Genomic DNA, 72,089 nt, shown 5'->3' on the forward strand with positions numbered 1-72,089 from the left:
ATTCTGAAACCGATATGGACGTATGGCGTTCAATTATGGGGCTCAGCAGCAAAATCAAATCTAGAAATCATGCAAAGATTTCAGTCAAAGGTGCTCCGCATGTGTGCCAATGCGCCATGGTTTGTACGAAACGAGATATTGCACCGTGACCTAAAAGTTACGACAGTTTTCGAAGAAATAAACAACCTCAGCCAGAGATACAACAACCGACTTGCCACTCATCCGAATAATCGAGCAAATAACCTTTCCAAGATAAGCTACTCCTCAAGATTAAAAAAATGTCAGCCTAACGATTTAATGCAAAGATTTAAACCGTAATATACGTAAATGCAAAAGTTGTAAAATTGTATAATATATGTATATGTTATATGTTGCTCATTATTAAGTAACGAATTCCACTGGGAATTCTTACTCTAAGCTATTCTTATTTAAATTGTAGGTAAAAATAGTACTTATTGTTATTGTTATGACAGATTGTATGGAATAAATGGAGTTCGAAAAAAAAAAAAAAAAAAAAAAACTTATTGCGCTTCTACTCGGAGCATAGGGTGGATATAATAAAAGGGTATTATTTAATATGTTTCTTGTTTTTGTCAAGTCTTATACTAAATCTAAAAATTAAACAAATTTTTCTTGACGTTTTATGCACTGAAGGAAAAAGCTATTAATATCAAACAAAATATGAGATAATTCAACCAAATTCGAAGATAACTCGTATCTCGTGCTCAAAACTGTTAGTTCAACTGGCCTGAGTATGCTCAGCTGTTAACTAACAGATTAGCAGTCAAATCAAGAGAATACTCCATTTTATATTCATTAACACTGATTTTGTGAAATCAATAAACATATGTTGTTGCTTTGAAAGAGCAAGTGTAAACTGTTTAAATGATTCTATAAATGTTGTTGATTATCGGAAAAATGTTATTTTAACAGAAAAATGTCGTTATTTTAACAGAAACATTTGGGGAATATTGCTCAGTTTGAAGAAATTTGGTCAATTTAAGAGCCACAGTATGAAATTATTGGTTTTACTGGGGTAATTTTTTTGTATGGCAAACAATTCTTTAGTTCTTTGTCGCTGAAAGAGTAAACGACTTTTTATTTATTAAGGTTTGTTAATGTGCTGAATTTAAATCTTTAGTCAAAGTTCACAAATTAAAATTAACAACAGATCAGAGTTAGTCTCGAATGTAAAAAGGATTTGCTGCCATAATGCAACTGTTATTTTGAGTAGTTTAATTTCGAGTGCTAATTGAGTAATTAATTGAGTATATAAACCTTTAAATTTATATTGCAAGTTGGAAATATTAAATTTAAAAGTAGTTACCGTCATATTAATTGCTTGAATTTGTCAACATCGATCGAGGACCTGTTAAGGAACTCTTAAGGTAAAATAATTAATGACTATATTTGAGTTTTCTTACTTCTCTGTATTTTTTTACGTTTAAAGTTATGTATTTAAAAATTGTATTAAATAAATAATGGTCATTTATGTAAATTTTTTGAATATTTGGGACCTTCTATAAAAATATAAACCAAGATAGAAAGTAATGCATGACTAAGATGATTATGATTATGACATTCATATGATTTTTCTTTAGTATTTGCCTCGACAATCCGGGGCTATGTGATTGCCCAAAGGTCGGTTTTTAGATACCATGAACCTTGTTCGAAATGAATTGCTTAATTGAAGAATATCCTTTTGTTATATGATTTAGGCGTTCGTAATTTTTCACTCTTCTCAACGTTCTATATATATCTATACAGTTCATCAATATGCCATAAATTTGATGATAATTTCTTTTTCAAAATAATTCCTCCTCACTCAAAAAATTCCGCCCACTTCAGTGAGCATTTAAAATGAAATAAAATATTCTTATTGTCTAAATATCTTTAAATTTAGGGAAATCTGCTAAAAGCGTGTACACTCCATTTACAGGGGCAGGTACCATAAGAAGCACTATACCATACTAGAAGAGAATGAATAAGTACGTATTTCTATATCCATATATAATGCAAAAACAGAAAAAAAATGTGTGACAAAAAGCATAAGCATAGTGAAGGCATTGTTTAAAATTCCAGAAGCACTGCTTACTGCTCACAAATTAAATTAACAAGTCACAACATTCGAGCGGCTGGCGACCAGCAGAGCTGGCATAGCTTCGGAGGTGGTTATAAGACTATGATGCCTCTGCTACCGATTTATTACGGTGAGCACGCACAGTAACTGCATAATTAACTGATTTTGATATCAGCGCGACGATAATGTGCTGCGCCGGCAAAATTTATACCAACGACCACATAGCGCATAAACTGTTATGTGTATTTGACAGAGCTCAAGACGGCGCGCGGTTCTTGGCGCGCTTCTACATTTTTTCTGTTACACCCCTTTCTGATTGTGGTGGCTGGCATCTTAATTGCCGGGTAGTGTAAAAGTTGTCCGCCGGTAGTCACATCACATGCACCCATAAAATAATCCAATAAATTCCGCCCTCTCCACTTGAGAATGTGTTGTGGACTTTAATGCGAGTAAGTTAAGTAGGCAAGTTAATCGTCTCAGTCGGTGCCATTTGTTTGTTCTTTCCCATTTTTAGTTTTTTACTTTACCTATTTTACACATTCCATTTCGTCGTATGTCGACTGTAGCTGCCGCTAGTCATGCGGCACAGATTCTATCTTCGCTTTAAGCGCTCAGCCAGTTTCGATTTCAGCATCTACTCTAGCACTAGTTGAGCTTCTACTTCTGCTCTATGCTCTGCTAGCGATTCACATACCATATAAATACTTTTACTGATTGATGCCTTAGCCGCCACCGTCGAAAGCCCTCTCTCTTCTTATTCTTTTTCTCAAGCGTTCAGTGCGCTGCCGCTGCTGTCGCTTCTACTAGAGCTGCTACGTTCGCTAAGTTGTCGCTGCTATGGATTTGATATAAAATAATGATAATAAGAATTTTCAGTACACAGTTAGATTCTGATTCTGAGCGCGGCAAGTGGTGCACAAATACTGCTGCTGACTTGCAAAAATTTGTTTGTTATAATATTAAGTCGAAGTATTAAATGTCGAATAAAAGTTAACTGAATTGATTTGCAATTTTGTTTGTTTACAATCTACGAAAATCAACACGAGTTTGGTTTATATGGTGTAAAGTGTGAATTTGCAATAATTTGACGGTTGTTGAAATATTCGCATTGAAAAGTAAACAAATGCTGAAGTTGAAAGCAAAATGATTTTTGTAAGCGGAGGCACATTTTAATAAATGAAATGAGTAAAAAAGCAAACAAAAAGATATTTTTATGAACGAAATGATTTTATAGTGATTTTTATATTATTGATATACTGGAAAAAATTATTTGTGTTAATGCAATAAAAAAACTCGAAATAATTTTTTTAATGTCTCTACCATAACATATTAAATAAAAAACGTAATACTAAATGTTGTTCGAACAGATTTGTTAAATTGCTTAAATAAGCTCAAATGTTATTATAAAATACATTAACGAGTTCGGTTTAAGAAAAATATAACAAGTTAAAGAATTTCAAATGCAAAAGTGAGGTTTGATTTAGCTGAACCTCAGTTGCAAAACCATTGTGCAAACTAAAATCGTGCATCATTTATATGATTTTTTACGTTAAAAAAGTTGTACATTATATGTTTTCAAATAAAAAAATAAAGTTTCTTTACGATTAAGAAGACTTCTTCGTATATGTAACAGAAATTGATCAACGTCAACGTTATAAGTAAAGTGGGTTTTAGTATTCGCAGGTAAGTTCGTGCCCTAAGTCTTTTGTTGCTTAAATCAAATGTGCATAATTTTCGAGTCATTCACCTGGGGTAAGTTAATTCGGTGAAAAAGATATCTTTTTAAGCATTTTTTTTCGACGTTGCAGACATCGTTAGTTTATTCAGTGCATTTCCTTACAATAATGCGACGTTTGCACAATATTTTGCTAAGCCTTCTTTACAAATTTCATAAACTTCAATTACAAATTTGCATTACAAAAAAAAAAAAAAAAATCAGGAAGTGCCAGTGAGTCTCCGGAGGCGCCAAGAAAAGTAATATCATAAAAAAGATGTGTGCAAAATTTCAGGGAGATCGGTCAATAACTTTTCGAGTTATCGTGTACGCCAATTCGAAAAATATAGTATTGAGAAAAACGCGTCTAAAGTTTGAATACATAACTATACCTCTCCCAGTGCTCGAACGCAAAGAATAGAGTCGTCACGGCTGACGGTCTGTAATACAAGAAATACTTAAATTTACACTCTAAAAATGTTTAGACATATTCTTAAAGGATTATATTCACATTTTATGAAAAAAAATTTTTTTTTCTCGAAATTTTACAGGTACCTGTCCCCTTAACCGAAACAAAAACAACCTAAAAGCTTTCATTAAAGGAGTTGTATCTCGAGGTATTCCTGTAATGATTTTTTTTTATTTTCAAAAATTTTGTAGCACCTGGAGGTCAAACAAGCGATTATCGCTAAACAACTTGTTAGTGTAAAATTAATAATTTTGAAATAAGACAAAACTAAGGGTCCCAGTGCTACCTGGTGAATTATGTGAAGAAATATTGTAAGTTTGGTCCAGTAGATTTCAAATTACGACATCCACGGGCTGCAAAAATATTAAGTTTCAGAAAAAAATAGAATGTACAAACGAAAACCAAGTGCTTTGTTGGGATGAACTGTAGAAACTATTTTTCGGATGCACGACATTTTTTTTCAGCCGATTTCTTTTTTTCATTTCGCCGTGTCCATGTGGCTGTCAGCCGAGAATAAAACAAGGCGAATTCATTCTTTATTTTCTACTTTACTAATACTTTGCTTTGACAACCAAACGTACAAAATATTGTTGTTGGTCTAGTGCCAACACCTTTAATAAATGTGCCTTGATATTTGTCGATTTTTTTATAATATTGTGCAAAATTTGAAATTTCGTTTAGTATGACATTTGTTATAGAAGGAATATTTTCATAAAAAAATAATTGAAATTATGAGAGAAATGAAAAAATCAAAAGTCAAAACCTGTTAATAAGTGAAGTTTTTATAATTTTGACTTTATCTCTGCACAAGTATGCAGAGAACATACTTACATATGTAACGAATCGGATTAGAAATATTTTTTTCTTAATAATTTGAGAGAGAGAGATGCTGCCTCTCCCGTATTGCAGCGTCAAGAATTATTATTGACTTGAGTAACAAAAAACAAACAAAAAAAATCCAGTTTGACTTACACTCCTTTGACTATCCTAAGTACAAAAAAAATTAATAATTGGCGCTTTAACTTATATCAGGTGTTTAGCCTACCTCTTCCTCCTATATGTGGCGTACGTCTTGATGTTGTTTCACAAATGGAGGAACCTACAGTTTTAAGTCGACTCCGAAAGTCAAACGATTTTTACGAGGAGCTTCTGAACTCGAAGATTTGCCATTGCCTGCCGAGAGGCGACCGCTCTTAAATAAAAACTGTCCTAAGTAGCCGAGAGAAACCACGAAGTTTGCGTCCTAAGTCTTTCATACAAAATACTCTTTCTGTTATGCTGACTCAGGCCTTTGCTCTAAGTCTATTCGCATGGGATACTGACAATATGAAGAAAGAGCTGTAGGTCTATAAAGAGAGCTATATGTATATAATATTTTGTAATATACCAGTATTTACTAATATTTGTGCCTAAAAGGGGAGCATAATTAGCGCCAATAATGAATTCATCGCTTGCTCTTTTATTTAACAAAATATAAAAAATATGCTCAAGTTTGTGTTCTAAGTTTTTTGAATAGAAAATTTTTGCGGGAAGTCGAGTTGATGATTAATTACGATTAATTAGCTTAAATTTTAATAGATGGTAATAAATTCTACTAAGCCAAAAAATCTAAATTTTTAAGCATTATCGTCGTTATGTGTCCATAAAAAATTTAAGTTAAATTTAATGCATAAAATTCGTATTCGCAAACATAATTTCATAGTCATTTGTTACGTTTCACCCGAATTCATAAATAAAAAAATCAACTGTCTATTAGTTAAATTATTTAGTGTTGAGTAACTGCTTAATTACCACATCAAATGGTGTTTAGCGGCTAGTTTGTGTAGAATATTCATTGATATTTCGAAATGAGCATTAAGGGGGAAGTCTACTGTGAATTTTTCAAAAAATCGATTTTTTTTTTATTAGCTTAAAAAATACTTTGAACCCTCTTAAATAAGGTACAATATGTGTTACAGCTGGCTAAATTTTTCTTCGTTGAAATTTCGACCTTTTCCCGAAGCGCTCCAAAGCTTTAAACGCTGAAAACTGAAACTTTAAACGCATTTTTCTCGAAACTAAGTTTTTGTATACGGTGTACACGATATCTCGAGTTCTGATAAATGAATCAGCTTAAAAATTTAATTATATATTCTCTGTAATAGTGTCTCTCGTCTGACATAGGATTTTTTTGATATCGTTATTTGTTAAATTGTTATAAACAATAGTAACATCAATTTTAGGCAAAAAAAAAGAAAAAAATTTGAAGAATTTTTTTTTCAACGCCAAAATTTTTTATCGACATAATCCTACCTCAGACGAGAGTCAATACTATGTATATGATAACAATATTTTGTTTTTTTGTTTTAGATCACCGAAACGTAAGATTTCATGTACACCGTTTAGGCACCTAAGAAAAGCGGACCTGCGCTTGCAGAAGTGCCACAGCGGCCATTTTGAATATTTTGACTTAAAATTTTTTTTTCAAAAACTTAAATATATAATAAAGATAAGAGTTTCAATAGATTTTATGTACGAGCAATATTTTGTTAGAAATAAAATCCGGAAAATAAACCTGTTTTTTCCCTTGTCACAGTAGACTTCCCCCTTAAACAAAGACATACTTACCTTTATATTTGTAGATATGTTTGAATAAAAATGAAATTTGGTGTGCGCATTTTTTCTATTCAATTCATATCCTGCTAAACGTGAGACGAAAAAAATGTTTATTTAGTTATTTTTTCCCCCAAACTGCTTAACTGGCTTCAGCAGCAAATTGAGGAAGTTAAATGTTTAGTAAATTTTAAACGGTCTACTATTTCGGTCATTTGTTACTATTTTAAAATGCTTCCGAGAATTGTGATAGAGGCGCAAAAAGTTTGATGAATTATAATAAAAACATAATTTTAGCAAATAACTGATACATTTTATATGAAAGAAAATTTAATTGATAATTTTAGCAGCTTCTTTTGAACAAGTTTTTCTTTTTCATACTCACAATGCGATTTCATTATCAAATCTATACGAATGCCGGTAGAAAATACTAGAAGCTGTTAATAATTCTTTTTTCTTAATAATTTACTTAGGCTTTAGCAGATATATTGTTAAAACTGCAACTGCTAGACAGGTTTTAATATGCAAATTCAAATTGTATTTTAATAGGATTTTTGATTTTCAATACGCACGTTTTATGCTACCAAAAAAACTAAAAACAAAGAAAAAAATTGTTTCTATAAAACTTGTATAAAATCTATTGTAGGAAACAATATACATACATATGTGCTACCTCACCTACGTTATAAGTAATAGTCTCATGACAAAAGCATTGGCAATGAATAAATTCAGGTATCCATGTCATGGTGTCAAAAGGTAGTAAGATACATATAGAAACTTATGAACATATAAAAGAGAAAATCATTTTAAATTGAAAAAAGGCAATGCTGAAGTTCAAATGCAATTGTGTGCAGGTACGTAATTGCGATATCCAAAATAAAAGTATAAAGAAAAAATTATTTTATTTAATATACATTTTTTAGCAATCTGATATAAACCACCTCAATTTGATTTATCCATGCATGTGAAGCTTCATTTTTTATTTAACTCACTGATTCACTAATTAGCATTCCAAATATATCATGGAATACCACCTTATCAAAGTGATGAAAATATTGTGCCGGCTTCTTCACACATGAGTCACACTGTTCTTAACTCTCTGGCACACAACTCTAAACCGTTGCGAATTGAGAGTGTGTTCACCTTTTCTGAGTAAATTTTGCACGAGAAATACGAAGCACTTAAATGTACCTATAAATAATATTATATGTAGCTAAATGTTATGGGTAACTATTTCAACTAATTAGTTTTCATAATTTATATAGAAATTGAAAACCATTCTAATACTAATTATTTCGCTACATTTGTGTTGTGTTTTAACAAAAAAAAAAACGAAAACGCGAATCACTCTTTTCACACTCATGCGAAAATTTAATTAACAACTTCATGAATATTTGAAGCAAAAATAAACAAACAAAAAAATAAAACAGAGAAGAACAGTCTTAAGTTCGGCTAAAATAAAGGCAATATTTAAAAATAATAATATGAATAATTCAAAAAAGTGGACTCCCGTGAACTAACTAAATGCTTGCTGATTGGTTCAGTGATAACGGCCAATTCTCGTAGTAGCAGCGCTAATGACACACCCAGCATAGTTCACATCGTCTGCATATTTATGCCAATAACTTCATTATGAAGTAGATACACAAAAAATATGTTAAATAGAAAAATAGAAAAATACATGAAATAAATATGCAGAGGCTAAAAGAAGAATATATCAATGGGGTGTTAAATTATAATATTAACAACAATCGATTTGACTTTATAATTAGCAATAGTAGAACGTGCACGATGACGGCACAAAATAAATTATATTTACTTTCAATTACTTGAATGTTTCGCGTACTTTCCGTCGCTAGACTGAGTGAAAAACTCCGCGCTCAGTTTCGATAGCACATACTCTGAGAGGGATCTAGCGTCTAAACGTTACGTTGTTTTTGTCAGCAGATTTTAGATTAGTCTGATCAATTTATCTCCATTGCCGTTCATGCATTCTTATTGGTGTGTTTTGGTGAGAAGCCGTGCGCTCAATTGAACAGAATAACAGAAAAATCATTTGTGTGTAATACTCGTATGCCTACCTAAATGCTCATGAGGGATTGAGAATTTCTTATTGTTGCTACGAAACTTCAATGCCTCATAAAAATGTGAATTTCTTCTTCGTCATTGCTTTCTTTTTTTTCTTGCTAGCTGTAGCTAATTCTAGCCTCTATAATACAAGCTTATTTAGCATATTACCGTGCATTTTATTGCCATCAAACTTTATTATTAAATTAATCTCCTTAGGGGAACACGAAAGGCATTATTTACAAAGAAGTCCAAGGAGAGTCAAAAAAGCCTCTCAATCGGTTCAATTGTATACAGGGCAAAAGCCGCATAATTCAGACTATATTATAAATTCTCTTTCAAAAGTGGTGCTTAGATGTAAGACGGCGCCATTTTTATGCCATCTGCGACATTTTTCATGTAGACAGTTGCACACTTTAACAGCGCGTTAAAATTATTGAAATCTATTATGAAAATGGTCGATCTTTAAGGACAAAATATTCGCAATTTTTGTTTTTTGTGGAAATAGTAATTTAAGTGAGTCGAAAATTCAAAGGTTGAATTTTCAACAAAACCGACTTTCAACATCGATATTTCGACGTTCTTAACCACTAGACCTTATGAATCAACGCTTTGGCGAATTTTGTCAGTAGACGAGCTCTTGGTTCACATTTAAATGGTGTCATTTTTCACATATAACTGTTCAGAGCCGTATTTCAAATAAAAATCCTAACTTAAATAAAAAGCCTAGTCCTGAAATAATCTAAATTTTTAGCTGTTTTATTTTAAAACCACATCCATACGCGTCTTTTGAAATACATTTTATATATTAGCCTTTTCAAAAGGAATATCTTTCAAGATTTAATTTCAAGAAGTCACTCTTTGATTCATATTATATGTATGTATGCCCATATGCTTAATTGTTGGCGGTTACCGGTTATCAATTTAGATTTGCATGAACCAAACTGCTGATAGTTACTGAGTCCTCACTGCGGTCAGAAAGCATCAACAAAAAATTTTTAACGGCGATTGCTCTCCGCCAGTCATTGGCACTTTTCTGTCTCAAGCAAAAAAGTTTCAGAAAAATCATCCATTTATCGTTGCCACGTCAGTAGGTTCTACTTCCCTGAAATGATCCGTGTTTATATCCGGCAAGGACTGTCTCGTGAGGAGCATTTCCTAACACTTATGGGCAATGATTATGCTGTTATAATAACAAGGACATGGAGTGTACAAATATAGGGTCATTCATTTGTAGACCAACCGTCCATTAAAAATTAATAGCTAAGCTCATTCTAAATACTTTTCAGGAGTTTGTGACTCCCTATTAAAATTTTTACTATTTACGGTACCATTCCTATATTTATATAACTCATAAAAACATAGAATAATTAAAATTTAACAAAAAATAATAATAATTTCATCAACTTAACAAAAAAGTAAACAAACATACATAAAAAAGGGGCAAATGCAAACGCCGCAGCAACTTAATTATAATTCTATAATACTTCATTTAGAGTCATATAAAGAGCGCTACCCTTTTGAATTTGTTTGCATTCATTTGCGAGGTTTGCATTCAACCATGCGAGGTTAATAAACTTATTGTAGACATTAGCATCAGATGTTAAATAGTTCATAGTTCAGCTTATTTTGACTAGCTTTTGTCGTGGTTCCTCTAGCTCAGTTTGTTTTTATATTTTTATTGCTTTTTTTATTGCGCTTTACTATTTGTCGCGAGCGTAACGGGTCTGCCTTGTTGTCGGAAATGGTTTTGTACCTGTTGTGTTTAAGAGGTTTACTTACTTTTATTGTTTTTGTGCATATAATTATCGTTGCTTTTTGGAATTAAAGCTTGGAAAACGTTGAAAGTAGCACAGTTATGTTTTCATTTGTTGTTTTGATTTTACTCTTCTATCTCACGAAATATACGCATACATATCTAGGTCAAGGTTAATTTATCCCAGTGATGCATAGTGTTTTTGTTAAATATGAACTTTTGTTTATACAAACATTTTATCACAGAGATGATGAGTAATGATTAACTCGCATTAAATTAAAAATGATTCAAACTTTTACTTTCGTTGAATTAACAGTTGACCAATGAACCCTTTTTGTGTAAGGAAGTAATTTTTAGGAGCAATACAATAATAAGTAATATAGTAGTAGTAATTAAGTTGTACAGTTACAGTTATATTGCAGTATTTAGTCTCTGATTTTGAATCCACTTTGTTGAAATTGTGGTTGGTAATATCAGTGCTAGGGTTGCGCTCTAACTAGGCTATGATGAGGATTAATTGCTATCGCGCCGATCACTGGGCACATAATGCCTATACTAGGCTATAAGTTAAGAAAATTTAGATTCTGTTAAGAGAATTTGAAGACTTCCTGAGCTCTAACTGTGGTAGTTGATAGCAACAAACACAACATATAAAGCTATAGGGGGATCAGCTAAGAGTGATAGGCAAATAAATTTAATTGATAAAACAACGGTGTGAGATCTAAAACTTATGCTGGACTTATTTTGAAGCTAAATTCATGCCAATAATGTTAACACTGGATTTCGGGTCAAGTAGTAAGTCCATTACAATATACAAGGTGGCACAAAATTAATCACCTTATCAGAAGATTTTGAATTTTTCGAAATGGCGTCGAATGTTAATCATATTTGACACGTATGAACTAAACTAAGAACAGACACTAAATCACTAAAAATTATTTTTTATTTAGTAAATATAATAAAATTGGATGATTAATTTTGCGCCACCACGGATGGTTAATCCTTGGTAGTTTTGCTAACTTAGCAGAAGGCGGGTCAAGACATAGTACCAGACGAGGAGTTGCATGAACTCCTAGGCGTCGTAGTGACTATTCTGACTAGATTAAGGGATTATATACAGTTAGAAGAGCGAAAAAAGCGAGTTTGCCAGAATTTTGTCTGAGAAAGCTTTAAAATTTATTGATCTAAACATTTTTACACACATTATTTTATCTTTTAACTGTATTTTAAGACTTAGTATTAGTAAAAATATTTGTTTGGAAAGGAGCTACAGCTGATATCCGAGAGCTCCTCTCAAAAAAGACGTTTTGCAGTGACCACTATATCTCTGAACTGGATCCTTTGAAATTAAAAGCCCAAATAGATTTCATTAAAATAATGTTAAATCTAGTAATTAATCGAAGGAAGCAAAATAAAGTTTTTTGACAAAATTTCTCAAAAAAAAAAACAAAAAATCGATTTTTGACAAAATTTTGGCCTTAAATTGTTTACAAGAAAAAAATATTTATCGATGAGAAAAACTCTTCGATTAATTACTAAAAATATATTTGAGAAGCTCGTGTTCAAATTTGACACTAATCGGCTTAGCCGTTTTCGAGTAATGTTGGTCACCGACGTTGAAAACACCAATTTCAGAAAAATGCGTTTAAAGCCGGTCTTGTACTTTCAAGCACTTTTTGAAAATTCTAATTGTCCTTACCTATGTCCTCCGAATGGACTTTTATATTTTATTGTTTCCAATTGTTGGATGCGTTTCAAAGAAAATAGAACAAATCTTGTCATGAATTTTCGAAGGCGATACAAGTTTTTTAGAGTCTGTATGCTGATCTTTAAAAATACTTTTTTTTACATTATTTATAAATAAAAAATTAAATTTTCTAATTAATCATTTTTCCCCATTTCATATTCTCTTTTAGCAATAAAAAATCAATTTTAACATGTTTCACGCACGAATCCAGTACAATTTGCTACTCTGCGCACTTCTATTTCACATCGCTCACCCTGTCTTAACGCAACGGACCATATTAGATGTATCTTTTCGTGACTTGTATCGGCCGTTACGATTGCTTGGCTTGAATTTGGCCGGTCGTTCAGGTGACAATCCTGATAATCGACAACTTGTGCGTGATATGGGCGTAAGTAAATGACAGATAATAAAAAAATGTATACGAGTATACAAATATATTATCTTCCATACTCTTTACTCCCAACAGAAAACCCAAAACCTCAATACACGCGCTCGTTCGCTCGTAAACTTTTGCGATGCTCTAAATGGACCCGGCAAGCGCAGTGAAACTCGCCCTACTTCGGTACACCGCTTACGTCCTGGTGATATAGACATTATAGGCGCAATGGGCGATTCTCTTACAGCCGGCAATGGCATTTTTGCATCTAATTTGTTGCATGTGACGGTCGAGAATCGTGGCATGGTCTGGAGTATTGGTGGTCAAGGTACTTGGCGGCAATATTTGACGCTACCAAATATACTCAAAGAATTTAATCCGAATTTGTATGGATATTCGCTGAAAGATGGACTCTCCACCGATCGAAGTTCAAAGTGAGTGAAAGGAATAAAAAAAAAAAACAAATATAAGAAGGATTAACCAAGTTGACTGCTTTATTAATTACTCAATAAATATATTGTATTTATGGCCAACTAAAGCACTGCATTATTTTTCCATCTTTCACCCGCAGATTTAATGTCGCTGAGTTGGGTGCCATGTCACGCGATATTCCCTATGAAGCACAAGTTCTTGTCAAACGTATCTCACGTGACCCCAAAGTAAACATGACCGCCGATTGGAAACTTATCACGCTACTCATTGGCAATAATGATTTTTGTTCTGATGTTTGCTATTTGCCACGGCCAGAGGATGCAATTAAAAGCCATGAAGAGAATATGGTGAAGACATATCGTTATTTACGGGACAACGTGCCACGTCTTATGCTGAACGTTGTGCCATCGCCGAAATTGAATTTTCTAGTGGGTCTTAGTCGAAAAAGTCCAGCCTGTCATACTACTTTAACATTTGAATGCCCATGCTTGGTGGGCAAGCCCAAGCAGTATGTGGCGAGGATGAAGAAATTGATGAAAGCGTGGATTGAAAAGGACAAGGAGATAGTGAATAGGGATGAATTTAATTCGGAGGTGAGTGTAATACAGTGTGCGATTTCAGTAACATTTGGCAGTAAGATAACAAATTACTATTACGCCAAAAAGTAAAAAAAAAATTTTTATTGAATCCTATGAAAAGAACTCCTCTCGTGAATGATTTTAATGAGTGATCTTTTAACACTTTAGGGTAGAGCCATGGAATTGTGGATGCACGAAAATTATCCAAACACTCCGGCATTATTGCCTATTGCATTTAAGGTTAAAGGTAGGATTTAAAGGATAGGGATAGACAGTTAGGAGGGGACTTCTTACTCCTCTGCAAACTTGCCGGATATATTAAGAATTTTAGTAGTTTGTCGAAGGAAAGAAAATGTGCTCGTCCTTTCTCAGTACATCCGACCCAAAAATGACCCATCCATGGAAATTTGACGAAATCAAGACAATGGCTGAGAAAATTCTCTATACTATCCTTATCTTCCAAACTACATAAGTTTAAGCTCATTCCACCTTCTAACGGAAGGTGAAATAAAGGACGATCATTATCTTACAATCCTGAACTATTTTTGGAGAGGTGCAACTGGTTTCTATGACATTTGATTAGATTGGATAAGAGTGAGAAAACGGCAAGCATCTAAACACTACGGGCTAAACTATGCTGCGCCTCTTTGGTCGCCTGGAACCAGTGATACGCAGTGGACTAAGCTACAGACCTGCCAAAACACTGTCATAAGAACTGCGACAGGATGTCTACTGATGTCCCCAATACAACATCTACATGACGAGGCCCATATGCTTCCTGTGAAGGAGCATAATAAACTGCTCAGCAAGCAGTTTTTGCTAGGGTGTTGACGCAGGTCCCACCCATGCAGACACCTGCTTGAGCCTGAGCCACCTCCCAGGCATGTCAGGAGGCACTTCCTTAACTACGCGGACGAGATCCAGGACGAAACAGGCCCACAATTACTGGATCGGACAGAGTACAGACAGACAATAAATGACATTTATCGGGAGACTCTTACCACCTTCTTAAGCTCCCGACCCCCGAATGCCGTTATCGGAGTCCAACCACTATCCATTGCAGACGAAGAGCTCCAACTTCCCCGAGAGTCCCGCGTAACCTTGGCACAATTACATTCTGGATACTCTGGCAGGTTAAACTCCTACCTATCCAAAATCGGCCCCGACATACTAAACATATGTCCGGCATGTGAAGGCGACACTTATCACCTTTTCACATGCCCATCAAACCCCGTCGTCTAACACCCCTCTCCTTCTGGAGCCAACCTGTCGAAACAGCAAGTTTCCTGGGCCTACCGTTAGATGAGCTAGACGAAGACGACCGGTGACCACACTACACTGACAGGACAAAGTTACTGTTACAACAACAATAACACTTCAGTCTGGTTTCCTAAGAAGAGGCCCTAAATAAAATGAGCTCTGTTGCTTGCTTTTCCTCCTCCAACCACTTTTCTAAGTTCCATCAGTACGTATTTACAGCGTTACCGTAGTGTCTGGCCTGTCTGGCTGATAAAACTGCATCCCACCGCGTGAAGTATTTACTATATCTTTCTTAGGCATTAAGTGTGTAAAACGAAAATCGATCTTCTCTTTCAATATGAAATGCAAGAATGCATTAAAACTTACCAAACAAGCCTCCCTAGTTTCGGACAGGCCGCCAAAGATGTATGTGCTATGGTCCTTTCGGTTGATGAATTTTAGCCGATACAATTAAAGTTTGTAGTAAGCTTGTTAGTAGAAATTATAATTATTCGTTTGGCTAGGCAATATCTTTCTCTTCATACTTTATTTCTTTCCTTTTCTCACACATTATTGCTACGATTTGTTCAATGTTTCTTGCATGCGACCTATTTGTTACCAGGAGTAACGCACCCTGTACATTATCCGAAATATATGAACTTAAAGCCGCCTTTCAAACATTTTTTAGCGAACTGATCAAAATACCATATTTATGAGTAAATAAATATTTGTATTATTACCATCTTCCTTGTAGACATTCACTATCAACCTACAACCTTTCACACTGTTCGATGATTTCTTTCCTACAAGCGATGATTCGGTTAAATTCAAATTTCTGTCCGAGGATTGCTTCCACTTGAGCCAGCGTGGGCACGCGATCAGTAAGTGATTTATCTAAGCACAGTGTGCATTTATTAAATTTATTTTATTACTACCAATTATATTTTTAATAGGTGCCAATTATTACTGGAATAATTTGTTGGAAGAAAACGGCCAGAAGAGCATAATGACAGAACCAACGCTGATGAAGAAGTTTCATTGCCCGACAGAAGAACGACCTTATCTGATGACACGCGTCAATAGCCGCAAAGATTTTCAGGTGTGACTTTGAGCGGAGTGTCACGTTTTGGCGTTTGCTAAGAAAAAAAAAACATAATTTATTAACGTCTGTGATAATTTAGATATTTAGCCAATAGTTGCTTAGTCATACCTAATTAGTTACATATAGATTCATAGAAATGTATAAAGTAGATATGTTCATTTGTATTGTAATTTATGTAAAATATATCGTGATATTTGTAAATCATAGTAAATATAATAAATTAAAACAATTAAAATAAATTAATCAGGTAGTTTTTGAATGAACTCATTTTTACATCGATTTAGTAAATTCATCGATTACTTGCTCGTGCAGTTAGAAATTACACTTTCCATATTTATCTTTAATTTTCAGTTGCAAATTGTTGATTTTCTGCTGCTTTTGCTGTTAATGACAGTTTGACTTCACTTTTCATTTAATATTTAATACATCTTTTGAAGTTTTCTGTTCATTTTTGTAGTAAATAGTACAATATAATAAATTAAAACAATTAAAATAAATTAATCAGGTAGTTTTTGAATGAACTCATTTTTACATCGATTTAGTAAATTCATCGATTACTTGCTCGTGCAGTTAGAAATTACACTTTCCATATTTATCTTTAATTTTCAGTTGCAAATTGTTGATTTTCTGCTGCTTTTGCTGTTAATGACAGTTTGACTTCACTTTTCATTTAATATTTAATACATCTTTTGAAGTTTTCTGTTCATTTTTGTATGCGGCACTTCTAATCAAGTATTCTCATGTTTTGAGTCAATGTGCCTCAACTGATAGATCTCAACCAGCCGATAACTTAGCCTACTTAGAATGATTTCGAAGCTTAAAATTTATATCTATATCCATACGCTAGTTTCTCAACTACGAAGTGGGCTCAAAAAGTATCGCGAAAAGTATCGTTTTTTCAAAATTTATTTATTTATTCATTAATATCTTTTTTGTCTCCTTCAAAGTAATCCCCATGAGATATTATGCACTTGTGCCAACGTTTTTTCCAATTTTCGAAGCACTTCATAATTGTTTTTATCTTGTTCAGCTCTTCGTCAATCGTAGCGTAGCGTCGTCCTTTAATGGGCCTTTTCAGTTTCGGGAACAAGCCACAGCGGGCCACATCTGGGGAATACGGTGGCTGTGGCATCATTAGTGTGTTGTTTATAGCCAAAAAGTCGCGCACAAGCAATGATGTGCGCGCAGGGGCATTATCGTGATGCAAGAGCCAATTTTTGTTCTTCCACAAATCCGGGCGTTTCTGGCGGGTTGCTTCGCGCAAATTGCACATAACTTGCAGGTAATATTCCTTATTGATCGTTTTACAGTGTGGCAAGAACTCATGATGCACAACACCCCTGGAATCGGAGAAAACGGTAAGCAAAACTTTCACATTCGTTCGAACTTGGCGCGCTTTCTCCGGTCTTCGTTAGTGCGGCAGCTTCCATTGAGATGACTGAGCTTTGGTTTCCACGTCATAGCCATAAACCCACGATTCGTCACCAGTTATGACGCTCTGGAGCAAATTTGGGTCGTCGCGGACAGAGTCCAACATCTCATTAGCAATGTTCATGCGATGCTGCTCTTGGTCGAAATTGAGCAGTTTTGGTACGAATTTTGCGGCGACCCGTCTCATGCCCGAATCATTGAAAAAAATCGAATAGCACGTGCCAATCGATATGTCTAGGTCCTCAGCAACTTCTCTAACTGTGATTCGACGATTGGTCAATACCATTTTCTTCACTTCATCAGCGTCCGGCACTCTTTTCGTCGTTCACATCTTCTCGGCCCAATAAACGTTGATTTGGTCCAAAGTATGTATCTTCTCCGTATGACATTCGGTCAGCATTCGGAATGCATCCACGTTTTTCACACAAATGAACTCGTCGGCATGAGTGAGAGACATGAGTACCAACATATTGCCACAAAAAAATAAAAATTCGAATATATGTACGTAACCTGTGAAAATTCAAAATTCGCGATGCTTTGTGAACACACCTCGTATTTATAGTAGTTTGTCATGAAGCTTGCGGCCGCCGTAGCCGAATGAGTTGGTGCGTGATAACCATTCGGAACTCACAGAGAGAACGTTGGTTCGAATCTCGGTGAAAGACCAAAATTAAGAAAAACATTTTTCTAATAGCGGTCACCCCTTGGCAGGCAATGGCAAACCTCCGAGTGTATTTCTGCCATGAAAAAGCTCCTTATAAAAATATCTGCCGTTCGGAGTCGGCTTAAAACTGTAGACCCCTCCATTTGTGGAACAACATTAAGACGCACACCACAAATAGGAGGAGCAGCTCGGCCAAATACCCAATCATATACAATATATATATAATATCTACGAGTAAAACTTGCTTCAAAGCGCATTTAACTTGGTTGGGTAATTGACCAGTAAAAGTAAAGAGTAGCGGTGATATTTTCCAATTGCAGTGTTCTAATTGTACCTACAGTCGAAGGCCACGGAGGTTGCACAGTTTTTTTATAGGCAATATATTTATTTCATTTTATTAAACAGCAAAATGAATAAATAATTACACACAAATGCAAAGTAAAATAATCCACATATTGACAGCAGTTAAAATTATTACACGTAAGAGGGACGGCTTATATGATCGCGACCTAAGATTTTTTGTTTTATTTTTGATTCCATTATATATTGCTTCCGTTAATTAACATTTACAATAATTGAAAAATTATTTTAAAATAATATAAATTCAAACGTAATATAAAAAAAAATTAGAAGTATGGATTTTTATTTATTTGTTTTTCAATGTAATCCCGGTTAAATGAAATACATTTTTCACATTCAAGTTCTTACGTCACTAAAAAAATATTTCCAAGATTTTTCAACCAAATGGTTTTCTACGGCCAAGAAGAAGTCATTTTCGTCGCAAACAAATTTTATCCTCGTAACCCCTCATTTAAATAAAGAAAAAAATTAAAGTCACTGGCAGCCAAATCCGGAATTTCTGTGAATTGGTAGCTTTTAAGGCACACCTCGTAAACCAAGCGGAGTAAATGAGCGAGTTGTCTTGCAAAAATAGCATTCCGACCACTAAATTGTCACGTATCCTATGCATGACGGCCTCACGTACCTGTGCCAGTAAATTTTAGCAGCTTTGAACTGGTCGCTGAGGAAACTAATTAATCAGTAAAATTCGCTCGCTATCTCAGTAATTGGTGGGTTAGGTTAGGTTCTTGTGGCCGTCCGTTTAGAGTAGCCAACTCACTTAGACCATGTAGCTGAGGCTGGACAATTACAAAGGAAGTGTTCTGCTGTTTCTACCTATTTTTCGTCTCTACAACTTATAGTATCCACTCAACTCAGTATTCATGAGAAAATACTTCTAGCCTAGAAGATTGCCTACCTAACAGCCAATGACATAAGCCACGGCCTTCGAGATGTTCTCTCTTGAGCGTTTGAGCAATTCTCCTGACCGTGTTTGATAAGCCATTGCTATTGTGACGCTAATTAATTTAATCTCTTTGGTGGTCTTTCTTCCCTTCTTTATACACTGCATGGCTTCGTACTTGGAGTCCGAATCGAACTGACTGACTGATTGGCTGAAAAGCTGACGAATCCAATGCTGTTTCAAATATCATTCAAATCACTCTGAGACTAGTACAAAATATCTTTAGAACTCTCTAAACTTCGCTGCTTGTCGAGCTGTGGGAAAATTCGTGATACTCAAAGTTCATGTGTCATCTCTCAAATACATTCCTTACTTATTTGTAGCTCTTCTGCTATCTGCCAAAACTTTACCTTCGACTTTTTGGTAAATAGATGAGCCAATTTTTTATGATGATATGACTCGATCCTTTTACAAAATGAAGTGCCATTTATACTAACAATAAGTCACGGAATTAGAGTTATCAGTAACGAGATGATGAGGCATCGCTAAGGACCTTATGTCGTAGTATTATCAGCCGCTCCTTGAATGTTTAAATTTTTTAGTGTACTTTACATCCAGTTGAATGCAAAATTAGCAATGATTAATAATATGTGTAAAAGCTGTGTAAATAAAGCATTAATTAAATTCCAAATGGGATACTTAAGACTGGCCTTTCTCGCTGTTAACTACCGTAATTGTGCAAATGGGTCAATGAGCTATTCCAGTTACAGGGTGAATGAGTTAGTTAAAACTCAGTGAATGCGGCAAGGTGAAATTAGCCAGAAAAATCAAGTATTGAGTAAATAACAAAACTTAATATAAATAGAAGTTAAATATATATATAAGTTTAAATATAGATATACCTGTACGATTATATGTACACTTAGCTTACCGACGTAGAATGCATTAAAACTACTGCAATGCACAATGCAAAACTCCTTTCTGAGTATTCAAAAGTAAGCAACAATCGCAAAAACAAAAGGAAAAAAATATAAATAAACAGTAATGACTTGCATTCGTGACTTTACCTGAAGTGCAGCAAAACTACTTACAGTTGCACGAGCTGCCAGTCACACCACTTTGCGGTTGTTTACATTGACTACCGGCATGCGAAAAATTGGTCAAGTTCAATAAATAACATCGAGCCGCCGAACGTGAGTAGTACTAAATTGGGCATTTATATGTAGTTGCTAGTTGGGTAGACTCGTATTAGTGCTGCAGCGAATATGTGTGAGTGTTAACTTAGAGTCATTGCGGTGAATGAATTTACATAATGTAAATTTTATTCAAATACATGCAGGTGATTCTAAGTCAAATTGCAACTTGCGTTAAGAAAAATATTTTATTAATTATTATTTATTCTAAGGGTTTTCAATTGAGGCGTGACATAACATTTGCTGATTCCGAAGTAAATTTCAGCTTTATAAACGGCGGTGTTAATGTCTCTGCTGGCCTCACCCTTGACCAAGGCTCATGAGTTAATTTCATCTTAAAAGCATGCAGGTAAAAATCATTAGACAAAATTCGCCACAATATGGCGTGGACTGCGAGATTCTCAATTCACTGTGAATGGCTTGTAAATGACTTATTTGAGTAATAATAATATAAATAATAAGAAATGGTGCGTGCACCTTTTGTTGGAGGTTTGACCGATTTGCTCTACATATTTTTTATGTGCATCTTGATACTTTTCCTGAAATAGAAACGCCTTAAGTTTTATGCCGCCTCCGTACGAAAGATGAGTTTTTATGTGGAGCTTTTTCATGTCAGAAAAACGCTCGGAGGTTTGCCATTGCCTGGCATGGGGCAGTTGCTATTAGAAAAAATGTTTTCTACCATTTGCTGTTTCGTACACACAGCGGGTTTGAACCCGTGACTACCGAATGATCATCACGCACCAATCCATTCGGCTATGGAAACAGCCCTGAAATACTACGGATTATTACGACTAAAAATAAGCGTTCGTACGCTTAAAATTGCTCACACTCAGTCTCAGAAATTCTGTAAAAGTTTTTACCCGTTGATGTACTTCACTTCACTTCAATAAAAATGTGAACTTTGAATGACGTCCTGACATTATTATTATTATTGTTTGCTTAAGCGTCGGTTATGAGGCGCATACTGCCAAAATCAATGATTTCCACTTTCTTTAATCGTTGGCTGTTTGTTTTGCTTGCGTCCAGGTGAAATTTTTGCTGTATAATTCCTCTTAGAGGTTGCGTCGCCAGGATTCTTTGGGTCGTCCCCTGCGCCTGTAACATTGAGGGTTACCATCTAAGACCAAAGCTGGTATTTCTTGCATTGGTTTTCTAATAGTAAAAATGTCCGATTCAGGCCCACTTCCTCTTACGTAAATCAATATTGATTGTGATTTGGCATTGCGGTGATCTTGAGGCGATTGTAGCGTCGTCACAGGGCAGTAAATCTTGGAGGCATCGAAGAAATTCACTATAATTTAAAAAAAAAAACGTAGTAAAATTAAAATACTAACTTGTGAATTTGAACTAAAAGCAGTTAAATTTATTATAGTCAAACGTCAAAAATAAAACTCTAATCACATGATACTCACTACTTATAATGGAAGAGACCGGATGGAACGCAAGGGGGTGAACTGCCGCTTAATTAGCTGCTGCAAGCAAAGTGTATGCGAATGGTTATGTGCTGTGTGTTGTAGCAGCATAAACATTCCCCATATTTACACACGGGGAATGCTGCTGGAGTGACAGTCCTTGGCCGGATATAAATCCGGGTCGTTTCGGTAACGTGGAACCAACTGTCGTGGAGACGAATGGTGCATGGTTATGTACTCGGATGTAGTGGTTCTTTGAAAAATCGTAGGGAGCCATATCCTGTTTCTGTTCCAATTCCAACGAAATTCTGTTTGTGTGTTGTGGCATCGCGTCCTGGGCAGAACGCTTGTTGAAACATTACAGAAGGGACATAGGTTGTTCCGGCCTCTTTCTAGGAGATGAGTATATGTGAGAATGGTGTGAGCGATTCGGAGCCGTTTAAAAGGTGTGAACATGTTTGTTGGTATGGATGAAGGGTAGTGAGGTTTGGTCCGGGTTGGGTTGATTCTATCCAATCAAGGGCCAGTTTGATGCTTCTTTTTTGGTTAACTAGGCGATATATGTCGCTCTTGATGAAGGGGCTGGATGGGATTTGACTGTCGGGATGAAAGTGGTGTCTTCAGCCATTTTGTCTGCGTAGGTAATGCCGTCGATGCCGGTGTGGCTTGGTATCCGCATTATCTTTATCTTATGTGGCTAGGAGATGGGATTCTATCTAATGCAGCTGATGATTTTATTGGTGTTATTGCAATTATTGATGGCATGAACGCAGGATTGGCTATCGGTACAAATTATGTATTTTCCTGTATTTTTAGTAGCGCGTTGGACAGCGTGCAATATTGCAGAAGCTTCAGCTGTAAAGATGGAGCAGAAAGAGAAAAGTAGGCCGTATGAAATTGGTTAATTTTTCTCGCTTAAAACAGCGAAAGAAGTGTGCACTGCTTCGGAGCCGTCAGTGAAAATAAATATCTTGTTTGAGTCGAGCAGGAGCGATAAGTGATCTATGACATAAATTACGATTTTGAAACCAGCCACGGGGGGTTACGAGGCACCAACTTTGCAACACGCAAGCCCAATTCATTAACTACTCGTACAATGACCTGAACGGATTCTATAATCAATGTGTCAGTCCTCTGCCACCTCTCCGATGGTTAATTTGCGGGTACTGATCAACTTTTCTTTCACTTTACTGATGTTTCCAACAGTTTTCGATGTCGTCGCCTCAACGTTCTCTATAAGTCATCCTCGATGAACTCACGATCTCTTCTGAAGCGTTCATGTCACTCATAAAGGGTGTCTGCTGTTTTATTCAAAGTACCATTACGGTAACAGTTTCCTAACTTTCAAAGGTTTTCACACTGTTGAATCCATTTTAACGCAAAATTTAATACAAAGTTGTTGTTGCAATTCCAAAACCATTTTTTAAAGTTTAAGTTATCGAAAACACGTGCAGCGGTAGATTAACTTTTGATGTGAAACCGACAAAAAACAGAACGAACAGAACTCAAATCAGTTGTTTTGAGCGTCACCTGACGGTTGTTCCGGACACTTTTTGATCAAGGTGGTATTTGTAACAATTTTATTTTACTACAAATATTTCAAACGTCGAACCAATAAGTAAGCAATTTGAGACCTTGGCATCGATCGCCGACTCAGCAACAGTGACATGAAATTAAAAAGTAAAAGTTATTGCGGTCTGATATTAATTGAAGCAGTACGCCGTCGCGATTTTTTTTTCATTACGCTGTCTAACTTTGTCGACTACAAATAGTAACCGAGCACAAGTTTTTATAGGTAATTATGGCAAATGTCATTGTCGGATCAAAACGCAGATATTATTACAACTGGCATGAAACTCTTCCGATTGATTACACCACACTTCCACCCCCTCAGAGGCCTTTATAGCCGCGCTTTACGAAGTTAATTAACCAGGCGACAATGAAAATATTTTTCATCACACCGGCAATGAACTGAGCGTATCGGACCCGAGGAAAAATAAGTATGTATGTAGCATATATAAAAAACAACTACAATTATTAATTACTGTTTATGTTATTTATTACGCTAATAATATTTGTTTTGAATAACATTCAAAAACGCGTATTTAGTTAAATGCAGGTACAAAGAATTTTGCGACGTCTCGGCGGCGCCAAGTAGCTGAAGGGTATACATTCAAAAATGGTTCGGGTGTCTCACACCCACGCTCATTGCCGGCGAGGTAAGTAGGTAGATAGGTAGGGTGACTGTCGCAATGACACACTTAGACCTTTCGTAGGGCCATTGTGATACCACTGGAGCTTATCCTTACCTTATGGGTTCCTTTTCAAACCATCCGGTAGCTTTAATAAACGAGCAAAGCTTCGTTAGTTTTAGATACGCTATGTCCGCTAGATGCGCGGCCGCCGTAGCCGAATGGGTTGGTGCGCGACTACCATTCGGAATTCACAGAGCGAATGTCGGTTCGAATCTCGGTGAAACACCAAAATTAAGAAAAACATTTTTTTAACAGCGGTCGCCTCTCGGCAGGCCATGGCAAACCTCCGAATGTATTTCTGCCATGAAAAAGCTCCTCATAAAAATATCTACCGTTCGGAGTTGGCTTGTGGAACAACATCAAGACGCACACCACAAATAGGAGGAGGAGCTCGGCCAAACACCCAAAAAGGGTGTACGCGCCAATTATATATATATATATATACATATGTCCGCTACATCAGTTAGAAAAGCCGTATCAAGAGTGCGGAGACTTCTTATAGCTAATCTTTCACACTCACATAAAAGGTGTCTGACTGTTTCCTCTTCTTCTGTATTAAGACAGCTTCTACAGAAATCGAAATACGGGAGCCCTAACCTTCTAGTGTGACTGCTTATTAAAAAATTACCAACTAATACCCCTATAATTTTTCTTATAGCTTCTCTGTTAAATCTTAACAAGTTTTTTGATCCACCGCTGTTCCATTTCGGCCATGTCTGTCTGCTTAGTTTAGACGGCGGGTTAAGGGCATAGGAAAAAAAGTTGCCTAGGGCATCCGATAATGCTAAAACGCTCTTTATAATAGGATAATCGTTAATATATATACATATATATATATATATTTATATTCAAGGCGTAAAAGTAATCATACATTTTTGTTTTTGAATAACTTTTTTACTAAATAAAAAAAAATTATTTTGAGTGCTGGCAATCTTTATTTTGAGCTTTACACACTCCATTGCTTGTTTCTTTCTATACTGCAGCTCTCCAGTTCATAAAAGTCAAATATGATTGACTTACGACGCCATTTGCAAAAATTATAAATCTTCCATGAGGTTAATTAATGCCACCTTGGAATGAATTAAGTTTCTATAAAAAACCTGGTCTTGTCAGATGCGATTTGAAAAAAATATATATATTCAATGAGAATTTATGTACTTTTGCTTAACTAATTAAGTTAATTTACTTGTACGGAACTGCACAAGAGCAGCTTTTGTCTTAAACTGGCCTAAAATCTGTTATAATAACTAAGAATTATGCGATAATTTATAGAAAATTGCAATAAACGGGGTTTAAAGAATAAATTTTACAAAGTTGTTTATTGTGGAATGCTGGCCGGTAGTAGCTAGAAAGATAAATACAGAATTATGTACAGGGTTTGATTGAAAAGTAACGAGCCTTCCCGCGCGGAGCGTCTGCCAAGCGATCAACCGAATCGGCAAAATGATCGTTGGACCTTCCCCTTCCACTAGAAACCGGTCCCAGTTCGCTGGTAACAGCGGTGCAGTCAACATCGCTCCGCGCGTGAAAGCTGTTTTAAAAGTGTGTTAGGATTTTGCAGTGGCGAAAATGCAGCCATCGTTGGAGCAACGCTACTCGATGATATTTTGCGTAAAGCTAAACAAAACGAGTACCGAAACCATTGGGCTACTCAAGGAGACTTACGGAGACCAATCTCTATCCAATACCCAGGGACTTCTTCTTGTTCCCGCGCCTGGAAAGAAAGCTGAAGGGGAGGCGTTTCGACTCCATCAATGCGATCCAAAAAACTGTGACAGCCGAATTGAACACGATTCCGGCGGATGAGTTTAAAAAATGTTTCCTGCAGTGGAAGGACCGCTACCAGCGTTGTACTGACGCTCAAGGGTCCTATTTTGAAGAATATTAGTTTTATAAGCTAAAAGGTTTAATAAAACTGCTTAAAAAAAAATAAGGCTCTTTACTTTTCAATCAAACCCTGTACAGTCATTAAAAAACCAATAGCGCAAAAATCCTTCACAGTATCCAATAATTGAGCACATGCGCTCAGATAAAAAAGTGGAGAGTTAAATATAGGGTTTTTCAGTAAGAGCGCTTCAACTTTTGAACTTTTTTGAATAAAACACAAACGGTTTGACTCTTTTAACTAATTTTTTTTTATTATCGAGTTTGAACATATACATTTAAGTATGAAATTCGATTTCTTTTGCATGACCACCGCGTGCACGTTTTACGAAGTTCAATCGTTGAACCCAATTTTCGACCACTCTTTTGCATAAATCGGCCGAAATTCCAGCAATTTCGCGTTCAATATTGGCTCTGAGCTCACAAATCGTCGCCGGCTTGTTGCTGTAGACCAATGATTTCACATAACCCCAAAACAGGACGGCTTGTTAAATGGACCGTAAAATGGCCGTAATGCTCTTAAAGTAGCAGCAACAGAACGATTATTTTCATAAAAAATTTGCACGATTTGCAATCGTTGCTCAAGTGTGTAGCGTTCTATGATGAAATGTATACTAATGAAGTTTACAAATGACAAGCGAAAAATAAAAAATATTGCGTCGTTCGCCCTCCCTATCGGAAAAAAGTTGAAGCGCACCTATTGAATAACCCTATATAAAACAAATAATAGCATAGACAAACGGTGGCGTTAATCGGGATTAAGGACTTAATTCGGAATTATCTCAGGAATTATGTGGAACTAATACAGATTGACAACTAGACTTAATTCTCATAATTTAAGCCGATTAGGGAAATTTTCGATGACAGCATTGCCGAAAAATTACAGTTAATATCTCCTGTGAATGGAAAAGAATGAAACTTTTACAGATAAGAACAAGAAAGACTGGATACAATGCCAGTTCCGATAACACGTTCGATATTATGTTAATTGTTTTGATATTTCGGAGCAGCTTGAGAAATTGAAATTTATATATTTTTTTAAATAAATAATTATTTCTTAGTGTCGCGACAGTTAATACCTGTATTTGTTGCCCGCGGTCTACCTTTGACTGGCAAAACTATCCAATAAGCAAATAAGCTGTTCAATAATCCACGTAATAACCGTTTGACTGGAGGTTGGCCTCTGGAGGCAATCTCTCAAGGGAAATGGTAACATTTTAACACCGTATTTCTCCGAACTTCGAACAGCTCTCTCTATCCGCAAACTAGAGTTTTAGGATTGTGCTAGGGCAATCTTTCCAAAGCTTGCAACTCTGTCTTCACTGACGGTTCCAAGATGGAATCGGGATTCGGAGCAGGGGTTTTCTTTAAATCCAATCTATCTATCTCCTTTAAACTGTCGCTAGTGTTTTTCAAGCAGAAGTCTTTGCGATCCTGCAGGCATGCAAAATGCTTAGGGATCGCGGGAGGGAGGGAGATATTAACATTTTCTCCGATAGTGAAGCCGCAGTTAAGGCTCTGACGACGCCATGGTGCAGAACGAAATTAGTAAACTCCTGTAAGGAGGAGATCAGATCTATTGGGTGAGCAGGTAACATTTATCTAATCTGGGTTCCAGGACATAGGCACAGAGAGGGAAATGGAATTGCTGATGAGCTTGCCAGGAAGGGGACTGGGAGACCTCAGATGCCAGATTGTTAAAGGGAAACTGCACAAATTATTTCTCAGGAATCTTCTCCATTATATTATCAGCTCTGGCTGGCTGTAGATATCTGCCTGTTGGAGGTCTCATAATGGTATCAAAACGGCGCTTTAGTGCTACTTGAGGAGTGCTAGAGTGGCACTTCAACCATTTCACCTACCTACCTACCGTTTGTCACACTACAATTTTAATCAGAATTAACTCCGCCGGTAATCTCGATTAACGCCACCCTCTGTCTAGGCTATAAGAGAAGGAACTGAAACTTAACCCGGTACCAGTTTCTCAGACCTTGACGGTTACTGGCTCTAGTTATCTCTTGCACGCCTTATACGATGTTCGCTTAAGAATCTGTTATTGTTTTTGCAAAACTTTGAAAAATCAAAACACTTATAAAGTCCAATTCTGATCATAAAATCGTTAATCATCTCTCCTGTTTAACACCTAACACCTGTTATTGGAAAACCCTTTAAAAAAAAAAATAAATAATTGGCGCGTACACTTCTGTTAGGTGTTTGGCCGAGCTCCTCCTCCTATTTGTGGTGTGCGTCTTGATGTTGTTCCACAAATGGAGGGACCTACAGTTTCAAGCCGACTCCGAACGGCAGATATTTTTATGAGGAGCTTTTTCATGGCAGAAATACACTCGGAGGTTTGCCATTGCCTGCCGAGGGGCGACCGCTATTAGAAAAATGTTTTTATTAATTTTGCCTTCACCGAGATTCGAACTAACGACCTCTCGGTGAATTCCGAATGGTAATCACGCACCAACCCATTCGGCTACGGCGGCCGCCCTTTATATTCTTTAATATATTATTCTTAACTTAAACTCAGCTCCGCTCACTCGATTATAGTAATTTAATTTTCGAAAATCTATACGCATGTCTGTTTGTCAAGAAATTATAAATCATGAAAATAAATCTGCTTGACACACATCTAAGACGCCTCTTGTGCAGCACAATTGAACCAATTTAGGGTCTATGACGCAAATGAAAGTGTTGAAGCACGAAAAGGCAGTACTTGAAAATCTTTGAGATCTTTCTAAGTCATTGCACAACAAAAAAGTTGCATATCAATATTTGGTACTTTCGAGTAAAATCAGACCAAAATGTAACAATGACGTCAGTGAAGATGGACAGTTGATTGATAAAGTTGGAGGCAACCTTTTACAAACATACTTACGAATAGAAAGTGTATGAAGTATAGAATAGAATGTACGAGTATATTTAAAATATATTAACACTCAACTTTTGCCAATGCTCTTAACGTCAATGTTCCTTTTTTAAGAGTCATTCAACGGAGAGTACATTTAACTGTCAACTTATTTACACTGGGTGCCATTAATGTGTGGGTGATTGAAGTAAGTGTATATAAATTGGATGGGTATATGCTGAATAGGGTGATATATATTAAGATTATTTATCCCTTCATTGACGTAGCAAAATTCTGGGTAGAATATTATTTTGAAATACACAATATTAATATGCTAGTTTCTTTCCATAAATAATGGACACGGAAAGTATTTGTCGGACGCAAATCATTATAACATAAAATTTGTATAAGCTATCAAAACAATTTTTATTTTATTTTCTTCTTTATGTTAAACAAAAAACACATATCAATTCTCTCTTTTATAAACGAAATGGCGCAATTTAGATTTGACTACTTTCATTAGATGGGTATTTTTCATAAATATTTTCGTTCAGCTGATGTAAAAGGTTACAATAATGTTTAGAATTTATTGTTTTATCTGTTTGCAGTTAATCCACAAAATTCCTTTAGCATTCAAAAAAACTGATACTAACACCGTCTTGACCGATTTCTGGGCACGAACTCGTTTCTGAGCCGAAGAGCCAAGTTCATACCACTCTTTAGCCCCCTGTTTTGATTTAAGATCATAGTGATGGGTCAAAGTCTCATCAATAGTGATGAATCGTCGCACGAAATCCACTTTATCCTTTCGAAAACGTTCTAAATGTTGCTGAGGAAGTCCCATTCGAATGTGTTTTTGTTCCATTACTAGCGAATGCGGCACCCATTATGCACACAGCTTTCGGAAACCCCATATTTCAGTCAAAATATTGCCTACACTGCCCAATGAGATACCTAGCTTCTGACTTCTACTAAATCTCCTTGAGTCTCTCGACGACTTTCCAATACAATATCCTGTATTTTTTCTACGATTTCTGGTGTTGTTGCTGATTTTGGACGTTCTTGACGTGAATCGTCATCATGGTTTGTACGACAAGGTTTAAATCCAGCAACCCATCTTTCAACTGTACAACAGGGTCCGGCACGTGAAGTGTAACCAACATCAGACCACTCGAGCTGCTGATGCACGGGCATCAACTGTCTGTTAGTTGGCTAAATTACGCGGAAGCATTTTGCTGAGAGTAAACTCGAAAAAAGAAAATCAGTAATGGATTTCAAACGTAATGGCGTGATTGTATTATATTTGGCTGGAAAATCACAACCAGCGATTGTTCTTCAGCTCGAGCACCTTAAAGTAAATAAAGTTTTTGTTTATCGCACCATTACTCCTTATACGGGTATTGGTAGCATTGCGAAACGTCATGAAGGTGGTCATCAAAATACTGCAACGTCACGTGGAATAGTTTAAAAAGTAAGGAACGAAAGAAAGAAGAAGAAATGCCGAAAATATCTGACCACAGCATCCGTCGCATACTGAAAGCCTTACAAGATCCAAGAGGCTCATGATCTCACACCAAAGCCCCAACAAGTCTGACTTGAGAGAGCAAAGGAATTGCTTCGCTTGGCCGAAAGTGGGCAATTTCCGAACATTGTGTTTTCTGACGAGAAAGTTTTTCAAATTGAGCTATTCGTAAACTCCCAAAACGATAGGGTTTATTTGGCCGACCGTTCATACGAGAATGTGAGTCATCGATTGCCCACCAGGAGGCAACCCCCGCCACAGGTAATGATTTCGGCCGCTGTAACCGTAGATGGGCGTTCGCCAATCGTTTTCATCGAGACTGGCGTCAATGTAAATGCGAAATATTATCGGAAAAGTATTCTGGAGGTATCTTTGAAGCCGTGGGCAGACAAACATTTCGTTGGCAGACCATGGACGTTTCAACAGGACTCGGCACGGTTTCACAAAGCTCGAGTGAATCAAGAATGGCCAATAAACAACGTTCCGAACTTCATTACGTCCACACAATGGCTCTTAAATTGACCAGACGCGAACCCGATGGATTATTCTTTTTGGACCATTTCGGAGATGAAGGCCCGAACTAAAAGATTCACCAGTCTCGAGGTGCTGAAAAAAGCTCTTGTCCGTGAGTGGGTCAAAATACCTGTAAGTCACAATCGAGCAGCTAGCGATTCGTTTCTGGACCGTCTCAAGGCCAAAGTAAATATTGATTCTTAATTTGGTATTATTTTCACACATTTTTTATTTTGAATTGAATAAAAGTAATTTTCCTAACTAAATTTATGGCTTTTTAATTGGTTACACTTCGAGTACCGGACCCTGTATAATTGTATGTGAAGCATAATTTTTTAGTTTCAAGTTATGCTGAGTTGTAATAATCAGACCTTAAGGCTAGTAAAATAAAAGCGTTTTAACTTATTTGATATACTGAAGTTTTTAAATTAGACATTTTTTTGTATAACTTCGCCAACTCACATTTTATTAAAAATGTGTACTGAATCTACAAACTCAGTTGCGCCCGAAATTATACTTTTCTTTATTATTGCTTTAGAATTGGCCGCATAATGCTATTTATGTTCTGTGCCTTAAGCTAGTGGAGTGGATGTGCTAAGGAACCTGTTATCCATTTATATTTAACTAAATAAAAACTTGATTTGTTATGCTGCCAAGTACATGTCTGTATGTCTGCATATTTAATACAAGAAACCACATAGAAAAACCAGTGCTCAGTTTAGTTAGTCGTGGCTTAAGTCTTTAAATTTTCTTAAACTCGATAAAATCTACCGGAGTGCGTCGGACTCAGAAAAACACGCTACTTCTTTTTGTTTATTTTTACTATTTCTCATTTGCGTGGCTTTTAAGTGCCATTTTCAATATGCACCTTTGGCTTGCAGCCAATCTGGTTTTTTGCAGTATAAAAAAAAACCAATTAAAAAAATAAAATATTTATAGTTTCTGTTACCTTTTGCATAGTGCATTCACTTGAAGCTCGTCGCAGCAGCGGTCAAAGTCAATGCCAAATCGCAAGCGCTGCATTGACCTATGCACGAACGTTGAGTATGCAGTTTGATCGCTTCATTCTATTATAAATAAAATAAAAATTGCAATTTATTTTTGTTTTTATTTTTTTATTTATTTTTTATTCAACTTGTGGTTTTCCCCATTTCCTTTGGTTAGTATTCTTCATACTAGAATAACTTGTGACGAGTCATGTTGTGAGCTGAGCAACTTGGCGAACGCGTGAAATGAAATGCAGTATTTTTCTAAATAATAATATTTAGATTTTGTTTTTCATTCACTCATTGCACGTGTTTCTCACATGTAAGTGCCAGTCAGCTATAAATCTTTCTTGCTGCATTCACTTCACTCATCAAATGTAAGCAATTATTGCTGGTGGCTGGAATTAATGATTGCAGGTTAATGGATGTTTGTGTTACCTATTATAATTGCAATTATAGTTGTCAGACTGAAGCAGTTAAATTCTTTAGAAGGAAATTTATTGTAATTTAAAATGTGTTATAAATTGAACGGGTGTACAAATGAAATTGTCATGTCATTAAATTCTTATTACATGGAAATTACGCACAAAAAAAAAATTGTCATATTAATTACATCATCTTTTTAGTATACATATGAACCCATTACGACGCCTCTTATTAAGTATGCAACTTCTGCGTCAAGCCTAATTCAAAGTTGTTTAAAAATATACTACAAGCTGTCGCAAAATTAATCATCCAATTTTGTTTTTAAATAACTTTTTACAAAATAAAAGCAAAATGAATTTGAGTGATATGAGTTTATATATTGAGGCTTTCTTGTTTACAATGGTCAAATATGATTGACGTACGACGCTATTTGCAAAAATTAAAAAATCATTCGATCGGGTGATTAATTTTGCGCCACCTTATACAAAAGCCTCGGCCTCGTTAGTCTAGTATTTGTGCACTAGCCTGCCATCCCAGAGGTTGTGGGTTCGAATCCCACGCAAAGCACGGTCCACGCACTTTCCCAAATTTACCTACTTTCCCAGTTTCTATAAAAAAAATCAAAATCTCATTCCTCAACCCCAAAAACTTTTCCTTTCCATCCTTACTCCCGCACAACAGCCAGCGCATTATTTGCATTGTGACTGCTAAAACAAGCAAAAACAAAGAAAAAAACACACAGTTACACATTGCATCAGTGGCGCCAGCGAGAGGAAGCGGGTAACCGCGGTAATAGCACATATACACCAAATTTAGCGAAGTCCTCAACCATCTGAGCGATCCTTTTGGCAGAAAAATGTGAAACACAGATGCCGCTCCAAGCAGTAAGGACGCGTTGTTCCTAAGCAATGACAGGTGGGCATTTGCACTATTTAGAATTGGTAGCGGCAGGCTAATCACCTACCCTATCAAAAATCAAAATATATTAACGAAATCAACGCAAGACTGAGTCTTGTCGATGCCCTATGCTCCCGAGAGAAGTGAACAAGGAAAAAAATACATTGTTTAATTTAATCAGTTACCATAATAATTCTTATTACAAACCAGTAGCGAATGCAGTTAGGGGCTTATGGGAAAAATGCCTTTAGAAAATTTCGAGAAAATTTCATTTTCATTAGTTAGTTGCGCAAACCGAGACACTACCGGCTTTATTTCCGTAAAAATGTGCTTTAATTCCAATTGCATACGAGGGTTGTCGTTTATATATTGCGCCAAATAATGAAAACACAGTAAAATAATACCGAAAATGCCTTTCTTGTTTTTCAAAATATTCTACTTTTGCCATTCACAAGGGGATGCCTCCAAAACAGGCTGTTAAAGGCTTCATCAACTTCTTCAGGCAATGAAAAACATTGAGCTCGTATTTTATTTTTGATGTTCGGAAACGAAGAGAAGGTGACAAATCAATGCTGCAAGGAGAATATCCCATCAATTTGAACTTTTGAGTGCCCAAAAGCTCTCTTGCATAACACGATGCTTGAGAGCTCGCATTGCCTCGGTGCAGGATGATTCTGGTGTAACTGATTTAAGTTTTTCTAGTGATACAGTTTACCAGGCGGTTATTTGCTTGAGGTGCTTGTTCCGCGAATAAATTTTGTTGGGTTAGGGTCGTCTTGGAAAACCTATATTGTCGATTGCAGTTTTGTTTCCGGCTCATATGCTTAGATCCAAGGTTCGTCATTTGTTGTGATGTCATAGACGTTGTTTGCATCATCAGGGCTGAATTTCATCAACATTTATTTATTTCACAGGAGTCCTTTTTTGGGCAACTTTACAATTTTGAAATTATAAATTTTTTTTGACGACCGAATCTCCATGCAATATTGAATATATGCTGGCCTCACTAATACCCAAGGATGCCTCTATTTCGCAATAATTCACATGATGATCTTGCGTTTTTATTGACGCGCAGCATCGATTGTTTCTGGCACAACAACCGTTTTTGGACAGCCTTCACGAAATTCAGTTGCGTTGTATCAGCGCTTCACAGTGGCTAAATGTGGTGCTACAACGCCAGAGTAACTCGGAGTAAGTTGATCGATGCACTCCTTTCTCGGTAATAAACGTTGACACACATAATAAATCAAATTTCAAAATTAAATTTTCACGAGTTAATTCCATCTTTTGGGCCAGATGAATTTTTCAACTAACTGAGAAAAGAACACAGAAAGATCGTAAGTACAAACGTATATGTAAATTTATGATACAAATTCCAACGTTTTCAATAAGAATATGTATTGAATAGCGGCTTATCACACATAGTGCTGTAAAGGCGCAAGATAGGAGAGGCAACCCTCGTATTTACAAAAATTTCCAGATAAAGAACAAATATAACTCCTAAAAGTATACTACATACATATTTTTGTTTGAATTTTAACGTTTTACCAGGCTTTCGAAATGGTCAAATCGCTTTTTCCAACATTTTGCATGTTCAGTGTAACTTAAGCTATGTGCATACGGTGGTAAACATCGCGCGCTTTGTGTTCATTATTATGATATCATTAAAATTTTTCAATATTAATATTTTTATTAATGATTTTATAATACATAATTTTGTAAGCCGTATGATTTGAAAATAATACGATTTATAAAACCTATTTCGTAAACTTTTTAACAAAAAGGCAACACATTTTGCACTAAATAATGGGACATGTCGTTAATGGAGTGTTTGCAACAGTTTCCGTAAGTTTATAACTTTCATTACAAATATTCAAAACTAGCTGATTTCAAATCGTACGATTTGCAGAGCACAATCCCATAAGGCGTTAGGGGTAGTCAGAATTTTCAAAAATTTGTATTTTTTTAGCATTTTCTTAATGTAAAATATTGTGAGAAAATTTGAAGTGAATTCGGGCGCTCGGGCGCTCCAGAGCACGTAGCTGGATGCTGCACTTATGAAAGTGGCAGATAAGCGCGTTAACGATAACACTCGAGAAGGTAGAATGCTACGTAGGCAACAGCAAATCGATGTTTTGGAAGCTGCTATGACGGCTGAAGAACTATTACATGGCCAAGGAATAGATGACACAGTTTAAGTAATTAAACAACTTGTACATATATATAATATATATATATATATATAATTAGCGCGTACACCCTTTTTGGGTATTTAGCCGAGCTCCTCCTCCTATTTGTGGTGTGCGTCTTGATGTTGTTCCACAAATGGAGGGACCTACAGTTTCAAGCCAACTCCGAACGGCAGATATTTTTATAAGGAGCTTTTTCATGGCACTCGGAGGTTTGCCATTGCCTGCCGAGGGGCGACCGCTATTAGAAAAATGTTTTTCTAAATTTTGGTGTTTTCACCGAGATTCGAACCTAAGTTCTCTCTGTGAATTCCGAATAGTAGTCACGCACGAACCCATTCGGCTACGGCGGGCTCCTAATTTGTATAACTCTACATACATAAATCGATAGCGAACCCTTAAATGCATTTTTCTCAAAACTGTGTTTTTTGAACTGGTGATCACTGTAACTTAAAAACCGCTTGGAAGATTTCAATAAAATTTATACTGCTTTTGAAAAACATAAACAACTTGTGCCTGACCGAAGGATTTTTTTAATTTCGATTTTTTTAAACAATTAATTGTCGGTTTTTTTCTCGAAAATCTGAAAAATATTTCCTAATCAGACACAAGATTATCTATTAATAAAACCAATTTCTCTTGTCCAAATGATTTTAGATTAATCTCCAAGGACTTGTGATGATCACCGCAAGGGACTGCTGGAGAAACGGACTCCACACAAACAGGTCAAAGTCAGAGCATGATGTATTAATGCTATGTTTTTATTTTTGTAAAATAAAGCAATTGACTAGCAAAAATAAATTATTGAAAATCATCAGTTTTTCGGGCCTCTGACTACCCCTAACCCCATAAATTGAAAATTTTCATATTAAAAAAAAAAAATTTATTTGTAAATTCCTTCAAAACTATTAATTTTAATGAAAAAAAGTATAAATTGAAAATCGTAAATTTAATTACTTTTATTGTAATTTGATACATCACTGGTTTGATCGGTAAACGAATTCTTCAGATATACGAAATTTTAATGAACTTACTTTTTTTTCAATCCAAACCGCTTTTTGGCGATATATTCAAAACTATAATACATTACAAAAAAACAAAAAAATGATGTAGATTTTTTGACTCAGCAATCGACTTCACATAGGAATTGAATGGCGGGGTTTTGGGGTTTTTGTTGTAAATAATGTAGTTTCATTTGTAGGCATGGACCGAATTAGCGACGTTGATACACCAGGTCACAGAGTGAGTTCTTGGAAGTAGCCATACTAATATTCCTGACTACAAACTTCGATATGCTCGTAAAATTCTATTATTGGCACTGCTGTAGACTGTGAAATAGTGCGGTACATATGTACCTAAGATGCAGAAGTAAATTTCTTAAAAAAACAAAAAATAAAAAAATAAAATGAACAAAACAAAAAATAAAACTAAATTAAATTAAAAATTTAAAAATTTAAAATGAATTAAAAATTTAGTTTAATTAAATTTTTTTTTTTTCATTTTAATTTTTTTTTCTTTTATTATTTCACATCAATTCAATTTATTTTAATTTAAGCTAAATTGTTTTATTTAATTTAAACTAAATTAAATAAAATTAAAAAAAAATTTAATTAAATGATGTGAAATAAATCAAAATAAAATGGCAGCCGAAAGCCCACGATGCTAGTGCTGCACTACTTTCAGTTTGTATAATAATTTTATTCTTATGTAAACCTTTATAAAATAAAAAGAAAATAAAATAAAATGAAATACAAGAAAATGAACTGCTACAAAAACAAAAACAACAACAAGAAAATGAAATAAAAATTTAATTAAATGAAGTGGAATAAAATAAATTGAAGTGGAATGAAATGATAAAAAACGTAAATAAATAAAACAAAAACAATAAAATAAAATGAAATTAAGTGATACCATTCGGATTTCAGAGAGAACGTAGGTTCGAATCTCGGTGAAAGACCAAATGCAGGAAAAGTTTTTTCTAATAGCGGTCGCCCCTCGGCAGGCAATGGCAAACCTCCGAGTGTATTTCTGCCATGAAAAAGCACCTCATAAAAATATCTGCCGTTCGGAATCGGCTCTAAATGTAGGTGGAACAACATCAATACGCACACCACAAATAGGAGGAGGAGCTTCGGCCAAACAAACAAAAAGGGTGTACGCGCCAATTATATATATATATAAATAAAGTGAAATAAAAAAATAAAGTACATAAAGAATTTAAAATTAAAATAAAACGATATGACAAGAACAGAAATAAAGTAAAATAAAATTTAATTATATTAAATGATTTGAAATAAAAAACTAAAAGAAATTCAAGTAAAATAAAATAAAATGAAAGCAAGTTAAAACAAGGAAAAATCAAATAGAATAAAAAAATTACATTAAAAAATTAAATGAACTGGAATCAAATAAAAAAAAAACAGATCAAAGTAGTGATGTGATAAGTATTAAAATTAATATATAAAAAATTACATAAAAAGATTAAAAGAATAAAACCAAAAATGAAATAAAATAATATAAAGACAAATAAAATAAAAATAAATCAAATTAAAACAAAATAAAATAAATGAAACAAAAAATAAAATAAATATAACAAAAAATAAAATAAAATAAATAAAACAAAAAATTAAATGCAAGAAAAAAAAACTAAATAACTAAATGAACTCCAATCAAATAAAATAAAACAAAATAAAATAAGGTAAAACAAACTTAAATGAAATGAAATAAAATAGAATAGAAAACGAAAATATAAATACAATATATTAAAAAGCAAAATAAATCGAAATAAGATAAAACACCATAAAATATATAATATAAAATAAGTTATTAATAAAATAAATTAAAATAAAACAGAGATAAATAATAAAATTAATTAAAATAAAATAAACCAAAAAATAAAATAAAATTAATTTAAACACAATAAAATAAAAATTATGCTAAACAAACAGCGCGAAAAGTGCCTGATTACTGACACACATTTGATTTAATATACACCTAATTAATAATTAAATAATAAATTTCTAAAGATTATTTTTATCCTCAATGTGTCGTTGTTGTTGTTGTTGTAGCAGCATAAATATTACCCATACATGTACGGGGAATGCTGCTGGAGTGACAGTCCATGGCCGGATATAAATCGGAGGCGTTCCGGTGACATAGAACCGACTGTGTCGTAGAAATAGTTGAATGCATATGAAAATTCTCCACTTGAATTGTAGCTACATCGTTTGGGGCGATTGAGCGAAATATTTTTACCATACTTGATCTTTTTATATACGCATTTATTTAATTTATTTGCTTTATTCGAACTTTTGTATAAAATTATATTTTTGGCATAAAATCATTAGACTTTGGCAATTAACTAACAATAAATGATTGGCATATAAGTAGCTTTAATTCTCACAAGAACAGAAATTAGCTTATACTTGAAATATAGTAAATGGATTAATGTCAAACACTTATTACATGAAATATTTTCGTACAAAAAACATGATTTTTCACATCATGAAATAAATTTGAAAGCAACTTTATTAAAGGAGCACAAATTTATCCATTTTCAAGAATATTCAGTCAACTAAACTAGTTTTGAAACACAAACACCAGCAGCTGCGTAACGTAGCCGCTATTAACCGGTTCTAAAAACGCCAAAAAAAGTTTGCTGCTTTATACGTAAATTAGATATTCATAATTTGCGTGTTTTCTTGCTGAATTCAGTACATTATGCTATTCATATTCAATTCTTTTTTTTCTGGTTTTCTATTCGATTTAAACATGCGCGCTTTTTCACTGGACATTCGGAGTGTTTTTGTGACGCAAATTAGTACACACAAATTCGAGTTAGTTAACATTTAAGAGTATAAAGTTTTCATAGTTTTCAACTACATGGACTATACTACATGCAAGGATTACATTTTCATTATTTTTACAACTAGTAAGGCACATCAAAAGGACATATACGCATACATACATATACACTTCTGTATACATATGCAAGCACATGGATTCATATACATTTCGTATATAGAAATGGCAATAAAAGTGGCAGTAATAATAGAAAAAAAAGACTTATATACTTAAAATAGCTTCTTTCTAATGCACTTAAAACTCTTCGTGACTCTTGGACAAATATATATCCTGGTTAAATGAACGGCCATCGTTATCATCTACCAAATCTATCATCAATTCATCTTCAAATGGCTTTGTAGCTGTCTCTGTTTCGAGTACAGGCCGAAATTCTAATTCACGGTCACTCTTCAACTGCACATTAGAATCCACGTTTATTTCTGAGGTCACTTCAGAGTCTTCTGTGTCTGAAATATAACCGGATTCACCGGTATAATGTGTGGGGAAAAGTATTAAAGGCGCCGCACTAAATGCGAGCAAATCACGCTGGGGAAAGTGTGAACTCCAAGTTTTATTTGGATGGCGGTTAAACATAATGGGCAGAAATTCATCAACCGGCAACATCTTTTCTAGCGGCTTGGCTGCGAGTAGTTTACGCGCACCTTTTAGTGTTATAACATAGCCCAGTGTCCAGTAGGAGTAGCCAGCATGCACAAGATTTTCAGCGCCTTGCACCCACGGTTCCTTTTCCTCCTTTAAACGTTTGCGACCAAAATATCTGAAAGGAAAAAAGTTGATACCAGAGTAGCGTTCAACAAATCTTTAGGTGGCTGTGCTACTTATGTTTGCGTATATTTCTTAGCGGTAGGCTAATCACCTACCCTGTCAGAAATCAAATAGATTAACGAAACCAACGCAAGACAAGTCTTTTCGAGGCTCTATGCTCCCGAGAGGAGTGAACAAGGAACAAAAAAAAAAAAATATTTCTCAACTTACAGCAAATCGTATTCAACAACGTTGCGCATTTGCGCGAGCACACGGGTAGCGCTATCCTTGAAGTACGGCTGGAAGCGTACGTCATCCTCCAATACTAGCACTTCATTTTGTTCGCGTTCAACGACCTTCTCCCAAATACGATAGTGACTCAGGAAACAACCAATTTCGCCCATCGTCATTTGGCGGTGGTGGTAGGGGTCTTCATAACCATTTAAAAATTTAACACCCATATCTTGCAGTTGCTGCGGGGATAACTTTCTGAAAGTGATTGGAATTAAATAAAGTATATCATAATTTTGTACAACATTTTCTAATGCTTTGCGTACTTTCCATCGACGGCAGGCACATATTCAACATCTAAACCTAATTCAAGGAAAAGTTTCTCCATTTTGACCCGACGTTCTGGGCGCCTTTCCAGATTAATCATATAAATGTGGTCTAACGTAAGTTTGGTTCTAAAAAAAAAAATAAAAAATTATGAAGTGAAAAATCCGTAATTAACTTGCGCTTATGAGTTGTTCACTCGATTACTCACTTATTCGGATAACTGATGTACTCCTTGAAGTACTCATTCACTGGCGCCACTTCATCCTGATCATGCACAATATTTGCACGTATGTTCACCAGTTGCTGTAAGTCAACATCCAGGCCCTCATTCACATCAAGTGGCTGCATTATATAGCCATGCGGTAGCTTATTGCTGATGAACAATGGAATACGTGAACAATTTGCCGATCTAGCAAAAACAATAATATCATCCACTGGCCCATCGTATGGTCGGCACGGTGTGACTCCTTCGCGTTCTGCCCATTCGACCTCATTTTGTTGCTGTTCTAAGAGACGTTCACGATCAAATGTCAGATAACGCGCGCCCTGATAGTTCATTCTTATCAGCACAGCGCTATGAACCATTGGTACAGGGAAAACGCCTTCCTTGTTCACATTGTAGATTTCCTGGTATTCGTCGGTGCGTTGGTAATAGTAATCTGGTGTCATACCACACCAAAAATTCGAGTACAGACCTTCAGAGAGTAGCATTGGTGCTACAATTGGTAGACGTAGACTAGTCAAATGGATAAGGGAGTCAGGGTGTGTAAGTAATACATCAGCATCCAGGAACTGTGGGGAAAATTTAAATGTTATTCTACATCTATGCGGTATTGCGTATGTATCCATAATTACAAATATGTAATCAGCCCAAATCTTTTTAGCATATATCAGTGCTGCTTCTTTCAGCTGTATTAAATGATGAAAGCGTTCAGCAGGCCAGTCGTTCGCCGTGCTTTCATTTTGATGACGTTGCACACTGTCGTCATGCACAAAATCGACGCTGTGATACGAGTCAGCAACATGATCAAGCCATAGCTGTAGCAGTTCCGTGCTCGTGTCGCTATTGTGATCCGAACGTATCCTATGAGTGGAAAATATTAGGTTACTAATCAACCGGCAACGAGGAAATGCGATAACCGCAATTTGTGTATACCATAAAATTTGTCGTGCTACTTACCACAAGGCCATTTGTTGTTTTGGATAGTTAAGGCGCTCCAAATAAGTGAGGAACAATGGTAGGATGTGTGCTTTGTTGCGCACCAAGAGCGCTACCACCACAGTGGGTGGCTCATCGCTTAAGTCGGCCGGTAGCATTGCGTACAGGTCATCGAGACTCGGTACATACTGCGACGACGGCTTGGCGGTTTCCGGTGGCGCAACAGCATTACAGTAATAGGCGCACAGGGCGAAAAACAACACATACACCACGAATTTGCGCATCTTCAAGCCAATTGCAGTGTTTTGTTGCTGAGATTCTCGTATGAATTTGAAAAACTTCGGACAATTTATTCCATACGTATGTTCACTTAGCACAGCACCGAACGTTCTGAGTCGACAAATGCGAATTTGCGTTTAAAATCTATTTTAATTTGACTGTTTTAATTACTCGGCGACAGCGGCATCAATTTACTTCCACCAAACGACAGCAATCCAATCAGCATAGAGCATACAGAGAAACTTCTCTGTAAATTAATGTTCTCTGCTTATCATAAACAAATCGGAATAGTGGCTTTGTTGTTGCAAAGCGGCAAGCGAATGATAATACAGAGAATGCCAAAGAAAACATATGTTCGATGCGATACAGCAGGGTTGCACTATGAGGGCTTGATAGATTTACATAATAAACAAATAAATTTGAGCGAATTTTTCACATTTTTTGATTATGGCTTAAAAATTTATAAGCTTAACCAAATTAATAGTAGTAGTAGTAATTTTTTATTTATTTATAGATATTGCATCGTACATTTGTATAATTTATACAATAATTGATTTAAATATATAAATACATAATAAATAATAAATTTGTGGCAATAACAATGTTATCTCTCCCAGCTCAAAAACTAATCAAATATTAAACTCTGCAATAAGAAATTCTCTATAGCGTAAAGCTGAGTATATAAAGCAAGTTAGTCTTTTCCAATTGTGGCCATTACTTCTGCTTCATTTAGGTATCTTGTCTGATCTCCTCTAGTACCGGACAAAATTGCAGGGTGCAAATTTTCTGTGTTGCATTTAGCTTTAGTAAACTACATTTTGCTCTGAAAATTGTTGTATTGTCAGCTAGTTGCATATCTTTTTTAATATATGATTCCTCTTTTGAGTAGTCTAAATGCTTATAACTTCGCGTCGCGCTTTACTTTGCTTCTTGCATTGCCATGTTGAGATCTTTTATTTTCATTTGGGTAAGAACTTGCACACAGCGATCTTGCCAGTCTGTAGCGGTGATGTATTCTTCAAATTTCAGACCGAACTCCATTCCCATGTCGTTCAGATGCTTAAACGAAAACAATTTTTACTTAAGATGCCTTGTGTTGGTTTGTGTGGGAGTCTGTTGTAATTGTATTTATAAATGGCATAACCAAATTAATAAGCATAATAAAATTTTATTTACAACGGAACAGTCAAAGGTGGTAAAATAAATTTAATGAAGGTATGTAGATATTTTTCTCTAATGTACTAAATAAAAACAAAGTTTTCCATCACGCTACGTGCGGTCTCACATAGCTAGGCATTTGTAGCTTCAAGCCTTCCTTTGATTCGAAGAAAGTATACGACAACGTTATGGTGTCAACATTTTCCAGCTTTGGGTCCTTAGTAAATTCAGGATCAATGTAGAAAAATACAGGCATATCCACCTGAAAAAAGCCAGTAATGCGTAAACCAGAACACTATGCACCAAAATATTATACCTGTTCGTGTGGATTAAGTTGTTGTTCTTCAAAACAGAAACACTGTATTTTGTTAAAGTACGCCCCAGCCTCGAAAGGCAGTACATTGTATGTGCTAATACCTATTACTGCGCTGTCAGTGGGGTTACGTGCTGTGTAGAATGCCAGCGCCGTTTCACCGGGTACCACTTTTATTTCATATTGTTGTGGTCTGAAATTCCAACGCATGGAGGCAGCGGTATCTGCATTGAAACGTATTTTCAGGATACGATCCTCAATCTTCTGCATTGTCTCTACCTTATCTGCATCGTGCCCGACTGAAGTTGTGCCGCCATAACTGTATGCCTATTGCAAAATAAACTAACTTTATATGCTTCAAAAGTTGCCGAAGAGACACTTACCTGACAGAACATGCGATACAGAGGGACCGCGGCGTAACTAGCACCTGCAACAAATATGCCACCAGCCGTTAAATAATATAGCGTCGACTTTTGTCGTTTCCGCGCTGCTTCACCGGCATCTGCACCACTTTTCCCGCTTGTCGATTTGTAACGAAGACGACACACACGCACAAAACCTTCTTTTAACTTATGAAGTATCATGGCGGGTGTGGTTGTTGCCAATAAGTTAACGTAATTTGAGTAAATAAAATAATTCCAACAATTCGGCAATTTTTACTATTTGTTGTGCTTTATAGGTTAAACAGCTGATTAGTGGTTGTTTAAGACACACTGTAGCTGTGTATGTTCAGTGTAGGTAAACCAAAATTACAGTGGCACTCAAAGGTTGCTAGGAAACGATATTATTTTATTGTGCAAACATTTTTGTTAATTCGGCGGAGTTTCTTAATTGGCGAATATTTTTCATAACGCCAAATTTTTTTTTATAACAGTAAATATCTTGTAAATTTAGTAACATGAAGATATTAAAGGCACCCCGGTAACATATATTTGAATTGAATCAATTGGCAGGTAAGTTACCAACACAAGTTTTATGTATTTTGCTGTTAGTTGAACGGTTGTTAATTTTGTAGCCGCCATATTTAAAATATGACATGTCAATAAGATTTACATTTCCGTTTTGCTGAAAAGACTTCGCTCAAATTTATTGAAATACATATGTTAACTTAAACTCTTTTTGTACTCAATATTTTTTCTCTATTTTCGGTGAATTTATTCGTTTTGCCCATCGCCAGCTTCTGTTCGCTATGAACTTCAGTGACGACCCTTTAGCGGATTTGTTGAGCGATAATAGCCTAGACAATGATGGCTTCTTTGACAATCCGGTTAGCAAAAAGCAAACGACTCGGAAGAATATAAATAAAAACAAATTAGATGAATTGTTTGGAATTCAAGAGGAAAGTGAATCAACAACGACGCCCGTGCCAAAAGCACGTCAGCCGATGCCAACAACAACAACAACTATTGCTAGCACATCCCGTTTCGCTAACCAGCAACGTATGCAAGCTAAGGAGCCACCCGAAGACGATGATGATTTGGGATTTGACCCACAAAAACCAAAAGCGGGCGGTAAGTTGAATTTGTTGGACGATTTGCTTGCAAGCTCCGTTGTTAACGAACCGAGAAGACCCGTGACTGCGCAGCCGACAACTGGACGGCGCGACACAGAAAAACCTTCTATTTCACGCCAGTCTACTGACACTACCACCGAAACCTCAAATGTGCCACTGGCACAATCACGCCCAAAAACTTCAGTGGGGCGTCGGAGTTCAAGTGCTTCGAATGTAATGAATACTGATCCGCTAGGCCTTTTTAGCGCTCAAGCTAAAGAACGCGAAAAAGAACTACCCGCCTCTGGTATGTCGACACCAAAAACTAGGAAACGTGGCTCCACCGCCGACTGGTTGGGTCTGAGCACGGAACCGGAAAGTGCAGATAAGACTGAACCTGTACAACAATACTCACCGCTGCACGCACCAAAGCAGCCAACAACATCGCTTTCTACAACTGCCAGTACAGCCAATGACACCGTAGAAATTTTAAAACTACCCGATAATGAGGATCCTGCACCAATTGTACCGCACATTGAATTGCGGGAAGATGCGCTGGTCGCACCTCAGCTTGAACCTTCTTATGCAGCCGGCAGTAATACCGCACAAAATATACTACTGCTAAACACACACAACATGGAAATGAAAAATGCTTACACGGCTTTGCAACAGCAGGAGTCACAATTGGCTTTGGCTGCGCAAATGAAAAACCAGGAGCGTGCGTTACTAGAAATGCAGCACAAGCAAGAAGCTCTGCTTCAACACCAGGAGCGCCAATTCCAAGCGCTGATGCAACAGCAGCTGCAACGACAACAACAAATGGAGGAGCACATAAAGATGCAACACCAGCGTATAAACACACACATTCAACTTTTGATGTCGCAACCTGCTATGCTAGCGCCAATGCCGCCGCCAGCCACAATGTTAGCGGCTGATGCTTTGGGGGAACGTGTGGGCTCACCAGATGGTACACCAGAAAAGTCCGACGACGCGCAAGCGTCTCGTGGTCACGGCCGCAGTCAGAGTGGAAGCCGTAGCCGCAGCCACAGCCAGAGTAGGCCTGTTTCGCCGCAGGGCATGATGCTGGAAACTATACAACTAGAAGCGGATGTGAAACGTTTAGAATTGGAGAAATTGCGCTTGGAGGAGCTGGTGGCAAATCAAAAGGTCAATTACGAACGTGAAATTGAGTTAATTGAACGCTCCTATAAGAAACAGCTGGAAGTGGTCGAGCATCATGCGCAAACGATGGAGGCACGGCTGAAAACCGAAGTGGATGAAATTTCCAAGCACTACACACAAAAACTGGACGCTTTGGAGAATGAAAAACAGAGACTAAAATCAGATTACGATGCTGACTTCAGCGCATTGAAACAGGATCACGAGGATGATCTGCGCAAGCTAAAGAAATCACAGGAAGACGATCTGGAGATTCTAAGGGAAGAGCATCGTCGCATGTTGGAGAGTGTACGGCAGTCTAAAATGCTTGAGTTCGCAGCAATACAAGAAAATGGCTCATATATGGAAACACTGAAAGCTGCTTCGAGCAACCTAGAAAATTTAAGTGGCGGCCTGCAGGGCCTGCGCGATGAGGTGCATTCGAGGTTGGAGTTGCTGTATAAAGAGAAAGAAAAAAAGCTGGAGGTGCGTGAAAGACGACTTGAAGACGCCGAGAGGCGTTTGAAGATGCACGAAGAGAGCGCCGATGAGGAGAAGAAGCGTTTGATGACGCTCGTTAGTAGCTTAGAGCAGCAATTGAACAAGCTTTCCAAAGACTCAGCTGAAGAGAATTGGCTGGTGCGTCAACGCATGGCAGTGCTCGAGGCCGAGAAGATAGCATTTGAAAAGGAAAAGGAGTTTGCACGCGAACAAGTCGCGCGCGATGAGAAACGTCTTGCCGATCTAAAAGAGCAACAGCTATCGGAGTCGCAGCGCATGCTAGTTGAAGTGCAAGAGGAGCGTGCGCGTCTCTATTTGGAGCGTACTAAAATCGAGACGGAACATAAGCTGCACTTTGGTCAGAATGTGGAAAAACAAAACCTGGAAATGGATGCCGTTATGAAAGTAGCACAAGATGCGGCGCGTCAGGCGGATATTGAGCGTGAACGCTATCACAAATCCTTGCGCCAATTGGAGCAACAGAAGCGTGAACTGATCGACAAGGAGAATAGTTTGCGTGCCAGAGAGGATGAGCTGCACCAAGAAACACTCTCATTCCGCATGGCCGAATACAAATCCCAAGAAGTGCAAGAGAAGGCACGCGTGGCCGAGCGTAGCTTCCAAACGAAAACGCAATTGCTGAAGCAACGCATGCGTGAGTTAAGTGAGATGGAGATGAGTCTCTCGCAAGAGCGTTTACTGCTTACAGAGGAGCGAATAGCACTGCAGCAATTGAAGACGCGCCTGCTGGAAAAGCGTTGCACTTTGTGCAAAATGGGTGATCAACGTGAAAAAGTGGTGAAATTGTTTGGTGGAAATGATGGTGAGCAAGCGGAAAGAGGTGAAGGAGATGGGCTTGGTGGCAATATTACCGCGGTGGATGTGACTACGGATCAGCGCCTGGGCAGTGGCATGCTGGAACAACGCAATAACAGGACTGAGGAGCTCCGAATGCATCATATGCTGGAGCAGGGCAATATTGTTGATCGCATGTTGGATGAGAATATAGCCGAATCATATCGCAAAATGAAAGCGACAACAAACATGGAATACTGGCCGGAAACAGTGTTGGACGATGATGCTAAGGAGTTGGCATTGCACAATTTGGATAGCGGACTGTTGCGTGCAAGTATAGATGAGTTGTTGAATCGGAATACTCCAAATAAGTATTAGTGCAAAGAATTTAGAAATAAAATGGAAAATAAGTTTTATTGAAATAATTATTGTATTTGTTAGAAAAGTTTTAAAATATTGTTTGTTTTAAGGGAAGCCGGGGGTCTAGAAATTTCAATAAATCGATTTTTTGTTTATTCGATATACTTAGAAAGTATATACTGTGAAATTTTCTTACGGAAATTCCCAATATTATAGCTTCTACAGCCCATTAACTAGGTAGAGAGCGGTCCGCGCGCTCCTGTACCTCAAACTTTAAACTCGTCGTCTCCAAACGACTTTTTTCGGTCTAGTATTGTCAAAAAAAAAAAAAAAAATATTTAACCGTATGGTCTGAAATTGTAATACCCTATAATCAGAAAGTACCGGGAATGTTTTAATAAATCAAAACAGAGTTAAATTTCAGACAAATTTATGTTATCTCCTTCAAAATTTGACCCGTTTGAAGTAACATACATGTGCCAACGTTTAACCCAGTCATCCATGCACCATATCAGGTGAATACGATGCTTGCACGATGGTATTTACTTGGTGTTTGATCAAATAATCCAGCACAATTTGGGCACGGTGCGATGACGCGTTGTCATTATGCTAAATCCAAGAATTGTTTGCCCACTTTCCCGGCCGTTTGCGAAGTACAGCATCGCTCAAACGCTTCAAAACGGATAAATAATATTCTTTATTGACTGTCTGGCCCGGTGGAAGGAACTCATGGTGCACTACGCCTTGGCAATCGAAGAAAACAGTCAGTTAAATATTCCCGGTACTTTTTCGATCATAGGGTATGTTGTTCACAACATCAATGGCTGTCGCCCGTACTAGAATTTTATTATTATTTCAATTATTTCGTATTTTTTTATTACAAAACTGAAAAAACCGATTTTTATAGTGTCAAATACAAAATCACGCCATTTTGTAATTTTTTTTTTTTTTTTAGTTCGGGTCATCGCTACAGTCATACTGGTTAATATTTTTTTCGTTTTTGTGTTTCAGATAAATAGAAGAGCCAAAATGGACAACACCGTCCAGGTCCAATTTATCGGGAGGGTCAACTTCAGCGCCATTTTTAAATTTATTAAAATTAAAAAAAAAAAAAATTTCTTTCCATTTTTTTATGTGAAAGAAGTTACAGCCTAAAAAATTTAAATATCGTTTTCCATTTTTTTATTGTAAAAAAAAATTCCTGAAAATACCATAAATTTTCGAGCTCTATTCGACCTTAAGAATATTTTAGTGTTGTGTGTTTTTATGGCGATTTGAGACCCGCCAATGCCAAGCTTACCTTAAACGCATAAAAATATGAAACGATTTATTGCGTGCCAGCTTGCGTTAAAACACGACACACAATACGAGTACTTGCGCTCAATACTTTTTTCTTGCCTTCGCATTTCTGCAAATTTCATTTTTTATTGTAAACTTTCAACTGGATTTAGGCAAACTTTCTTGCCAAGTAATTTTCAACTTTGCAATACCTTAATGTACTCTTTCTACTTTTCGGTTTTTTGCACTTTTTATATACTTTTTCTACATTTTGTTCCTGTTCAAGTTACAAAATTTTGATTTATGTCACAAAATTTCTTGTGGTTAAATGTGCCTACACACATACACACGTCACCTATGCATACACACAGCACCTATGCATGTATAGCACTGATAGTGGCGTTTTGCGGAAATCTGGTCGTATGTGTGTGTATGTATGCATGCACACTTGCAGATGTTCGTACAAATGAATATCCGTATATAGAATTGAAGGGCCTGTAGTTGCCGTTCTGCTTCATATCTATCAACCCCGTCTGGTTTCTGCTGCCAAAGGTAAAAACTTGAAATTTCAAACATAAATCATAATTTTCGAAAGCAGTCTTTGTAGTATCACTGCTGTTATTTAATTATGTAGTCACATTGAATTTGTAAGCTTGATTGCTTTTATTTAAGTTCTGAATATTACTTTTCATATACTAATTAAATTTATTAATGTAAAAGTTCAAACATTTTACGTGTGGCCAATCCATTGCCATTTTCTTTTTGTTTGATTTCTGATACAACGTCGGCTTGTTAGTTTACGCAAACTACTCGCTGTTGGTAATTGTCCGTTTATGAAATTTTGCAGGCGCCTCGTGATCTTGGCAGTTACTTTCCAGGTGGTGCAACCATATAACGTATATACGGAGTCCTTGTCTGGTGGAACTCGCTGGAAAGGATGACATCAGTAAAGAAGCTGCAGAGGGTTCAAAGGTCTGCCCTCATTGGAATCAGTGGGGTGCTTCGAACCACACGTACTGTAGCACTCAACGCTATGATGAATGTGACACCCGTGGACATTGCCGGAAAAACTGCTGCTGCTCGCGCCGCAATCAGATTGAGGTGTTCGGGCCATAAGTTAGACTTGAGCTGCGGACACTCTAGCATTTTCAACAATTTCGAGTTCATCCCCATGGTGCTGGATCATTGTACACCCTCGCACTAGGGCCGAGCGGAGCTGTGGATTGGCTGCTCGCTTCAGTAATTACCGTAAAGGAGGTAAATATCTACTCCGACAGACAAGCAGCAATTACAGCCTTGGGCTCGCTGGGGAATCGTCTGAGCACCTTCTTCTCAATTGTCCTGTTCTCGTCGGGCCAAGTTTAAACATATGGGCTTTCACTTTTTCGCTACACCAGCGGTAATTTTGGATTTAAATATCACAAAGCGGTTAACATGAACGTCAATCACCACTCGTAAATCGTCATCCTCAAATCCTCTAATCCAAGCCCTAGATTCTGTCTGGTTCCTCCCCCTTTCCTGTTCCCCTCCCCTCTCCTTGTATGGTATCACAACGGACAAATTTAAATTTTTTGTCTAAGTGGGCCCCTCGTAAGGGCAGCCATTTAACCTGACCTAATCATATAACAGAACAGATTTGGCGTTCCAGTTGAAGATATGCAGCACAGTGATACTGTTGTTTTGCCACAATGGAGCGAGGAATGATTTAGCTTTGCTAATTCTATATTCAACTCAGAGTCGCTATCCATTCACCGAAACTGTTGCTCCAGTTTCATTTTCGGAAAAGTAAGGTGCAATGACTCCGCCGGAGCATAAACCGCACCAAACAGTCACACCTTGAGAATAGAGAGGCTTTTCAACAATAACTCTTGGCCCCAGATCCGACAATTTTGCTTGTTGACGAAGCCACCGACGTGGAAATGGGCCGCTTCACTTAAGATGATTTTTCGAGAGAATTCCGGATCATTTTCATGCATTTCAACGACCTAATCAGCAAAGACACGACGTTGTTGATAATCAGCCGGCTTGAGTTCTTCTGTTAACTGGGCTTTATAAGCCTTAAGATCCAAATCTTTATGCAAAATACGGTGTAATGACATTTGGGGAATGTCTAAAAGAACGACGAGGAATGGACAAACCTGGGGGTTTTTCAACACTTTCGGCTACAACAGCAATATTTTTGGCTGTTCTTGAGCGACGTGCACTGGTTTTATTCTTCACATCACTAACTGGGCTTTATAAGCCTTAAGACCCAAATCTTTATGCAAAATACGGTGTAATGACATTTGGGGAATGTCTAAAAGAACGACGAGGAATGGACAAACCTGGGTTTTTTTCAACACTTTCGGCTACAACAGCAATATTTTTGGCTGTTCTTGAGCGACGTGCACTGGTTTTATTCTTCACATCACTAACTTGTCCCAACAGCTCGAATTTGTTCAACAATTTCTGTATTGCGGTCCGACAAGGTGCTTCACGATGACCCAAAAATGTTCGAGTTTCACGAACGGTCTCTGCCAAATTTTCACCATTTTTATAGTGAATTTTAATAATTTCAATGCATTGTTTAAGCGTGTATCGTTCCATTTTTATTAATGGCGTAGTTTCTACTTGTGAAATATGATAGAATGACAGCTTTAAAAGTGACATCTACTGAAATAGCGGGCTATGGTATTCAAAATAACACCTGTTATTGGAAAACCCTTTAAATGTATTTTTCCCTCTCCCCGCTGAACTTGTATTTGGAAAATATAAGCAGAAGGCTAAATCTAGAGAATATTCATTAAATTTTGGTATTGATAACTTAGATGAATAATATCTGCTGGTTATCGTTTTACCCCTTTTATCCTTAAGCGAGTGACTACGAGCAGATTCCTAAATACTGCCGCTATCACCTTTTTAGCGCGACAGTCCCACTTTGATTTTCATCGGCTGCTGTTCACTACGATAAGCCCAATATTTCGATTACCTCTTAGTATTTGGTGTTAATTGCTACGAAAAGGCGGAAAAGCTCGTTCAGATTACGATTGAATATTGGCAAACCCTTTTTTGATTCTACCAATTAACTTAACCCAGTTCTTATTAGTAGAATACTAACACTGTTTCTTCATATCCAAACCTGTATGTCAAATTTTATTACCGAAGCCACATGAGAAGCCTGCATCCTATTTAAGTTCAGCAATCTTCGCTCTTTCAATATAACAACAAATGCCACTAACAGCAAGCGCTGCAACTGAGGAAACCGCTAGCATTTTGATATCTCTGATGTTGAAGTTGTCAGTGTAAAGTGACGTATTACCTTGATTGAATTGCGTTTTTCTTTAGTAATGATTCTACGCTTGCTAGTAGCTATGTGTGTGTGCGTGTTCATTTTATTCAAGCGGCATTTAAATTCTCCGATGCCTGTGTGATGGCAAAAGATTGATTTGATACATACTTTCCATAGTGTTGAGTTTATAGACATTATTTCGCTATAAAAAGGGATGAGTGTGAAATTAAAAAGACATTGCTCAAGTGTGTGTTTGAGAAAAAAAGGACATAAATGTAAGTTTTGGGACATGAAAGAAGTGTTGATACTCGTAGGTGGCGGATAGCGCCGAAGGAAATCAGTTTGAGACTCAAACGTATTTTTTCAGCAATCAGGGAGCAGGAGGTAACGTTGTGGTACTCACTGATAAGGTCCATTGCTTGCAAGTATTCAACTTTTCACAGCTGTTACAACATTTAGTTTTGCTCGAACGCCTAGCTGATGGATGAGAGTGGATGGATGAATGTGTTTGTTTTAATTAAATTGCCATAAAAGTAGAGACCATGGCAGGAAAGAATATATGCTAGAGCTTGAGACAGTATGCGATAAAATTGCATTTTAATGTGACAAGGATCGATGAGGTTGACCCAAAATAATAACGGATTAAATTTGAAATATCCGCTTATCCAACTTATGTTGGTACTTTTTCTGTGCGATGTACGGGAGCAGTAGCAAATGCAGCTAAGCTCTAACTGTACCGCAGATTTAATTAAATTCCATAGACATATGTACATATGTTTGTTCATACACACGTAAAATTGCCTTTGATATACCGCGCGGCTTATGGGAAAGTAATGAAAATAATTCTTAAACACCTTTTTGTTACATAAATAAAAAATAAAAAAACAAACAAAATATTATATCAAATCAAATAATGCACTAAAATAATTAAATTCTCAACGCTTATGAATTCGCCGAAACAGTAGTGGCAAAGGGCACCTTCATTGTTCTTCTGTTGTGATCTCCCTAAATATGGAGACCTGCATGCCGCCAAAAGTGTGTAAACACAAGTCAGAATAAAAAATCTACAAAACAAAAAAAAATATATGTACATATTTATGCGGGATTCATCTTTTACAGGTGACTTGCATGCGAAAGATGGTTAAAGAGAAAGTTGAATGAAAAAATTCGCAAGCGGCGAAGTATTAGGAAAACACACTAAAATCATAGTGAATTAAGCAGTTGCCTGCAATAAAAAAATACATATACACACACATTAAAAATTAATTCAAAGGAGTGCGACAAATTGTTGTTGACTACTGTTGGCTAGAGCTAATTGTTGTTGCAACTGTTTACTTATTTATTTTTGTTAGTAAAATTCAGGTATATGCATGCACACAGAGCGGCTCTCTGAAGCAGCCTCCAAGTGCATGGTTACAGTGCCGCCTTTGTCTTTTGTGGCTGTGTGTCTGCACAAATATTTACAAAGTTCTGCTCGGAATAACAGAAAATTGAAAGCAGCATCTCTTAGCGCCTCTAGCGTGAGTTTAAAAGTGTAGGGGTTATTAAGTAAAATTATCTTGGAGCGAAGCAACAAAATAAATAGTAAATACTGCTGCAAGACTAACCATTTACCTGTCGCAATGTTTGTTTGCGCAAGCGTATAGTACCGTTTAAACGATTGTAGGCTTTGCAATATACAACACGCGGGATAATAAAAAACAGTTTCTTGCCCTTTTGTGGCGGCAAATTAATAGAAGTCAAAAATAGTTTTATTTCGTATAAAAGTTCATAAAGAAGGTTGTGCGATCAAATAAATTAAAAAAGTAGATAAAACTACCCGCGCACTTTTATTTACATAACGGTGCACTCTACACATTTTTAAGTATTACTAAGTATTAAGCTTTGTAGCAATATAATATTAAAGAAATATTGTTTGCTTTTGCTGCTTAATAAAGTGAACTAAATGCACATTTAATGATAGTCGGCAAATCTTTGAAGTATTTTTACCGAATCGTGTTGCTAATCCAAGTAGTCGTATTAGGTATTGTGATTTTAGAATTTCGTCACATGTTAGATTACTCTCAAACAGATGCGGTAATAATAACCAGTAAAAGCTCTCAAACTGGTGCGGTGCTGTGTAATTCAGTATCACTTAAAAAATACTGTAGGGTTGCAAAACAAGATCATTGCAAATAACGCATTGAAATTATTAAAATTCACTATAAAAATGGTGAAAATTTGGCACAGACGGTGCGTAAAACTCGAACATTTTTGGGTCATCGTGTCGGACCGCAATACAGAAATTGATGAAAAAATTCACAAGTCACAAACAAGAAATAGACTACTCTATTCCTAGACTCACCTTCGACAGACTCTTCAAGACGAGTATACAGTCAAGAAGCGAATGGCAGACACCAAGGGCATGAAGAAGGGGGAACTAAATTTTTATACAGGTTCCAAGTTAGACGATAAGGTTGGTTATGGAGTATTTTCGAAGGAATTAGGACTGGAACTATCCGTTCGACTACCAGACTACTGCAGCGTCTATTAGGCAGGGGTTCTAGCTATAAAAGAAGTGGCTACATATCTAAACATGCATGTCGTAACAAAACCGACTATAAACATATTCTCGGATAGCCAGGCGGCCATTAAATCAATGAATACGGCTATACTAAGATCGAAGGTTGCACAGGAATGCCGGACAGCCCTAAATGATATTAGCGTCGTACTCAAGGTCAGCCTTATTTGCGACCCGGGGCACAGAGATATTGAGGGAAATTGTTAAGCCAATGAGCTAGCCAGAATAAAAGTACCATTGGAATGCCTTTAGCCATGAGTAAACTAATAAACAAAAACAACATTATCCAAGAGGCCAATAGGCCATGGAGAGATGAAGATACATGTGTAACAGCTAGGCTACGATGGCCGCAAATAAACAAGAAAAAAACAAAGGAATTTCTTAGCCTCTCAAGAGATGATATCTCGTGGCTTGTATAACCAGTCATTGGCTATTTGGCAAGCAATCCTCGAGACTAGAAGTTTCCTCCCATGAATATTGCGGAAGTTGTAGAGATGAGAACGAAGAAGAAGCAGTTAAGCATTTCCTTTTCAATTGTCCAGTCTTAGCTAGAATCAGAGCAGGTTGTCCAGGTAAATACTTTTTCAATTCTTTTACAGAGCTGTCTGGCGTGGGGATGGGATCAATTGTACGTTTCATAAGAACCACAAAATGGTTACACGAAGGAAAGTAAATGAGGTTCCCGTGCAGCACAGTGGTATCACAACGGACCTGTAAGGTCTAAGTGAGTTCGCCGTACAGACCAACTACCACCATAACCTAACCTAAGAAGATTACAATTTATCGACCAATTCTTAATTCCTTTCTATGCAGGACGATTTTGTTGAAATATTGTCAAATTTACGAAATGTAACTTTTACAGATCCTACATATTCATTACACTTATTTTATTTTAATGTGATTTTCGAGCAAAATTAAATTCATTCTAGCACTGTGTAGATGTCAAAAAAATAGAATGTCAATCAAAACTGCCATGATAATATACTTTTTCCGCTATTAAAAAACAAAGTTATTTTTGAACATTCTTTACAATAAATACAAAAAAAAAATTTACCTTAAAATAAGTAAAATCATATTTAACCATTTTGAGGTTTTTGCATTTTAGAAGCTACATATGTATGCATATACATATGCAGGCAAAGCAAACAACAGTTATTTATTTCATATAATCCGTTTTGATTTTTCCTTTCAGTGCCATTCAAAGTCCAAGAATTGAATATAATCCAACTTTTATGTGGCTTAGATGGAAAATAATTACAATTGCGAAACCGCAAAGGTGCCGATTTGGACCTTTTTACAACAACAACAAAGCGAGCACACGCAAAACACAAAATTACACTGAAGGTGAGCAATAAAAGCCATTTAAGTTCTTATCCTACTAAGAGCACACATTGGCTAGTAAACAAGCACACATACAAACGAAAGTATATGAATATAAGAATTTCGGGCAAAAAAGAATACAATTATATGAATGTGTGTGCGTATGGGGATAAACAAACAACACCTTGCAGTGATTTGCAATTGTCATATTTAACAGAAATCCCTCCAATGCCTTTCGCTTAGGAGTCATATGCTCTTTCGCATGCATACACATGCCCACATAGGGTGGCCCATATGCATTGTGACCGAGAAAATTACTATTTTGGGTAGCTACTTTTTATAACTAATTTGCAGAATAGTTTACATTTAAAACAAGTTTTATTTATTGATGTGATGAAGCAAACAATTGGTGAAAAATCGTAAATTTAAAACTTTATTAAGCAGCCATTTTTAACTGTGATGGCATATGCGGCATATATCCCCCGCGGCTATGAGTCCCTTGGTCCATTCGAGAAGCCCAATGTTTTACTACTTTTTCCAATGAATTTGAATAATAAATTTCAGCCCGAGCTGCAAAAATGCCGCATAAACGATGGTCATTTGGCTTCAATTCCTGCAGGAGCTGTAGGGAAGATTTTATAGGCCAGTAAGCCAAGAGTAAGTACGGCGTCCGCCTCTGAGTGTATTTCTGCCATGAAAAAGCTCCTCATAAAAAATACTTGCCGTTCGGAGTCGGCTTGAAACTGTGGGTTCCTCCATTTGTGGAACAACATTAAGACACACATCACAAATAGGAGGAGGAGCTCGGCCAAACACCCAAAAAGGGTGTACGCGACAATTATATATATAAGCCAAGATCTTTAAGCAAACTTTTCCACATAGTCGAAGGTCAATGCCCAACAAGTTGAGAACGAGGACGAATCCACATTTTGGCGTCTAATTCAACACTTCGCTCTTTGAACATCTCGAACAGTTTTATTTTTTTTAAAGTAAATTTCTCTAATTAGGAAGCGTTTTTCTGGCGTTAAACGATTTATGAATACTTGCTAAACTTTACTGAACAAAAATGTCAGCACAGCTTGTCATTCTCAGCTGCCAAACCATAGCTAGCTGTATCTTGCTGTTTTATTAAAAAAAGTAGTTGAACTTTCCTCCTATGAAATGAAATATACTCAATGCATACCTCTAACAAATTAAATAGATGAGAAAATAAAAAAAAATGACTTAGCAGCAATTTCTACTATATAAAATGTGTAGTTTCACGTGCATATACAATTTTTCCTGCATAAGCAAAAAAGTTAATTTTTCCCGCACAGTGGCGGATTTATTTCGAAAATGCAGAGATTTGGTAAATATCAGACCGTTAATTGGCTCTCAGTGAATCAACGCAGCCATTAATTATGTTACTTCGTTGCCATATGAACAGCGGCTGATTGGGGGAGTGGGTGAATTCTTGGGAAATAAGTGAACATACATAGGTAATTGTGCTACCGAATACCCGATCACATGGCAGCTGAAGTTACTCTCACGATTTCACTACGGTTGGCCAAACCTTGTAATCTATCATCCTTGACTGGCTATGACATTTCTATTAACGGTGAGCGCTACATAATTATATTTATCGATATTTGATTGGATGAAATTAAGAATGTGAACTTCAATGATCTTTGGTGGCATAAGGAAATTTTATTAACAGTCGCCTAGTTGTTGTCAGTTGGCTCCTTAGAGCTTTAATTTGAATCTGTTAAGCCTTTTTTGCGCGGTGTTGTTAAATATCGATGTTCTGAGGATAATTCAAAAGCGATCGTGATATAGCGCCAGATATAGCAACAAGGGTTTAGAAAAGTTACAGGTCAGTCATTTTAAAGATAGCCTCGGCAAACATTTGAAAGAAATCGTTAATACATGCATACATAAATGCATACATACATAAGTACATTCCCAATATTCCTTCTTTCTTATAAGGCCACATATATAGAAACAAATTAAGTTTGATTATTTTATTTCATTATTAAAACTATGTGTCACCCTGTATTTCGAGTGAACGTACAAATATAAGAATATGTGGGAAATGTAAAGCAATAACAATAGTGTAGTATGAATAGGAGAAGTTAGATTCTTAAGAATATAATCAATTTTCGGGGATTAACAGACGAACATCACCCAACTGACTTCAGACCTAACAGACATTCTTAAACCTGTACATACACGCAAAATACTATATGCAGATGTGTTTTCACATTAGTTTGGTGCTGATGATGGAATAGCAGACGGCACAATGACGGCTTAACGAAGGATAAATCTGTACTTACTCACACATTATACCTGGTTGAAATAAAATAACAATTTCGGAAGCATAATGCGTGTATAAACATACAAAATATACATAGGAAATGAAAAGATATGAATGTGCAAAAATATTTCATATTTTTATTTCTACGTAAAACAGTATACTTGACAGTGTGCACTTTTATTCATACTCGCCACCTTGGACTGACTGGAATATCATTTTTTTTGGCCCCCCATTCATATATACTTTTCATACATATGCATGTATATGTACGTGTATATGGGCGTTAAAGCAGTTAACAAAAACCTTTCACAGCAGCGATGCACAAAATTGTAAAAAATCACGCGAAAATCTACTGAAAAAGCTACAAAAATAGCATAAGATTCAGATATTAAAATTTACGGAGCCAAGAAAGAAGCAATTCAAACTTAATGGAATAGTGCACACTTACAGTAGAACAGTAAAAGTAGCTCACTCAAGCCAAAATTAGTTGTAAGGACAGCGTACGATTTACGGGATGTAGAGAGACTCCTTCGGAACTGGTTGCCCGACGGCGTCGATTCGACTTCCTTGCACAGTGGACTGAAGATACTCAGCTTTTTTTTAACAACTTAGACTCATTACATAAAGAATTTTTCGGAAGATGCTAATGACAATGAATGACTAAATAATGTATCGCCGTGTAGGCGGTAGACGATTTCGATCTGACTTCCACAGCCTGATTGCAATTCATTTTCGAGCTGGGTCTATACAACCCACATTTTTCCGCTCTTTCTACCAGTTTAGGTCTTACCATTAGGGAACAAAGCTTTATGATTTCATTAAAAAGATAACGGCTTTCTTTCAAACGATTCATTGAGCCTTTGAATTTCATAATGTGGCTGACCAAAATACTGAATCGATTCGTGTTAAGCGGGAAGACGATTTTTAGATTTTAAATGTCTGACTTAGGCCTAGCGCGTCAGGGCTGCAAGGTTTACGCTAGAGCTTCAATTTGCCACTACCCTTATCATTATAACTTTGGATCTTATTGTGGCAACGACAAATTGTAGCAAGTTTGAAACCGTTATTATATACCTAGATGCTAGTTAAGAAGACAACTACTAAATTTTTTCGTGGAATAATTTAACTCTCTATCGACCATAAGAACTTAATATTATATTTTACTTTTGAAATTTTAGAATATAGGTATTCCCAAAGACAGTATTTATGATAAATGTAGTTTCAGATCTTTCCCTTTCATACGAAGCTGAAGTCCAAAATAAACAAGACTGAGCTGAAATAGAAACGACAGGAGCTTTGTTTTTGATGTAGAAGTTACAGGGAGTCATATCAGGCGGATACAGTGAGTGATTGATGGTTAAAATGCGATATCTAGTCAAAAAATCAGTCACAAGAGTGGATCGATGAGATGGTGGGTTATCATGCAACAAGCGCCAGCTTCCTCCTTCGCGGTATTCCGGGCGAATTCGACGAATGCGATGCAACAAACGCTTCAAAAATAGAAAATTGCATTGCCGGTTTGACCCGTTGGTACGAACTCTTTGTGGACAATCCCTTGGAACCATGAGAACAAATGAGCATTGACTTGATTTTTGACTTCTCTAAACGCGAGTTTTTGGGTGGCGGCTCGTCTGGGGCCTTCCATTCGGTACTTTGGCGCCTAGTTTCAGATTCATGTTGGAAACACCACGTTTCTCACCAGTTACAATGTTGTAGTTAAAGGAAGTTCTCGTCTTTTCTCGCTTCTTTAATGAGGTCTTTCGAATGTTGAATTCTGAGCAATTTTTGGTCCTCAGCTAACTTGTGCGGAATGAAACGTGCACAGACCTTTTGGTCAATGCCCAAATGGTCAATTAAAATGCGATAAATCGATGTTTTGCAGATATTCAACTCCGACTCCATGAATTTCAACGATGATTTCGGTTCATTTTTGATAAATTGATGAACAATTTCGATGGAGTTTTTGGTGTAAACCACTCATGAACTCTGGCACGAGATAGACAATCTTCGCCATCAACTTTTTTCCTCAATTCAAATGTTTCGATAAAAGTTTTACCGATTTTAAAACAAAATTTGATATTAGCTCTTTGTTCGAGACTTAATTTTGTACCGATGACACAAACATGCTGACACTTTAGACGCAATAACTTCGCTTCAACTGAACCGAAAGTCACCAAACCTTTATTGGAAGTCATCTATCTTCCAACGCACTAACCCATTAAAAATATGTCACCATCAAAAACATTTTTATGACGTCAGTCTGTTTTATTTTGGACTTCACCTCGTTATTCCGATACTATTATTGCATTCTTATCTTTTTTGGCTGCAGGAAATATTGTATTCTCCTTAAGTTCTCTTAAGTGCTTATAGTATATTTGTCCTCTAAATGTGGTAAAACGCTGTAGCTGAGTTTGTTAATGATTATCACACGATTGGATCTGGGTTCGAAACTAGCTGAGGATATGAAAAATCAAATGATACAAAAAGTCTTTTTCTAGTAAATGCCGCTCCTCAGCAGGTAACTACACACCAATTGGAGTGCTTCTGCGATAAAAAGCAAAACATGAAAACCCACAGCTGTTCAAAGGCGACATTAAAATGTAGGTGCCTCCATTTTGTACCACAACATAGAGATGCATATTACAAATTGGAGGTGATACTCATCCAAACTTATACCCGTTTATACACAAATTCACTTTTGCTGAACTTATGCATTTAAGAATTTATTCCTTTTTTTCATTTTATTCGAATTATACCTAATGAGTAGTGTGTTTGCACAACTAATTGAAATATGCCGAAAAAACACTCAACTTTAACAAGCAACTTATTGAGGTTGTCATTTTACAAAAAAACATTTATAACAAATGCTAAGTTAAATTACGCTCCTCTTCAAATGGGATTTGATAGCTCAATCACTTAAAGAGCACTGTAATTACTCAAACGCTCAGTTGATGTATTCGGCCTGCATTATCCATTTACCCGAAAGCAACTGATTACTTTTGCTTCTCTGACGCCTTGTGAGTGTAGGAAGCTGCGAGGGAACCTTAAAGAGCGACAACATGAGTTGCAAACAAGTGTAGAACGCAAATGACAAGCAATTGCCAACAGTTTGTATCAACATTAATCAAAATGATCACTTCAATTTAGTGTTGTTTATTTAGTTTTTTTGGGAGTTCCATATTTCCAGAGAATCGACATTTGAAAAATTAAATGTTGAATGCTGAAAAGCTCATTGCGTGAAAGTGAAATTATCTGCGCAACTGTACGACTCATTAAACTACGAAAAGTTAGATAAGCTTCAAATCAATAGAAAAACTACAAAAAACTCGACTAATACATAAAAAAAAATTAACTAACGAAGAAAGCCTGATTTGTGACAAAAAATTATCCCCATTAAAAGCTTACGAATAAATTTATTTTTAAAATTGCAATTTCACTGCGAGAATTATTTGGCTTTTCGTGCTTCGCTATTGTCATCCTCACTGATGAATTGAATTGGGGGCGCGCAGCATTGCTTAGTTAATGGAAAGGGTGAGGGCCATAAAGCAATGTATCACATAAATTTCGTAAACATCAATCACTGTCATTTGAGATTATTCCCACTGATGAGGATGCAGATGCGAGTGCCGAGCAAAGGGTGGACATGAAAAAAGCAAATTTAGAAAATTTTACAAAATTTAAATGATTAAGGAGTAAAAGTGTGACGAGGAATTGATGTTTAAATACATATTACGAATACGAGAGCTGATGACAAAAATTTCGGCTCAATTGAGCGGAGGCACTAATTTACCCATCTACTTTTTTCTTTGCCTGTTTAAACGGAAATGAAATCTGCCTTCGATTAAATGAAGGCTGAGCGGCATTGTTGCGGAATGGATAAAAATTGAAGCGAAGTAAGAAGTAAGTTTTAAATATTTTTGCCTTCTAAGGAGATTGATAAGCGAAGGAGGAGTGTATAAGTATAGGGAGAAGAGTATTAATTTACTCTAGACCTCCATATATTGACAAAATGCACACTAACTGAGATCAGCTATCGGCAATTATGTGTGCCGGAATACTTTCTTAAATTTATGTCATCGTTGTAAAAAGTAGCATCTCAAAAAAAGTATTACAGGTAAGTTGCAAAGTATTTGAGGCAACAGTTTTTACCTACAAGGGATGTGTGGACGGGGTGCAGTATTTGGAGGCTGGGCCTGGCGAATCTGTTCACGGATGGCTCGAATTTGAACGGAAGAGTTGGCGTAGGAGTATTCTGCGAGGAGCTTCCCACCAGACTAAAGTTCAGGTTAGCCGATCACTGCAGTGAATTCCAAGCAAAGGTAGCGGCAATTAAAGAAGTAGCTGATTGGATGTTCACTCGGGTAATAACTATGTACTTCGATAGCGAAGTGGCAATCAGAATGATGGGCTTGATGGTGGTGCAATCGAAACAGGTTGGAAAATGCTTGACTGCGATATAAAATTCATCTGGTCATCTGGTCATAGCGACATTGCAGGTAACCGCGAGGTGGATGAGCTAGCTAGACAGGAGACCTGTGAGGTAGTTTCGCCGCGAAACTAGAATATTGACTACCTGTAGTTTGCTCCTGGAGAGGTGGGCTTCGAGTTAGCTCAGCGAACGCTGGGCAAGTACACAAACTTGTAAGGTCGCGAAATCTTTTTGGCCACGAGTGGAACGGAGCCGCTCGAGGGATCTTCTGAGGTTAAAAAAATCTCAGCTTTCGAATTTTGTGGGTGCGCTTGTAGGATATTGGCCGCAAGATTTTCATGCTGCGACACTCGGCATCACTTCGAGCCCTTTTTGCGTCGGTGGTATGGAGGTTGTATGGATGCTTGAAAAAAGAGTTAAAATAAAATTCCCGGTTATCTACAATTCGGTTTCATTTAGTTCTTTGCTGAGAATAAAACAAAGAATAAAGAAAACCACAACATTTCGCAATCTGTTTTTATGGCTATGCTTATATAACTAGAAGAGCATGCATTTTTGCGCACTACTGTATGAAAACTATAGCACCGTCCAGCTGCTACCAAACTAAACCAAAAAACAAAACAAAACTACCACCAACAACTTCAATCGTAAAGAAGCGCTAGAATAACATAAAACCATGAACAGTAGATGCAGACATACATCCATAAGAACATACATGCATACAATTTGCTTGTATGCATATTTTACAATTAAAAAGAAAAATTATGCAAAACAATAATACTAAAAGTAATGAAAGACGTCATTAAAGCAACACCTGAAGGCAAAAATGTGCGAATTTAGCAGAAAATTTAATAAAAACCCAACTGCAGCTGATCGAGGGCCATTTCTGTGAAAACTGCAGTAGCAACAATTGCAAAGAATCAGAAGCCAAAGTGAAGTAGAAGAACGTTTATAAGACAAAAAAAAAAAAAAAAATAAAGTAAATATATTGCAATAACAAAAAGATCCACAAATATGAAGCAAATAATATTCGCATCTATCCTAGTGATGTTGCTCTGTAAGTAGAAATGCATCCGAGAACTTTTTGAATAAAAGTTAAATAAAAATTGATGCAAAAATTATAATCTAAATAATCTAATTTTGTTAGTTAACCTGCAACGCTTACACGCCGCACCACCACATCCGAATGATATTGATTTTAATGACAGTAGCAGCGGAGGTGGAATAGGCGGTGGCGGCGGCTTTGGCAATTTATTCCGTGGCAACAATAACCCACAAATGGACTACAATATGTTAGTTACGCATCTGAGGGACTTCTTCATGTATTTACCAGTGATGATGACATCGCTCAGGGAGTCCATGTCTGGATTTCCGAAGTTCGCCGAAGGTATACGCATACTGACTTCGAAAACTGGACGCTTAGAAGGTGCGGATTGTAATTGTGAAAAGAATAGTAATGAAATTGACAGCAGACAATTTGGTTGACAGGTCCTGCAGATAGTAGTGAAAGGCGAGGAAATTTCTTCGACTGAAGTGCAAATGGGTACCTGATTAAAGTAAAATAAAATAAAATTAAATAAGTTAAAGTAAAAAACAGAAAAAAATTAAAAATAGAGATATAAAAAAATTAAATAAATTAAAAAAACAAATAAATAATGAGAAATAAAATAAAATAATGGTTACCTCATCATCATCAACAATCCCTAGAGTTCCAAGATGGAGCATAGGGCCACGCTACTTGATTGAAATAATTTTAAATAAAACGAAATAAGTTAAAATGAAATAAAAAAGAACAAAAAAATTTAGTTTTTAATTAAATTAAATAAAATAAATAAAAACCATAAAATATAAAATAATATAAAATAAAGGTTGCTTGATTGAAATAAAAAATAAAATAAAATGGAAAATTTTTTTTGAAAATAATATTGTAATTAAAAATAATGATTACACGATTGAAATAAAATAAAATGAAATAAATGAAAATAAAAAAGAGCAAAAAAAAGCAATGTCAAAAATATTAAATTAAATAAAAAAATAATTGAAAATTATGGTTACTTGATTAAAATAAATTTAAGTAAAATAAAAGGGAACAAAAAACAATATATTAAAAAAATTGATTGAAATTAAATGAAATTTATAATAAAATGAAAAAAGTTACAAAAATAAAAAAGAACGAAATGAATTAAGTAAATTAAAATAAAAAAGAAGATAAAAGAAAAAATATAAACTAGTGGTTACTTGATTGAAAAAATTAAAATAAAATAAAAGAGTAAAAAAAATGTAAAACATTATATTAAATTAAATGAAATTAATAATAAAATGAAATAAGTTGCAATAAAAGAAAAAGGATAAAGGGAATAAAAAAATAAATGAAAGAAATTAAAATAAAAAAAATGAAAGTAAAAGAAATAATATGAAATAGTGGTTACCTGATTGAAAAAATTAAAATAAAATAGAAAAGACAAAAAAAAAATATAAAAAAAAAATTATATTTAGCGGTTAAGGTTAGGTTAGAGGCCCAAGTTCAATATTTTTTTGCTAGTCAATTGCTTTATTTTAAAAAACTAAAAACATAGTTTTAATGCCTCATGTTTCGACTTGGCTCTAGCAAAATTTCAAAAACAAAAAATATTTATTGTAAAAGTTATCGCTGTTTGTGTGGAGCCCGTTTCTCCAGAAGTCCCTTGCGGTGATCATCACAAGTCTTTCGAGATTCATCTAAAATCAATCGAACCAGAGAAATTAGTTTTATTAATAGATAATCTTTTCTTTCAAAATTAACAATATGGTGGCCTCAGGAAATGTTTTTCAGATTTTCAAGAAAAAAACCGACAATTAATTATTTAAAAAAATCTAAATTTTTGAAAAAAGTTTTTTATGTTTTTCAAAAGCAGTATAAATTTTATTGAAATCTACCAAGCGGTTTTTAAGTTACAGTGATCACCAATTCAAAAAACATAGTTTTGAGAAAAACGAATTTAAAGTTTTGCTATCTGCTCTGGAGCGCCCGAAGGCCCTTTTGCTAATTGTTGAATAACTCGAAAAGTATTTGTCGGACTCACTACAAATTTTGGCACAATATTTTTAAGATACTATACTTTAAGGAAATGCAAACAAGAATCCAACTTTTTTGAAAATCCTGAATACCCCTAACTCCTTAAATTAAATGAATAAAAAAATATTATAAACAAAGCATAAAATAAATAAATGAAATTAAATAAATTAAAACCAAATAAAAAAATTAATAAATTAAAATATTAATTAAATAAGAAAAATTATAACAAAAATTGTTAACTGATTGAAATAAAATAAAATGACATAAATTGAATTAAAATAAAAAACGAACAAAAGAAAAAAAAAAAAAATAAAATAAAATAAATTAAAAAAAAATTGAAAAAGTAAAGTAAAAAATATTAAATAATAGTTAACAAATAAAATGAAATAGACAAAAAAAAAATAATTGAAAAAATAAAATAAAATGGCTAGCTGGCTGAAATGAAAAAAAGATTAAAATAAAAAAAATATATATATAAGACAAATAAGAGTTAAAAGGCATAAAAATAGTTATAATAATAAAATGAAATAAAGCAAAAAATAAATATAAGAAAAAAAATAACTTTGCTGAAAAGTGCGTGCTAAGGATACAGTCCGAGATAAATTTGTATATAAAGCATTTCATTAAGTAAAATTTAATTAATATTACTTTTGTATAGAGCGTTTATATTGATAAATATTTAATTTGGTAATGACTAATTAAAAGTATAAATAATTAACCCAGATATAGTTTTTCAAAAGAATATGTTGTGTTTTTATATTCCGTACATATGTATGTATGCATACAGCCCGTTCCTGACCAAAGTGGTTATCGTTATTATTCAATCAGTTTCGTTTTCGTGCTCGCTAAATGCACCACAATGAGTGGCAGATAAGGGGGCGATGTCGCCATGCTGATAAAAGGCACACGATTTCCAGATCAACGTGCTCATGTTGACTCCTTTGTATGCATTGGTTTTCATTGGTTTTACGGATGTCATTGAAACGGCTGTCCAACGTTCGCGCACCCACGTACACTCATAATACGTCTTGTCCGGCTGGATGCTGTCATGCTGCGGCATGTACTCACTGTCGGCGAGTTTTTATGCGGTCCTGTGGAAATTCTTGCCAATAAACAGGGACTTTTATATGAATTTTATAGTGTTTAAAATAAAAGAAGTTATTTTAAATATTTTCTGTGTACACTTATTATTTGAAATAAGAAAGTTGTTCGCCGCCGCAAAAAAATTACTTTGATTTAAAATACTACCGAAGGGTGAAAATTATAAACTAAGCTATGAAAAGCATCTGAGAAACGAAATTTCGATACAGAGGCTATTTTTCATAATAAAATACAGTCAGCGTTACTGAAATTCGTATAGCAATTGTTTGCAATGCTCACAAAATATTTTTGTGAATGAATTAAAAAAATATGTCTATAAATCTAGCAAAAATAGTACAATATAAATCAAAGTCTTAAATGTATTAGAAAAAATTAAATAAAAAAATCAATTAAAAGCAATAATTGAATTTACAGTTTTATTCTTAAACAGGCTGTGAGTTTACAAAATAAAAGCACGACTACTAAACATTTGGAGGCCATTAATTCATTATATAAAAAAAAAGGATAAAATTGTTAGCGGTGTGCGGCTAACGTAGCCGAAGGGGTGGGCGAGTGACCTCCGAGTATATTTCTGCCATGAAAAAGCTCCTCATAAAAACATTTTCCGTTCGGAATCACCTTAAAACTGTAGGCCCTTTTCTTTGCGGAACAACATCAAGGCGCACACCATCCAATTTATGGTGGAGGAGCTCGGCCAAACACTTCAAAAGCGTGTGAACGCAAATTCTTTTATTTATGCGGTTCTGCAGTTCAGGCACCTTTCTGGTCTAGAATTTGATTTTTTTTCATGTTATGATAGTTTATACTTTCAAAAATATACTTGCAAATTTTTATATTGAAATTCGTTGTAGTTTAGACGTTATATACATAAATGTAATCGCGCCAGTCAAAAAGTATATACCATAATACTTTACGTAGAATCACTGAACAGAAACATGGAAGGCAGGCCTATCGACCATATAATCAATGCTACATTTCTATGCACATATTTTCCCAAAAACCTCACTGTTCCGAACAACCATTTGTGTCATTCAATATCTTTAAGTATCGATCAGCATCGCTGTTTAAGCGCGTATCACGTGAGCACCTTCGGCTAGATTTGTGCTGTACTTCATATTGCCAGAAGGCGAAAACTGCCAATAATTTTAATTGATTTTGCTGCCTTTTCGACGATGTTACTGCGCCTCCGTAAACACAGGACGATGTACATAGGTATGTGGCAGCACGATAAGTAGGCAGCTACATGCCGCGGCGGAGAGCATAGTAAGTATGCTGGCGTAGCGACAAGTATTACCGCAAACATGTACGTATGTGTGTATGCACATTTATTCCAACAGTGGGTTGCTATCTGAGTCAGAGAATCCTAGAAACATTTCATATGCACTAGGGATGTTAATTTCGATATTTTTTATGTACCGAAAATCTCGAATGATATGGAAGTAGAAAATCCCGTCTTATAGCAAAAGAAGTAATATTGACTTTAACGTTTTCTTTTGATTTTCTTTAATCCAAGGTGGCACAAAATTAGTCATCCAATTTTTTTAACAACTTTGCTACTAAATGAAAACAAAAATAAAAATTTGGAGTGATGGAAATCTTTATTTTAACCTTTACGCGCTCCATTGTTCGTCTGTATGAAGTATGGATTATGTACGGCGCCATTTATTTTTAGTTTATTATTTATAAAAGACAACGTTTACATATGTATGCTACTGTTGTAAAAAGTTGCTTTGAATAAATTTTTTTTGTCAGCACAGATTAGCAAGTAAGTACAGCACTCAGACAAGATTAAGTCCATTGTACTACCCTCGGGTTCCCTTTATAATTTTCTTTAAATCTATTCGACTTCGTTTCTTAGTACATCAGTGCCAAGGATCTCATGCCTGATTCGAGCGAAGGCTGGGCAGACGCACAGAAAATGGTCCGCCGTCTCATCTTCCTCTGCCTGATATGCCCATCGAAAGTGGTCCGTCATCAGTCCAAACAGCTGCCTACAGCCCCTTCTGCTTAATGACAGGAGAAAATGCGATAGTCGGTCGGTCATGACAGGTTTGGGCATCAATTTAGTCCATCTGCAGCTTCTTTCAGCCTGCCAGGCTCGCTTGTGGGTTGAAGTAGCTTGTTTGCTAAGCGTGGCTTTGATGGCTGCAGAATGGAGTGGAAGAACGGGCTCCGGGCCAAGGAAATTGGCCTCAGAGCCTATTATAGTTAAAGCGTCGGAGATCTCATTACCGGCGATACCCATGAGCCCTAGGACTTATGTTCGCTCCAGGATATTACAATATGTCTGGCGACATAGTTTAACCTGGATTTACAGTACTCAACTACCCATGAGGTGGTTGAAGGGCTGTCACAGGCCATGAGGGCAGCTTTGCTGTCGCTGCAGACACATTCAGATCTGCTTTTGCATCTGTTTTCTGCAACAAAAAATTCATCGCTTTCTGAACAGCTCCTCGTTGAATTACTTGATTTTTTTTTATTTTTATATTACATAAATTAATATGTTTTCAAGCTTGAAACGGTTGCGCTCTGTGGGACACACTCACGCTCATAGCCCATTGTGATGCCGCATGGGAAACTTGCCTTGTCTTTCCTAAAACCAGTGTGTATTTTTCAAAAATTTTAGAAAATCCCTCGCAACTAAGATCTTCCAATTAACTAAAGAATTGTCTACCTAAAATGGTAAATCTGCGCCACGGTAGAGCAGGAAATAGCACCAAAGGTCCGGGATTGTCTCTTCCTCTTCTTCATTTAGACAATTTCTGCAGAAGTCATGTATTTGCACACCCATCCTTCGGGCGTGCCTGCCGATTTGGCAGTGCTCGATTATAACTGAAATCAGTGTACTAGGACTGTACTTATTTCGGATTAGCAGAGATGCTGGAGGATATTTACAGATTTGCCAAAAATTCTCACGGGACCATTTATCTTTGCCTCTGTCTCTATTTTTCCCTATCTCTTTCTCTGATACTTTTCTCCTTTCCTCATTGACTATCTACCCTCTTTCCAGAGCTATAAACTCAATGGGCTTTTAGCCTGAGTGTTTTAGGAGCCACCTTGGCTCGACCTATTCAAATTTCAATTTCAAATTTAATTTCAGAGATGCTGTGAGCTTAGCATTGAGAGTGGGCCATATTGTGACTCACGTTGTGCTCTTACAATTTCCTTAAAAATAAGTATCTTATACATTTGGTAAATTTACGGTCAATTTAGTGTCGAGTCTCGCTAGATGATCAGCTCTACAGTTACTCACAATGCCCCAATGGTGAGAGATACCATGTTACCTTTAGGTGAAATGACTCAGCCATCTCGTTAAGAGGCTACCTGCGTACCTACAATAGGGTTATCTAGTAGAAGATTATATAGGTTCTGCTGCGATAAAGAGGTCTCTATGGAACACTTAATCACCAACTGTGAGGCTTTAGACCTCATGAGACACAGAATCCTGGAGGAAGACCTACAATAACTCCCTCCTAAGGAGCTGGTTCGATTCCTCGGTATACCCAATAGATCAATCTGGTCGCAATACATAAAGGCCTTAGCCTAACCCGTACAACCATTACCATTACCATGATTTTATCGCCGCCTGGCTATCAGTGAGAATGTATGTACAGGTAGATATCACCTCCAGGTATAGCATCACACTGTACCAGTGTCATGGTTTTACTATTGCCATCAGTTTAGCCTGAAAGACACTACAGTAGTCGAGAAGCCGAATACTGAAGGATATCCCTAGATGTGTATACATAGATCAACTCGCACTCTCTTACATATTCCCGTTCTCACTCTTCCGTCGAGGGTAGGATTGTCGTGAACGTTGAAATGGCAAGTGCAAGCGGGAGTGTATATCCACCTCCAGGGAAGCTCCAAAATGCCAGCCAGGATTTTTTTTTGTTTTTTTTCCTTGGTCACTCCTCTCGGTAGCATAGGGCTTCGACAAGACTCTTCCATCATACACGGTTCTGTGCTGTTGTTTTTGCACCGTCGCATGAGATCTCGGCATCTACTAATTCGCGCAGCATCGACCTTTTCCAAGTGTTTTTTGGTCGACCGCGGCCTCTGCTCCCTTACGGGTTTCAGTTCAGTGCCATTCTCGTGATGCTGTCTGGTGGTTTTTTCAATGTGTGACCTATCCTATGCCACTTTATGCGTTTGATTTGCCTAAGGATGGGTTCCTCATTCGATAATCTCCACAGTGCCTCGTTACTGATGATGTTTGGCTAGAATATTCTGCAGATGATGCGGAGGCATTTGTTGATGAAGGATTGTATCCTCTGCGTGATGGTGTTAGAGACCAGCCATGTTTCGCTTTCGTGCAACAATACAGACTTTACGCATGAGCTAAATATTCGTAGTTTAGTGCGCCTGGAGATTTGTGAACTTCACCATTCACCGCTTATAAGATCGGATGTGAGCCTTTGAACCTTGCCAACTCTTTTAATGTTCAAATACAATTTATCGATGTAAGTTGTGGCACATTAAAAAATATCTAAGTCCCGTAACTTATCCCGGGACTCCGGGATTGTAATTATGAGATGGCGAAAATTCCGAGATGGTAAAAATGGGAAAAATGACATCTCTAATATATACGTATGTACATAAATATATACATTTACGCACATCTATAAAGAGGTGCTTGCTGCTTTGCGCTGGGTGCACTCGAATAACTACTTCAGTGGTTGGCTAGTTGCAATACGAGTTGGTGCACGATATTGCTGGTGATGTTGTTGTTGTGAATTGCATGTTGCCCATTATTTAACATGAAAATGCAGTGAGTTCGTCA

The 72,089-nt window shown here is 36.3% G+C and overlaps 5 protein-coding genes across 8 annotated transcripts; 3 read left to right on the forward strand and 2 right to left on the reverse strand.

Moving 5' to 3' along the window:
* Positions 1 to 2,974: 2,974 nt before the first annotated feature.
* Positions 2,975 to 16,367, forward strand: LOC128860129 (phospholipase B1, membrane-associated). Of its 3 annotated transcripts, none has more exons than XM_054097403.1 (6): positions 2,975 to 3,763; positions 12,595 to 12,813; positions 12,892 to 13,235; positions 13,373 to 13,826; positions 15,805 to 15,931; positions 16,004 to 16,367. In XM_054097403.1, exons 2-6 carry the CDS (start codon positions 12,616 to 12,618, stop codon positions 16,153 to 16,155), a joined length of 1,275 nt encoding a protein of 424 aa, XP_053953378.1. In that variant the 5' UTR covers positions 2,975 to 3,763; positions 12,595 to 12,615; the 3' UTR covers positions 16,156 to 16,367. The 3 variants fall into 3 exon arrangements, with proteins under 3 accessions (XP_053953378.1, XP_053953379.1, XP_053953380.1); XM_054097404.1 differs by lacking the exon at positions 2,975 to 3,763 and adding an exon at positions 10,395 to 10,694; XM_054097405.1 differs by lacking the exon at positions 2,975 to 3,763 and adding an exon at positions 10,737 to 11,473.
* A 22,518-nt stretch (positions 16,368 to 38,885) lies between these two features.
* Positions 38,886 to 42,497, reverse strand: LOC128860133 (glycosyltransferase 25 family member). Its single transcript, XM_054097408.1, has 6 exons — positions 41,968 to 42,497; positions 41,643 to 41,871; positions 40,996 to 41,579; positions 40,787 to 40,915; positions 40,461 to 40,718; positions 38,886 to 40,242 (listed from the first exon to the last, which is right to left on the reverse strand). Exons 1-6 carry the CDS (start codon positions 42,228 to 42,230, stop codon positions 39,720 to 39,722), a joined length of 1,986 nt encoding a protein of 661 aa, XP_053953383.1. The 5' UTR covers positions 42,231 to 42,497; the 3' UTR covers positions 38,886 to 39,719.
* Positions 42,498 to 43,373: 876 nt separating this feature from the next.
* On the reverse strand, positions 43,374 to 44,397 carry LOC128860134 (cytochrome c oxidase assembly protein COX11, mitochondrial). Its single transcript, XM_054097410.1, has 3 exons — positions 44,080 to 44,397; positions 43,700 to 44,023; positions 43,374 to 43,645 (listed from the first exon to the last, which is right to left on the reverse strand). The coding sequence occupies exons 1-3, from the start codon at positions 44,278 to 44,280 to the stop codon at positions 43,490 to 43,492; spliced, it is 681 nt and encodes a 226-aa protein (XP_053953385.1). The 5' UTR covers positions 44,281 to 44,397; the 3' UTR covers positions 43,374 to 43,489.
* A 2-nt stretch (positions 44,398 to 44,399) lies between these two features.
* Positions 44,400 to 48,116, forward strand: LOC128860132 (trichohyalin). The gene is made up of 2 exons (XM_054097407.1): positions 44,400 to 44,649; positions 44,874 to 48,116. The coding sequence occupies exon 2, from the start codon at positions 44,886 to 44,888 to the stop codon at positions 48,018 to 48,020; it is 3,135 nt and encodes a 1,044-aa protein (XP_053953382.1). The 5' UTR covers positions 44,400 to 44,649; positions 44,874 to 44,885; the 3' UTR covers positions 48,021 to 48,116.
* Positions 48,117 to 64,048: 15,932 nt separating this feature from the next.
* LOC128860135 (uncharacterized) lies at positions 64,049 to 65,049 on the forward strand. Of its 2 annotated transcripts, XM_054097412.1 has the most exons (3): positions 64,049 to 64,207; positions 64,298 to 64,576; positions 64,639 to 65,049. In XM_054097412.1, exons 1-3 carry the CDS (start codon positions 64,165 to 64,167, stop codon positions 64,680 to 64,682), a joined length of 366 nt encoding a protein of 121 aa, XP_053953387.1. In that variant the 5' UTR covers positions 64,049 to 64,164; the 3' UTR covers positions 64,683 to 65,049. The 2 variants fall into 2 exon arrangements, with proteins under 2 accessions (XP_053953387.1, XP_053953386.1); XM_054097411.1 differs by having other exon boundaries at positions 64,298 to 65,049.
* The last annotated feature ends 7,040 nt before the right edge of the window (positions 65,050 to 72,089 follow it).

The sequence above is a fragment of the Anastrepha ludens genome, chromosome 4 (assembly GCF_028408465.1).
Source record: "Anastrepha ludens isolate Willacy chromosome 4, idAnaLude1.1, whole genome shotgun sequence".
Taxonomy (NCBI): Eukaryota; Metazoa; Arthropoda; class Insecta; order Diptera; family Tephritidae; genus Anastrepha; species Anastrepha ludens.

Coding starts and splice junctions, on each gene's coding strand:
- LOC128860129 (XM_054097403.1), top strand. CDS start 12,616: ATGTTTCACGCACGAATCCAGTACAATTTGCTACTCTGCGCACTTCTA. Junction 12,814..12,891: donor AACTTGTGCGTGATATGGGC/GTAAGTAAATGA, acceptor TACTCCCAACAG/AAAACCCAAAACCTCAATAC. Junction 13,827..15,804: donor GGGATGAATTTAATTCGGAG/GTGAGTGTAATA, acceptor TCTTCCTTGTAG/ACATTCACTATCAACCTACA.
- LOC128860133 (XM_054097408.1), bottom strand. CDS start 42,230: ATGCGCAAATTCGTGGTGTATGTGTTGTTTTTCGCCCTGTGCGCCTAT. Junction 41,872..41,967: donor AAACAACAAATGGCCTTGTG/GTAAGTAGCACG, acceptor TTCCACTCATAG/GATACGTTCGGATCACAATA. Junction 40,916..40,995: donor TACATCAGTTATCCGAATAA/GTGAGTAATCGA, acceptor TTTTTTTTTTAG/AACCAAACTTACGTTAGACC.
- LOC128860134 (XM_054097410.1), bottom strand. CDS start 44,280: ATGATACTTCATAAGTTAAAAGAAGGTTTTGTGCGTGTGTGTCGTCTT. Junction 44,024..44,079: donor TGTATCGCATGTTCTGTCAG/GTAAGTGTCTCT, acceptor ATTTTGCAATAG/GCATACAGTTATGGCGGCAC. Junction 43,646..43,699: donor AACTTAATCCACACGAACAG/GTATAATATTTT, acceptor GGCTTTTTTCAG/GTGGATATGCCTGTATTTTT.
- LOC128860132 (XM_054097407.1), top strand. CDS start 44,886: ATGAACTTCAGTGACGACCCTTTAGCGGATTTGTTGAGCGATAATAGC.
- LOC128860135 (XM_054097411.1), top strand. CDS start 64,165: ATGAAGCAAATAATATTCGCATCTATCCTAGTGATGTTGCTCT. Junction 64,208..64,297: donor TATCCTAGTGATGTTGCTCT/GTAAGTAGAAAT, acceptor TAATTTTGTTAG/TTAACCTGCAACGCTTACAC.